General features: G+C 33.5%; 4 protein-coding genes and 1 pseudogene across 5 annotated transcripts; 1 reads left to right on the forward strand and 4 right to left on the reverse strand.

The window, feature by feature from the left end:
- The first annotated feature begins 4,685 nt into the window (after window positions 1-4,685).
- Window positions 4,686-11,747, forward strand: LOC130969258 (disease resistance protein RPS2-like). 2 transcript variants are annotated; one of them, XM_057894908.1, is made up of 6 exons: window positions 4,686-4,933; window positions 5,629-8,409; window positions 8,925-9,206; window positions 9,321-10,086; window positions 10,350-10,467; window positions 10,580-11,747. In XM_057894908.1, the coding sequence occupies exons 2-5, from the start codon at window positions 5,662-5,664 to the stop codon at window positions 10,355-10,357; spliced, it is 3,804 nt and encodes a 1,267-aa protein (XP_057750891.1). In that variant the 5' UTR covers window positions 4,686-4,933; window positions 5,629-5,661; the 3' UTR covers window positions 10,358-10,467; window positions 10,580-11,747. The 2 variants fall into 2 exon arrangements, with proteins under 2 accessions (XP_057750891.1, XP_057750892.1); XM_057894909.1 differs by having other exon boundaries at window positions 10,375-10,467.
- Window positions 11,748-16,065: 4,318 nt separating this feature from the next.
- LOC130966284 (polyadenylate-binding protein-interacting protein 9-like) lies at window positions 16,066-21,110 on the reverse strand. Its single transcript, XM_057891070.1, has 10 exons — window positions 20,485-21,110; window positions 19,743-19,850; window positions 19,587-19,631; window positions 18,801-18,873; window positions 18,552-18,664; window positions 18,011-18,070; window positions 17,576-17,623; window positions 17,401-17,469; window positions 16,464-16,525; window positions 16,066-16,373 (listed from the first exon to the last, which is right to left on the reverse strand). The coding sequence occupies exons 1-10, from the start codon at window positions 20,773-20,775 to the stop codon at window positions 16,316-16,318; spliced, it is 927 nt and encodes a 308-aa protein (XP_057747053.1). The 5' UTR covers window positions 20,776-21,110; the 3' UTR covers window positions 16,066-16,315.
- Window positions 21,111-26,424: 5,314 nt separating this feature from the next.
- LOC130965864 (uncharacterized) lies at window positions 26,425-35,364 on the reverse strand (annotated as a pseudogene).
- An 8,021-nt stretch (window positions 35,365-43,385) lies between these two features.
- On the reverse strand, window positions 43,386-45,019 carry LOC130969757 (probable glutathione S-transferase parA). Its single transcript, XM_057895637.1, has 2 exons — window positions 44,601-45,019; window positions 43,386-44,012 (listed from the first exon to the last, which is right to left on the reverse strand). Exons 1-2 carry the CDS (start codon window positions 44,916-44,918, stop codon window positions 43,665-43,667), a joined length of 666 nt encoding a protein of 221 aa, XP_057751620.1. The 5' UTR covers window positions 44,919-45,019; the 3' UTR covers window positions 43,386-43,664.
- A 9,499-nt stretch (window positions 45,020-54,518) lies between these two features.
- LOC130967238 (probable glutathione S-transferase parC) lies at window positions 54,519-56,842 on the reverse strand. Its single transcript, XM_057892054.1, has 2 exons — window positions 56,461-56,842; window positions 54,519-55,092 (listed from the first exon to the last, which is right to left on the reverse strand). The coding sequence occupies exons 1-2, from the start codon at window positions 56,773-56,775 to the stop codon at window positions 54,748-54,750; spliced, it is 660 nt and encodes a 219-aa protein (XP_057748037.1). The 5' UTR covers window positions 56,776-56,842; the 3' UTR covers window positions 54,519-54,747.
- Window positions 56,843-72,089: the final 15,247 nt, after the last annotated feature.

Consider the following 72,089-nt stretch of genomic DNA (forward strand, 5'->3'; position numbering starts at 1 on the left):
TCTTGTTGTTGAGCGCAACAATGAGTTGCTCTTGAAAAATCATGAAGCATGCCCAGCTGGTGCCGACCAATTTTCTGAAGAAAATGCAGCAAATCATAACCCCAGAAGAGGTAAATAGCAAGATTTTGGTAATAAGAAAAATTATGGAAGGAAGAAGAATTATATTCACAAGAAAGGATCTCACCAAAAGTGGGATAAATAAAGAAACAATGGCCAAAGTAAATCAATTGAGGATAAATACTTCTGTTGTAGTGGAAAGGGCCATTGGTCACGTACCTGTCGTACTCCAAGGCATCTAGTTGATCTTTATCAAGCATCCTTGAAAAAGGATGACAAAGAAAAGGAAACAAGTTTTGCTTCAAATGATGAAAATTCCACCACTTATTATGATATATCTAATTTCTTTGAGGATTTTGAAAGAAATATTGGCTATTTGATCAATGATGGAATAGTTTAATATGTGTGTTTGTTAAGTATTCATGTGAATAATTTTATTGTGCATGTACTTCTACTCATTTTATTATTATTATCATTTGTCTTTGAAGAAAAATGGTAAGGACATATTCTGAAGATATTTGCCTTGCGAATAGTGTAAGTTCGCACACTATTCTTAAAAGTGATATATATTTTACTCATCTTGTACCAAAAGAAGAATATGTTAATACTATTATTGGCCCGGGCAATGTGATAGAAGGCTCTGGAAGAGCTATAATTTTGTTTCCTAGAGGAACAAAATTCATAATAAATAATGCAATATTATCTACCAAGTCTCTAAGAAACTTGTTAAGTTTTAAAAATATTTGCTAAAATGGATATCATATTAAGACTATAAACGAGAAAAATCATGAGTACTTATGTATCACAACTCATGATTCAAATGAAAAGGTTATATTAGAAAAGTTACCCTCACTTTCATCTGGGTTATATTATACCAAGATTAGTGCAATTGAATCACATGTCACTGTAAACCAGAAATTTACTAGCCCAAATGAATTCATAACTTGGCATGATAGATTGGGTCATTCAGGAACAACCATGATGAGGAGAATTATTGAAAACTCCCATGGACATTCACTAAAGAACCAGAAGATTCTTAAAACTAGTGAATTTTGTTGCGCTGCATGTTCTCAAGGGAAGTTAATTTTAAGACCATCACCGGTAAAAATTGGATTTGAGTCCTCTGAATTCCTAGAAATGATTCAATGTGATATATGTGGGCCTATTCATTCACCATGTGGATCTTTTAGATATTTTATGGTCCTAATAGACACATCTTTGAGATTGTTACATGTGTGCTTATTATCTTCTCACAACCTGGTGTTTGCGAGATTACTAGCTCAAATTATTCGATTAAAAGCACAATTTTCAAAAAATTCAATCAAAATAATTTGTCTTGATAATGCTGGTGAATTTACTTCCCAAGCCTTTGATGCTTATTGTATGGCTAATGGAATAAGTGTTGAACATCCAGTAGCTTATGTTCACACACAAAATGGGTTAGCAGAATCACTTATTAAACGCCTCCAATTGATTGCTAGACCCTTACTTATGAGAACAAATCTCCCAACCTCGGTTTGGGGGCATGCTATTTTACATGCCGCAGCACTTATTCGTTTGAGGCCAACGAGTTACCATCGGTTCTCTCCTATGCAATTAGCTTTTGGCCAGCAGCCAAATATTTTTCATTTAAGAATATTTGAGTGTGCAATATATGTTCCCATTGCACCACCTAATTGCACCAAAATGTGACCCCAAAGAAAATTGGGGATATATGTTGGATATGATTCTCTCTCTATAATGAGGTATATTGAGATACAAACTGGAGATGTATTTAAAACCCAGTTTGCGGATTGTCATTTTGATGAATCAAAATTTTCAACATTAAGAGGGAGAGAATAAGCTTCCTAAAAAGGAACTTAATTGGAATGCATCATCGTTGATGCATTTAGATCCTCGATCAGGGCAATGTGAACTAGAAGTTCAAAAGATTATACATTTGCAAAGAATAGCAAATGAATTGCCTGATGCATTTTCTGATACAAAGAGGATAACTAAATCTTATATACCAGCGAAAAATGTCCCAATTCGAATTGATGTCCCAGTAGGACAAGTAGCCACTGAAACAAATTCACGCTAGAAGCGTGGCAGGCCTGTCGGTTTTAAAGACAAAAATCCTCGAAAAAGAAAAGAGGTAAATACGATTCTTGTTGAAAAAGACATAGTAAAGACACCTGCAGTTGTCCAAAATTATAATATAGTGTTACCACCAGAAGATATTCAGGTACCTGAAAATTGTGAAAATGACGAGATCTCAATAAATTATGTCTTTACAGAAAAAAAATAGAACCGAAATAAGACAATTGTCAATGAAATATTTGCATATAATTTGGCATTAAATATCATGCATGAAAGTAAGGATCTTGAACCAAGATCAGTCGAAGAATGTCGACAAAGGAATGATTGGCCAAAATGGAAAGAAGCTATGAAGGCTGAATTAAACTCACTTGCAAAACGTGAAGTCTTTGGACCTGTAATCCGTACACCTGAAGATGTAAAACCTGTTGGATACCGATGGGTATTTGTGAGAAAACGAAATGAGAAAAATGAAGTTGTGCGCTACAAAGCCCGACTTGTGGCACAAGATTTTTCACAAAGGCCCGGTATAGATTATGAAGAAACGTATTCCCCTGTAGTGGATGCGATAACATTGCGTTATTTGGTCAGTTTATTTGCATATCATAAACTGCATATGCATTTAATGGATGTGGTAATAGCCTATTTATATGGCTCATTAGATCGGGATATCTATATGAAAGTCCCTGAAGGACTAAAGATATCTAAACCATCCAATGAATATTCACAAGGGTTATACTCAGTCAAATTGCAAAGATCTTTATATGGTCTAAAGCAATCTGAACGAATGTGGTATAATCGTCTTACTGAGTATCAGGCCAAAAAATGGATTCAAGAATGATGATATCTGCCCGTGCATTTTCATAAAGAAATCTGCATCTGGATTCATTATAATTGCTATGTACGTTGATGATTTAAATATCATTGGAACTCCTGAAGAGATTCCAACAATTATAAAAACTCTAAAAGAAGAGTTTGAGATGAAAGATCTTGGAAAAACTAAATTTTGCCTCGGCCTGCAGATCGAGCATACAAAAAATGGGATCTTTATTCATTAAACAACATACACAGAAAATATTTTGAAGAGATTTTATATGGATAAGTCGCATCCATTAAGTACTCCAATGATCGTAAGATCTTTAGATGTTGAAAATGATCAATTCTGTCGTAAGGAAGAAAATGAAGATATCCTTAGTCCTGAAGTACCATATCTTAGTGCCATTGGAGCGCTAATGTATCTTGCTAATAATACACGACCCGATATATCATTTGTTGTGAATTTACTAGCAAGATATAGTTCCTCTCCAACCAGAAGACATTGGAGTGGAATCAAACAAATCTTTCAATATCTTCATGGAACGGTTGATATGGGATTGTTTTATCCTTATGGATCCAAGTCACAACTAGTTGGCTATGCAAATGCTGGATACTTGTCTGATCCACATAAAGGGAGATCTCAAACAGGATACCTGTTTACATATGGTGGTACAGCTATATCATGGAGGTCCACGAAACAGATAATAGTAGCAACCTCTTCTAATCATGCCAAAATACTAGCGATTCATGAAGCAAGTCGCGAGTGTTTTTGGCTCAAGAGTTTGATCCAATATATTCTGTCATCATGTGGACTGATTGATCATAAGATAGTTCCAACTGTTCTATTTGAAGATAATACAACATGCATTGCTCAACTTAAAGGCGGATACATCAAAGGTAATAGAACAAAGCATATTCCTCCCAAATTCTTCTTCACTCATGATCTTCAAAATCAAGGGATAATTGATGTCCAATAGATCCGCTCAAGTGATAATCTGGCAGATTTATTTACAAAGTTACTCCCAAAATCCTCCTTTGAAAGATTGGTACATGAGATTGGGATGCGCCGATTTCAAGACATTAAATGATGTCGACAAGAGAGGGAGACTGTACTCTTTTTTCCTTGGTCAGATTTTTTTTCATTGGGTTTTTCTTGACAAGGTTTTTAATGAGGCAGTCCCTATCAGTAAAGGATATTGTACTATTTTTCTTTCACTAAAGTTTTTTCCCATTGAATTTTTCTTTAGTAAGGTTTTAACGAGGCAATAATCCTAAATGGTCATCCAAGGGGAGTCTTGTGATAAGATCTTATGTGGATGCCCATTTCTAATGTAGCTTGGTTTATCAAGGATGACTCCATTTATTATAGTTTGAAAAATATCATCATATGCACTTATAAATAGAGGCTTAAATCTCTAAATAAAAACACACAGCAATAATAAATATTCTCCTCTTTCTTTCTATACTATTAATATCTCTCTCTTTATATTTTTTTATTTTATTTATTACCTCTTATTTATTTATTTATTTAGTTATTTTATAACAACACCCATATATATTATAGTATTAATAATATAAAAGAATTTTAAAACTCCAAAGTAGAGAGGAGTATGGAATTGGGTCCCTTCTTAGTTTGAGAAAATAATAAAATTTGAGGGTCGAAGCATTTACCCTGTACTCAAACTATAAAAGCATGTAGCACGCGATATTATTATCGCTTAAATAATAATATCGAGTGCAGAGAAAGAGTTTCATTATTGCCAAATGACAAGTGAGGACTGAGGACTGAAACGTGTTGTAAAAAGAATTCCGATAGAAGTTGTCGAAACAGTAAAATAAAGATAACGAAGTAAAATTGTCGTTGTCAATTCCTCGCCTACTTCAGTCTCCTACTCCTTATGACGGTGGTCTTAGCATTAGTGCGTGGTACCTAACTCGAGGAGCACGAGACGATTGCATTTTGATACTCAGAGCAAACTAATAGGTACGTTTCAAGATTAAGCCTTATTATTCATGAATTCTGGTGTTTAAGTTATTAACGCATACCATACTCTGAAGCTCTGTTTAAATTTTACCTCAATTTATGAGCTACGTATTTACTAATAGTCAATTTGGTTCATGACCGATCAATCTAGAAGGATCTGAATGCTTATTAGTTTTGTTCTAGTGTTTGATACAATCTAGAAGTATTCACTAATGCAATTTTATCTCTTCAGTAATACTCTAGATCACAATTATGTTAATTCATTTAGGTGAGCTCATGTTTGAGATTTCTTGTGAGATCAAATATTTGGATAAGATTACAATTAAATAGTACACGATTTATGGTTAAGAATTAACTCATTTCAAGATTTCGCTAACAAGTTTTGATATAATTAAAGTACTTGAAATGTATATTTTACTGTTTGATAAATTACGGCAACCTTCTTGCGCTATGTATGGTTCTCAGTGGTTGATTTGATGGCTTGATCCCGTGATATTGAAATCACACAAACAAATAAATCGTTACTCCAATAATCCCGTATTAAAGGTTGATAGATAATATTAATTAACTCCTGCGTAATTAAAACTAAGTATGCTTGCCATATAGCAACTTCCAGAGTCAGATCTATATATAGGACAAAAGATGAATGCTCAGAACAAACAATTTTTCCTTAATTTGGTTCCATTCTTTTGCAGTCAAGGAATACACAATCAAGAAGCCTAAGACGGATGGATACAATTGCTAGCATAGCATCAAATGTGGCTGTACCTGTTCTAAAACAACTTACTTATGTATTGCTGTACAACACTTATGTCACTAACCTTGAAAATGAGGTCCAGAAGTTGCAGCGGGAAGAGAAAGAAGTGAGGCACACTGTTGAAGCTGCCAAAAGGAATGGTGAGCAGGTTGAAGACACAGTGCGCGACTGGTTTACTCGTGTTCGTGCAGCAATAGAAGAGGCTCAAGAATTCCTTCGTCACGAAGAGCAAGAAAGAGTTGGATGCTTAGATATATATTCTAAGTACACCTTCAGCCAGAAGGCAAGAAATTTGGTGGATCATCTATCTGAGCTCAGGCAAGAGACATTTGACAAGGTTTCTTACCGTTGTGCTTTGAAATGCAATGTCAGTTCAGCTTCCAGAGGATATGAAGCCTTGGAATCTAGAACTGCAATGTTGAATGAGATCATGCAGGCCTTGAAGGATTCTGAGGCTTCCATGATTGGTGTGTATGGAATGGGTGGGGTGGGTAAGACTGCCCTGGTTAAGGAACTAGCATGGCAAGCCGAGAACGGTGGTTCGTTTGATGTGGTCGTTGAGGCAACTGTGACAAGTGAACCAGATGTGAGGACTATTAGAGCTGAAATTGCTGATGGTTTGGGTCTGAAATTTGATGAGCTGACTGAGATGGGAAAAGCATGCCGGTTGCGGCAAAGGATTAGGCAAGAGCAAAGCATTCTTGTCATACTTGATGATGTTTGGGGAAAGCTTGACTTGACTGAGGTTGGTGTTCCTTCTGGTGAGGACCACAAAGGATGCAAATTGTTGGTGACATCCAGAGATCTTAATGTGTTGAATGCTATGTTGGGTGCGCAGAAGGTTTTTAGACTCGAAGTTCTGTCTGAGAGTGAGAGTTGGAACTTGTTTGAAAAGAAGGGAGGGGAAGCTGCTAAGGATGACAGCATTCAACGGATAGCAAAGAAAGTAGCCGAAAACTGTGCGGGTTTGCCCCTTTTGATAGTGACGGTGGCAGAGGCATTAAAGAATAAGGATTTCTATGCTTGGAAGGATGCATTGGAGCAGTTAACCAATTTTGATCTTGATGGATGTTCCTATTCCAAAGTGCATTCTGCTGTAGAGCAAAGCTATGAATATTTGGAAAGTCATGAACTCCAAACATTTTTCCTCCTTTTGGGTTCATTGGGAAATTATTATAGCATCAAAGATTTGTTAGTATATGGCTGGTGTTTGGGTCTGCATAAAAATGTTGATTCATTGGCAGACGGAAGAAACAGACTTTATAAATTGATAGACAACCTGAGAGCAGCGAGTTTATTGCTTGAAGGGGAAAGATATCAAGTTGAAGCTCTGCACATTGTTCGCATTGTGGCTGCCGCAATCGCATCCAGAACCAAACCTTTCTTTACTATGCAGAGAAACACTGAATTGAAAGAGTGGCCTAGAATGGATTTCCTTAAAACTTGTCAACATATTTTTTTTGATTGGTGTTATATCAATGAACTTCCAGAGAAGTTAGAATGTCCGATGTTGAAGATACTGCAACTCTGTAGTCAAGGTAACTATTTGAAACTTCCTGAGAATTTCTTTGTTGAGATGAGAGAATTGAAGGTTCTAACTTTAGGAGGTCTGAATTGTACACCATCGCTTCCTTCGTCTCTTGGTCTCTTGACAAACCTCCAGGCATTGAATCTTTGTAAATGCATGTTGGAAGACATAGCTGTTGTTGGAGAGCTCAAAAACTTGGAGATTCTCAGCCTTGAAAAATCTGAGCTTATCGAAGAACTTCCTGCGGAAATAGGACAATTAATTCATCTAAGGTTTCTAGATTTGACTGATTGCTCAACACTAAGAGTTATTCCCCACAACCTGATATCAAAACTAACAAGCTTGGAAGAGCTCCTTATAGAGAACTGCAATATTCAATGGGAGGTCCAGGGATGCAAAAACCAAGGCAATGATTCAAGTCTAAGTGAGCTTGGGAGTTTGCATAAACTAACAACTCTGAATATTCACATCAATGATGCATCAGTTTTCCCTAGAGACTTGCTTGCCCTAGGAAAATTACATAGTTACAATATTTCAATTGGGAATGGATGGAAATCGTTAGGGGTGGAGTCGGGGTTTTTCAAAGTTTCAAGAGTATTTAAGCTTAATCCAAGCATGGATCCAAGAATACTCATGGATTATGGGATCAAAATGCTGATGAATAGAGCTGAAGATTTGCATCTTGCTGAATTGAAGGGTGTCAGGGAAGTACTATATGAATTGAACGATGATGGATTCTCGCTGTTGAAGCATCTTAGTATCCAAAATTGTGATGATATGCGGAGCATTATTGGCCCCATCGAGTGGGCTCATCGTGATCATGCCTTCCCCAACTTGGAGTCATTGATTCTTCACAATCTGAGTAACCTGGAAAGGATATGTAGTGGCCCTCTTCCCGCACAGGCCTTTACCAAACTAAGGGTTGTCAAAATAAAAGGCTGTGATCAGATCGAGTTTGTTTTCCCACACTCCATGGTTGAACAGCTCTCTGAACTACTTGAAGTCGAAATTTGTGAATGCAAATTCATGACCAAGATTGTGGCTGAAAAGATAAAAGAGGATGACAGTGAAACTGACAAGATTCAGTTCCTTAAAATGCGTTCTCTCACACTTGAATGCTTACCTTCCCTCGTTAGTCTCTCTCCCGAGCCTTCTGTTAACAACAACACCATTCAACTTTTTACTGAAAAGGTAGAAAAATGGACTAATTCTTCTCTAGTAAACTCTTGACTAGAACATCTTATGCTTGTTAAGCTTGTGTTTGAAAATTTTATTGTCTATCTTTCTTGATACTTTTAGAGAGACAGAGGACAATAAAAAAAACAGTAGCACATTCTAAACTGGAGTGAAGCAGTCTTCTTACTTCCACATTTTCAGTATATCTAATGAAGTCATATCACTGTTCTTGATGATATGTTTTTTCCTGACATAGATAGTTTCGTCGTCTAAAGCCATTGATTTAGCATAGAAGAACATATTGATTGCGAGTTCTTTAGGCTGAAACAAAAATATTTGATAAAGGAAAGGGGAAAATAATATTTGCCTCTTCTACATGATGAATGTGTGACATGAGATATTACTTGCTTTAACGGGATATATATTTAAAATTGTTACTTAGAACAGCATGGCACTGCTTTCTTTTGCCAGAGATAATCATACTATAAGTTCAAATTTCTTATGGCAATGATTATGTTTATACTTTATAGGTTGAATTTCCAAATTTAGAGAACCTGAAGTTGTGCTCAATCAATGTACACAAGATATGGGATGACAAACTTTCAGCACAAACTAGCTTTCAAAATTTGACAACTTTGACGGTAGATGGTTGTGAAAGGTTGGCATATCTTTTTTCATACCATGTGGCTGCAAGACTTGTAAAGCTCCAGCATCTTTTAATTAATTCATGCAAATTAGTAGAGCATATATTTTCCCAAGATGGAAACACAGACAACGTTCGACTTGCTAGAAAGTCTGTTCCTACTGAAATGGTGAGCATTTCTAAATGATTCAAGTTGTTCCTTTCTCTGTATCCTTTTCTTTTCTCATACGGCGTGTGTGTATTCAATCGTGAATCTGACATAAGTTATCAATGGCATATACAGGGTCCAATTTTCCCAAACTTGGAGACAATTGTGATCTCTGAAATGGAAAGCTTAAAGTCAATATGGCCAAGTCAACTCCCTCAAAATTCCTTTAGTAAATTGAAAAAGATGGAAATCACATATTGTTCCAGCATCTTGAACGTGTTCCAGTCTCATGTACTAGACAAATTACTAAGTCTGGACTCATTGGATGTATGGTATTGCGATGCGCTGGAATTCGTATACGAAATAGAAGGTGGAATTAATGAAGTGGACATTCAGTTGAGAGCTTTATCTTTGGGCCATTTACCAAACTTGAAGCATTTAATGAATAAGGATCCTCAAGAGTGTTTAAGGTTTGAAAACCTATCTATGGTAAAGGTAACCACATGCAAAAGCTTGAAGCATGTGTTTCCACTTTCTATGGCAAAAGATCTTCTGCAACTCGGGGTCCTTGAGATAAGCGATTGTGGGGTCGAGGAAATTATAGGAAATGAACATGGAGGAGGGGAAGAGCAAGAGTCACCTCTTGGGCTTGTCTTCCCAAAATTAGCCTGCATAAAACTTTTGAATTTGCCGGAACTTCGATGGTTTTGTAACGAAAATCACTACTTCAGATTTCCATTATTGAATCAATTATACTTGGTGGAGTGTCCAGCAATGGAGACATTCTCGCATGGTATCTTAAGGGCATCAATCCTCAGGAGGATATATTTGAACGAGAAAGGAGATCAATCGCACTGGGAAGGTGACTTGAATACTACGATAAGGAACATTTTCACCAAAGGTATATCTAATCTGAATTCATGATTTCTCTGGAGAAATGCATGCATAGTTTTGGAGCACAATTAATGCTTCCTAGAGGAGTAATTATAATCACAATTAATGGTTTTGAATATAATGAGTGGTTGTTCTCATTCTCTTTCTCATTCAATTTCTCTTGAAGTACGCATTAAATGTGCTAAAAGAGTATGCAAGTCTTTCTCTTAATTCTTAATTTTTCCCTAGAATGCATTTGTTATGTGATATGTTATGTTTTTGTGATTATAGAGATTTAAACCAAAGCGATTCATAGATGTGTGAAGGGCTACGTCCATCACCAGTGGCGGCCTCTCCCTTGGACGAGAAGTAACTCACACTCTACAATCCTCAAATTGAATTCAAAGAGGTAAACAATCTTTCTGGATTTTGGTGGTATTATTTTGTGAACTTTGTAGGCGTTACTTGGTGTTTGTTCTGCTGAATTTTTTATTCAATAGTTGCATATGTTTGTTTTGAAGTGGGCGTTTCGAGCAGCGACGGCGGTGGCCTTTCTAGCGGCGGCAGGGCAGCAGAGGCGGGAAAGACAAGAGAGAAGGCGGTGTTTCGAGCAGCGGGAGTGGGGTCTTTTCAGCAGCAGCAGGGTAGCAGCGGCGGTAGGGGCTAGAATGAGACTGAGAAGTGAGAGGTTATAGAGAAAGAGGAAGGTGAGAGATTAGAGAGAGAAAACGATTTCGAAATGAATGGGAAGAGGGTTCTTGGTTCAAATTAGGGCACGATTACCGTCGGATTTACTGGTGGATTAGTCCGACGGTAACATGGTGCGTGTAACCAAAATGCAACGTTTCACTAAACAAGGTTCAGCGTCGGATTTACTCGTCGATATATTCGACGGTAGTCAGCGTGCCAAAATTTCTTTATTCCCTCCAAATTTTACCGTCGATGTTACCGTCAGAACATCAACTTTGACAGTAATATTTTAGGGTGAAGGATTTATTGCCAAATTCGACAGTACATCCGACGGAAAACTCACCGCTAACGTCCGACGCTAAATTTGACGGTTTTCTCGGCGTTTTTTTTTTTTGGTAGTGAGCGCCGAGTTTTTGAGAGAGAAAGAGAGTGCATTTTTGGCAAGTTCATACATTTTCCAACAAGAATTCAAGGTGTTCTTTCATAGCTTTTGGTTGGTTCTTCAAGGATTCAAGCCTTCCAAGTCCAATTCCTTGTTCTTGATTTTTTTTTTTGTTCTTCCATACAAATTCCAACAAAGGTAACCATCACTCTTCACCCTTCTTTTTAGTTTTGAACCTGAGACTAAGGGGTTATGTTGCTCTCTTCCATGTCTAAAAAATCACTCATGAAGGCCTTAAGGGAGCATGCCAAAAAGCACTCAAAATTCAAGTTCTAAGTGGGTGAAATTCATCACTTTTTTAGCACCATGATTCGGCCAAGAGGACTTAATTTTCATTACTTGTCTTTTTGCTTTTGTTTAGGTGATTCTTGGTGTATAAAGTGTTTAATGACTGATTTGAACAAGAGATAAGAGTTAGGATTAGTTAGATTATATTCATGCTTGATTTTGTGTGCATGAGTCATTTTATGATGATTTTGTGCATAAAAACTTATTCTGAAAATTGTATGATACACAGTTATTTTTGGCTTCATATATATGTGAAATAAAATTTTTCATGCCGATGTTTCTTGTACATAAGGGCCAAAAAGTTGCAGTAACTGGGATTTAAGTTTTAAATTTTAAAAGTTACTAAAAAGTGGAGAAGAACATGGAAAAATGCCCTGGAAATTTAGCCATGAAATAACATAAAAAGTATTGAATAAGAAGGTTAAACGGAGGTTAGAAATCAGGATTTAGTTCTATGAAATTAGTATGATGCAACACAAGGGGTAATTCAGTCATTAAGGAGAACAGAGAGGTAAAATGTAGCTAAAACAAGTTAGACTTAAAAATTGTGTTTTTGTAGTCTTAAAGGTAAAATTATAATTATATAAAAGAGTCGGATTAAAATTATAATTAAGATAAAGTTTTAAGTCTAAATAAAAATTTTAGTAAAATTTTAGGTTAAAGTGAAAATATGATAATTAGTAAGATAAGAATAAGAAGTTAAGGGTAAATAGTCTTTTGTGTCATTAAGGATAAAATTGACATTAATTAAAAATGTTAGAAATAAATTGGTAAGTGAAAAGTCATAAGGTCAATTTGATAAGTTTGGTACTAGATAAGATCAAAAATACTTAAAACACTTAGGGTATAATAGTAATCTTGGAATAAAATAAGGCATAAAAATAGTTAATTAACTTACTAAAGAATAAAATAGTCTTTTTGATAAAATATAAGAATAAAGTGGTAATGTAACAATCTTAGAGATAAGAGTATCTTTACAAAACATAAGAAAAATAACTAAGAAAAGATTTAATAACAAGAATAAAATAAAAATTTTATAAAAAGGCTAAAGATAAAAATGTCCCTTAGTAAAAGCGAGGGTATCATGGTAATTATGTTAAAAGATTGAGAACAAAATGATCTCACATTGAAAAACAAACAAGGTATTATAAGAAGAAAGGGTTAGAGACTTTAAGATTTTAGAATGTATACCCTTTTAGACTATATGTTTGGCAAGGTAGTAATTGCGTCTCTCTTTTCCACAACTTGATTGAGATTGATGGTAAGGACACCAATCAAAATGGACACTGTTTTTTCAACTGTTAGCATACTATGGCGTCAAAGATTGTCACGATTGTCGATTTCCAAAATATATGTGGCTATGCCCATTAGGTACGTATTCAAAACTTACAGAGTTAGAAAATCATATTTGGGATTAGTCTCGGATAACATCGAGTTGCGGGTAGTCAACCGACACGTGAGTTCGTGGCTTGCATAGGATCAAGCATGCATTATACTTAGCTGCCGCATTTCTCTGTGTTTGTGACTGCATCTTTGTATTTGTGATTGTTATTCTACTATATAATCGTGTCTGTACTTGTTTGCGTGACTTACCTACGTAACTGTGTAAATTCCTAAACTTAGGCTACGGACCCCTTAGGTTTCCTATGTAGTACCTTACTAGGAACTTTAGGTTCTCAACCCTTTACTTTCCACGTTCCGCAGATGAGGACAGGCGTGATATTCTATGAGTATCCAGAAATTAGGACAATATGTAAACCTAGTGACGAAAAATAGTAGAAGAGGTCAGTAGCAGTAATGTCACATGCATGTTTGAGTGACTTTTTATGTCAGTGGATGAGATCTTCCCATCAGCATCTATCAGTAGCTTAGTAGTATTTTACTCTCATCTTGTATAGACTTTTAAAGGGCTAATATCTCTTGTATATAATTATATACGCTAGACAGGTTTCAGTGTAGGATAACTTTTATGTGAGTCAGAACCTAATATCATAAATCATAGAGTCTATCAGCGTTTATAAATAAGCCGTCGATGTACTCTTTAAACTAAGTCTATCGACGTTTATATAGGGATGACAAAACTTCTCGAGACGCGGGAATCCCTGCGGGGACTACCCTGAATGGGTATCCGATTGTGGAAAATTTTTCCCGCGGGGATGGGGATGGGGACGAAATTCCCCCGAAGCAGGTGCAGGGACCCGAGCGGGGATCTCCGCCCCGTCCCCGCTATTCCCCGAAATTTATGAATTTCCTGAAGTATCTTTAATAGTTTATTTCTCATATATGTTTTTTAGTCATTTCTCACACACACACACATATATAAAAACCCAAAACTCCTAATCTTTATTTGCATAACCCTTCTTCAATTCAAAAATCCCTAACGCTGTTCATACTCCATCCAACCTCTCTGGAGCTACCCCCTTGCCACCCTTCTCACCACATCGTTACACCTCACCGTGCCATCACCCTTAACGCGTCGTAATTTCTATTTTTGGCGTTCCTTTCCGTAACTCTGCCATCGTGTTCATTCTCCTCTCTGTTGTCGCGTCTCCCACCTCGTCCACTGCTTTGTCCTCTAGCTCGCCGTTGCGTCCCCCTATTGCGTCATTTCGAAAGAAGCCATCATCGTGTTATTTAGACTTTTTGTATAAAATCTTGCAGTTTTTGTATAAGATAGACACTTGCAGCTCTATTCATATGGAAATTAATAATTAGTTAGAACTATTATGTAGATGGGAAATGGGGTCCCTGCGGAGAATGGAGCCCTGTAGGAAATGGGGATGGGGAGCAATATTTCCCCACGACGAAAAATGGGAAAGGGGATGAGGAGCAAATCTGACATCCCCGCCCCCTGCCCTATTGACATCCCTACGTTTATATGCCACTTAAAATGTTTTTTATTGAGAAAATAGAATAATAGTAATCTTAGATAATTTTGACGCATTAGGAAGAGGTTACAAGAGTATCTTGTCAAAAGGATTGATTAAGTGGGAGATAACTCGGTGGCTACAAATTGAGGGAGATCTAAAAAGATTTTAATTGAATTGACCATTAAGGGATCTAAGCATAAATATAATTAATTTATACATGATTTATGATAGGAAGTAATAGCATAATGTAATCTATGTAGAAGACCCTAAGCAAAATTTTATTGTTGCATATTAAAATGATTAGCATATAATGAGAAGGATATATATTTCCAATGAAAATAGTAAATAATTAAAGAGATTGGTATACCTTTTATTGTTCCATCTTCCTTCCATTCGCATGAAAATCATTGGCATGAGGATACTCTTGAAAATAAAATGAAATAAAAAAGTAAAAAAAAAATTCTTGGCATCATGGTGATAAAGAACATCTACTCTTTAGAATCAATTCCAGCATGAGTGGGAATCAAAGATGAAACCCACTTTTTGAAATGGAACAAAACACACAGACCACCACAAAAGAACGGTGCATAACATTGAAATCGGTACTCCTTTAGACAATTAGGTGCGTTCTGTATATACTATATACGTTTTCGATCTCACACTGAGATTGAAACATATCAGCTTGAATCATGTGAATTCATTGCTTAGAATCAAACCTCAATGAAATATATCCTAACCATAACGGTGTATCCTTTAATTAGTAAAATAGTGCACTATAGTAGATTTTTTTTTTTGGTCGGTGAATTGGACAACCCCAATCCTAGATACCTCAATGGATTGGACAACCCCCAATCACTATAGTAGATTTAAACATTAAATAAATTACCAATTCAGTCAATGAAATATTATGACGCTGAAATTCTACCCCATGAACGATGACAAAATGTTACAAAATCTAAACCGAAACATGAGCATTTATAGACATTTTGTCAAATATTCATTTTTGGAAGACTCGTAATTTTTATATTTTAGAAAATTTTAAAATTAAATTGTGAATTTCATCATTTTTAAATTGCTAAAATAGTGTAGGAGTGTTCAAGACCCGACCTCACCCGAAATCCAATCCGAATCTGAGACATATTTTGCCAAATTTATATTTGTCATTTCTACTCGATGTTATTTTCAGACCAGGTTCGGATTATACTTCGAACCACATGATTTGATCCAAAGTTATCTTTTACGATAAAAATATATATTTTAGAATGAAATTAACAATATTATATTATACTTTTATTAATATTTTTTATATTATATGATATAACATTTATTAAATTTAATTTTTAAAAATAAAATTTTATTACTTTAATATATAAAATTTACAAATTTATATATACTAATTTTACATTAGGACAACCTAGTTTAACCCGATTTAATTTCGAGTCAAATTAAAATAAAGTCAGTGTCCTTTTGGAACCGGTATTAAAACTCAATGTCCTTTCCCGACTCATAAACACCCCTAAAGCGGTGGTTCCCTCAACATACTTTTTTTTTTTGGCCAAAATATCCCCAATAATGGATCACTATATGCAGAAAAGCGAGATTCAAGAAAACATCCCCCAATTTAGATTATGTCATTCTAGTATTAATTCATGGTATCATCTGATGGAAATTATATACCCAAGCTTATTGAAGCAATGAAAAGATTAGTGCAAGCTCATAACCATAAAATAGCCGAAACTAGAGTGATCACGGGAATGTTTCCTACAAGATGAGGGTTCTTAAGAAAGTTTAACTTAGAGCAAACATCATGTGCAGATGTGCTCAAGTAACAAAAAGTTTCGCTGCAAAAGACAAAAACAAAAGTTACAAAAATAAAGGGAAGTTTAACCACCCTTCCACTGAAGTCCCAACTGTAAAAAGTTCACTGAGTTGAAGTGTGTCTTGGACGACGACACCATGTTGATCAGTTACTGAGGTGCTGGACGAGCAACCCTTGTCCTCACGGGCGTTTTAGAAGGACTCACCCTATAGGATGAGAAGGAAAATGAGTAAAGATCAAAATGTTGTTTTATTGAAATTTTCATAACAAAACTCTTCTTAGTAAAGGGGCCAAACCTGACAGGTTGGGTTCCCAAGGGCATCCCGCTACAACTTAATGCTACGATGGCACTTTCAGCCTGTTCAAGAAAAATCCGACCAAGATAATGGTTACTAAAACTATTCAGAAAGTTAACATGACAATCCTAATAGATTGACTGGTTCAAAATCACATTCTTGAGCATGACCAAAGCAGCATTTCAAACCCTTGGTGAGTCCGAATGACCAACTCGATTGTCATCTATTCATTTCAAGAAAATAATTGAATTCAATATTTGTAGTGATCTTTAAGAAGGTTGTCAAGATTTGTAAAAATTATGGTCCGTGTCATGAAGATTCGACAAAGTTCTATATCTCCAACATGATGGCACCTTACACGTAAAGTAACACGAAACAATGTTCCCCATAGCAAGAAACTAAATTAAAGCAATTAACTGCTTTGCTTTAGCAATTATCTCCTCAATAAAAATATACCAGAAGGATGAGAGTGAAAGTTAAGGCAGTCACATGAATTTTATGCTAATTGGACATAACCACTCCATCAACTAATAGGGCAAGTAATTTGTTATTCTTAATAAAATCAGTGATTAAACAAACATGTTAATGGAAAGTAGTTAATAGATGTACACTTTACACAATTAAGGTCCTGCATTGCCAGCTGCTGAGTACTTCAATACACGCTTTAAAAGGTATAATATAAGAGTAAAAAGTCAATGATTTTCCATATTTTTATTTCACCTTTTGTTCCAGCATTTTAAAGTCAAGGATAGAAAACAAAAACCGTGAAATGTATTATTAGTAAATTTAGTTACCAGCTATAACAAAAATACAAGCATATATCCGCAAATTAATTGTTCTATGTTGCATATTATTTAGGATGGAGTTTATGGTAATAAATAAAAACAATTCAAATCAGACAAATAATGTAGCAATAAATGTCATGATGGGGAATTACCATTGCAAATTCAACAAAAGCAATACGAGTTGAATGCGCGCGATCTCCTAACAGCCTCAGCCGAGTGACCTGTATCGTAGAAACGAAATGTCATCCACCATGTGACTTCTGAAATAAGCATATTCCATACTTTGAGCAAATAGTGTTAGAAATTATTCATGTCTTACTGTCTTACCTCACCACAAGATGATTCAAAAAAACTCTTGACTTCAGTTTGAGAAACCTACAATCACATATTTTAAGAGAATGTAACATGTTAAAGTATTTATCCTGGCATATTGCAATATGATTATATTCATAAAGATATTACAGACAGAAAAGGATAAAAACACAAAAGTCACGATTCCATTCAGTTTTCATAGAAAATATTAATAACGATAATACTTATTATTATTTTTATTATTTAAGAATGCATATACTTAAAGAATGATTAAACCATGCAATGGAAAATAAACCAAAACAAAAGAGGGTTCTGATAATTCTTTTAGGGTGCATTTGTGAGTTGGGATCTTGGAGATGAAGGGAGGGAAGGAAATGGTTTGATCAGTCCTCCAAGACTTCAACTAACAAACATGTCCTCGGTGGTCTTTCTCAAGATATAATGAAGTACCTTTTTATCAATATTTGTACAGTAGACGGTTCGGGTACACATTTCCCGCTCATCAGCTGACTGCATGTTACAAAATAAAGTGAACAGTTTGATATACTAAAGAGTTTGAACAATAATTTATCCATCATGATCAACATGCAACTATTTTTTTTATAAGTTTTTGTTGACGAGAAAAATAGTATATCAGAAAGACAATATGACAAATTATCCTCAATAACACCACCAAGATGTAATCATGTAAAACAAGAAATATTCACAACTTCTATGAACAATGCTGACCAACTGTAGGTGTATCATTATAAAAAAAACTACTTAATATAAAAAACTAAAGATATTCATTGGGATAATTTGCAAATATACCCCAAATTCAACACTGATACATAAATTGTAAAACATGAAAATTTCACAACTTTTTTTAAAATGCCAAACAATTGCAAGCGGGTCCTTTCTGAAAAGTCTACACCTATACACCAAAGGACTTATACACTAAATCACCTTGTAAATGAGGGTACAGAAAACAAAATAGGATAACTTCTCATACCCTTGGAAGAAATGTAGGATTCACTGGAAGGATAGCAGTTTTTGATGGAAGGACCTTGAGAGGATAATATCCAAGCACAGTTCCACCAAGTCTTAAAGCTGCCCTTGCACCTTCTGTTAGCATGAATTTCATTTAAAATGCGTTAAATTGAAGAAACAAATACCAACCTTTCTATGCAAGATTGTATGTGCCCACATATCTTTGGGGTAAAGTTTTTAACCAGTTTGGATTGCTGTAACATAAACTTACCTTCATCTGTGAACTCCACAAATGCAAAACGAAGAACTGAATGAGGATCACCACAAATTCGGCAGTCAATTACCTTCAACAATTCAAATGATCCAAATGTTGTGATAGTTTAGAAAGAATAAATGTATACTTAGATGAAAAACTTGAATTATCAAATTTGCATCACATAACAAGAAATTAGGAAGTCCACTGAAATTTAATCAAATTAAGAAAATATCTCCAATACTAGATTCTTGTGAATGAAAGCAATCAATAATTCAGATTTCTTATGTGAAACAATTTCTTTTTGAGTTTGATGTCAATTAAGATTCACAATAACTATATTTAATATGTAAGAATATGTATCTCATGGATTGACCATAATTATCTGTTGTTGCCAACAGAAGAAATTGTGTTTATCATGCACACAATGGAGACAAGTGTCCATTTCAAACTGATCTATATCCGAACTTGCATTGAATGACAATGTACCGAAAACCAACATATCAAAATAGAAGCATGTCAGTTATGCTTAGCACATTGGACTTGCACTGAGGGAACTAAAAACGACAACCGTCCGTAGAAGTCTTGATAATGCCAGGTAACAACCAAGATAAAATCATGGAATAAAAGAAATGCAGAAGTGCTCTAAAAATTACTTCCACAAATCAAACATTCCAAGAATAAACAAAACTTTTGCAAATCTAATTTAAATTTATTGAAGCATTGTAATAAATCATATCATATAGAACATAAACACATAACACAGATGACTAACCAAGCTATCAATTAGGCTCAATAACTTACCTGCCCGCAAGTGCTGAATATGGCAGCAAGGCGCTCCTCGGTAACCTATATCACAACAACACAATGTTAAAAAAATGTGGTATCATATAATCAGATTAGAATCCTAACCAAACAACATCATCTAGATAAAAAGTTATGCAAGCGATTCTCACTCACCTGCTGATCAATATCAGAAACATATACTGTTCTTTTAACACTATCCTCTCTCTGAGCCTTCACTCTTCCATTCAACCTTCTACCTCCCTGGTTAAAATTTGCTCGCCTCTGCAAGATGTCAAAAGCACAAGTTTTTCATCAACCACTGAACTAACCATGACATTACCACTAACTTTCACAAAAGACCACTGATTGAAAGACATCACCACCGTCCAAGAAAATTGCATTACCCATACATGAATGATAAATTTATTTTTTTTTTAAAAAAAAGAAAAAGAAAAAGAAAACACCCACCAACATCAAGGATCGTTCAAGCTTTTGTAAAATTATCCTGATCAAATTCTCATCCTCGTAAGCAATAAATTGTAAACGATAACAATTCATTGATGATAAGCGAAATCAGCAAATAAAATGAACCAAGAATAAAACAAAAGCATTTTCCCATGTGACATACACAACAAAACCTGGAAAATAAAAACCTCATTCATACAAAAACATAGTATATTTAAATAATAATAATTCAATGAAATAATAATAATTTTCATACTCAGTAAATTATATTAAAACATTATAAAACCCATGCGGTAAAGCAAAGGTGGTACATTCAGAAATTATAATCCAAAACCCAATTTTTCAGAATGAGAAATGCAATGAAAGAAAGTAAGTAGGCAAAAGCCGTTGCCGAAAAACCTAACAGAAACACCAAAAGAAAAAGGGAGATCAAAGAGAAAAGAAACCATACCCTTCGGTTCCTTTTGTTACTATCAGCATCAAAATTATTGGGGAGAGACGGATTGGGCGAGGAGTGATAGTGACCCTGGTGAGAATAAGATGAAGGGAAGAACTCCTTGGCCAAAGGGTTCAGTTTTTTGAAGATGTCAACAAGCGTTTGCACATTGAACTCATCAGATTCTGCCTTTGGTTTTGGCTTTGAGTCCAATCGATTTGGAGCTGCAATGTCAGTGGGAACCTCAGCAACTGCAGCCATGGATGGAATCCACTCACTCACTCGCTCAAAAAACCCTCCCAACATAATAACAGTTTCGGAAATGGAAAGTACAATTAAAATTAAAAAGAAATATTAAAACAAACAAAATTAGTTAATTGGACAACATTTTTCTCATTCAGCAGCACGCTAGTACCCGGGATAAAAGGAAACGAGAAAGAAAACGCTCTTTTTTTTTTTCTTTTTAAAATAAGAAAAAATAATAGAATTGAGAAATTTTGGTGAGGTAGATACATTTTGATTAGAATAGTAGAGTCCATAAAGGAAAAAATGGGTAGGGAAAAAACCCGTATGAAGATGGATGATGAAGGAATTATGAAAAAAAGGCAAAGAGGCAGATTAGGAAAAGGAAGGGTTAATCAGAGCGCGTGAGAAGAGAGGGGGTAGACGTAGCATGAGTAGGTGCGTCAGAAGCGACAAATAATAGAGAGAGATGTGCATCCTCTCCGGTGGAAAAAATAAATAAATAGTATCAATTATAATCTCTATTTTTATTATTTTTTTTATATTTAATTTTAGTCGTATTTAAAAAACTAATGATAAAAAATTACCTTTCAATTTTTCAAATGTTAAAAAAATTAGAAAGAATTCATTTTCGTGTTTAGACCATCTTTAAAAACTAACTCATTTGGATTCTTATTTATGTCCTATATGTTATAAAAAATAATTTTACATTAATTTTTATGTCATAAACAATAAATAAAATTTTAAAGCATCTATTTTTTATTAAAAAAATAAATTTTAATCTTTATTATGATCCTATTTAATTAATTAAAATAATTAAAATTAATATAATTATTATTTTTGTAATAATATTATTAAAATTTATAAATTTAAAAATAATTTACTATTAAAAATATTAATATTAAAAAAATTAATAACTTCATATATAATAATAGTGCACAATATATAATTTAAGATTAAACTAATTTATAAAATACGCAATATAAAAAAATATATAGTCAAACTCTATAATTAACGACAAATATTGTGAAATTACTATATGTACTTAATTAAATCTTCTATCAACTGTCCATAGTGTTGAATATTTCGAAGTTGACTATTTCTTTAGAAAAATTAATGGTACAGTACAAAATTTTTCTCTCCTAATTGAAGTAATTAGTATAAACTATTAATTAAATAGACATATAATTATTTAATATAATTAATTATTATAATTATTAATAAATTAATTATGATTTAATTATTTAATATAATAATTTATTAATTATGAATTTACATAATTATTTATTTTTATAATAACTTGTCATATGGTAAGTTATTATTGGACAATGAAAATTCATGGCTAGAGGGACTTTCTCCTTTTGAAAAGCATCAGAAATTCTTTTTTCTTCTTTTTCAATGGTTGGCCTCTGCTTTTGTCAGAAATAGGGTCTCATATTTTAGTGGTTGGAGTTACTCTTAGAAAACAGTTGCCCTTCAACTCTATATCCATAGTAGGCCTAGTAAGGATGTTTGTTATGCGGTTTGGATCAATTCTGAGCAAAAAAATATCTTATTTGAATATTAATTTATTTAGGATTTAGTTTGTATTGAATGAATATTTTAATAAAATTTAATAAAATTTTTAACGGTTTGGATTGGATTGGATTTACAGTTTTCAAAATTAATATATATATATATATATATATATATATATATAAACAAGTCTCAACATCAAATTTTAAATAACCAATAATAACACAACAAGTCTCAATAATATTTTAAAATATCAACAATAACATAATAAAAATAAAATTATAGAATAATTAAAATAAATAAATAAATCTCATTTGAACATAAAATGTTTACTAAATAATAATAATAAAATAAATATTATAAAAAATATAATAAATTAAACATATTATAAGTAAAATATAAATATAATAATAAAATAATATTATTAAAGTACATTGTGCGGTTTAAATTGAATTGGATCGGTATTGAGAAACAGATTCGAAATCCAATCCGATTCATGTGGTTTGCAAAAAAATAGAATCTAATCAAATTCAAATTAGTACGGTTTTAATCGATTTTTTAATTTGGATTGGATTGGATAAGCGGTTAATTTAGATCGGTTTGAATTTAAACTTCTAATCTATAGTGTCAATATGGGAATTTCGGTTTCAATTCTCCACTCAAAAAGAAATAAAAATTTTTTTGAGTAAAGCGACATTTAGGTTATAAAGATTTCGACTTCGAACTAATTACTTTAATTGTACCACAAAAATATACTTTTTCACTTATATAAATTAAATAGAAACTAAAATTATAAAAAATTGTAAATGAATTTTTAGTACGTAAATCTTCTCTTTTTATTATTATATAAATTATCCCAAACTATTGAAATTTAGAATAATTAATAACCAGTAGCACTTTAGGACGATTTATACTTAAACTTCGTTTAAAAAATGAGCATAAATCATCTCTTGAGGTTTTAGTTATCAATTTCGCTAGGTGAATAATTTACTTCTATTTAATATACTAAAATTTGATTTTCTTTCTATTAATGGAAGTGAGATATCGATTCCTCATTAATTCATTTTTTCGCCAAAATGAATGCACTATTTTCTTTTCTAAATTTATTATATAAAAATATCTTTATTATAATTATATTATAATTAGCATTTAAGTAATAATGTATAATTATACTAATTTAAAAAAATATCTTTATTTTTAGAAAGTACTATTTTCATGTAATGAAAGCACTATTCTCTCTTCTAAAATTATTTTTTTAAAAATATCTTTATTATAATTATATTACAATTAGCATTTAATGAATAATGCATGATTATACTAATTTAGAAAAATATTTTTATTATAATTATATAAAATAATCTACTAAATATACTAAATTGGATTTTCCTCCAACTAATGAAAGTAAGGTGTCAATTTCTCATGAATTTATTTTCTTTTCAAAATAAAAGTACTATTTTCTCTTCTAAATTTATTTTAAAAAATATCTTTATTAGAATTATATTATAATTAGTATTTAATGAATAATGCATAATTATACTAATTTAGAAAAATATCTTAATTATAATTATATAAAAAATTAAACATAAATTTATAATTCTAATTACCATAAATATGATACTAACGTTCATAGTGATAAATTAATATTGCAATAATTAATTTCTATAATTATTTTTGTACTACTAATAGCTATATATAGTGTTTCTTTGTGGTTAGTGAGTCTAAATCTAAGAGTCAAAGTATTCTTTTTTTTTTTAATCTCTTATTTTTCTTTGATTGGGCAATTGTTTCTAAGGAACTTTGTAGGTCAAGTTCAAGTCAAATTCCTTCCACGTTTTTAACATTTGTCCAAAAATATTCAAAGTGGAGTATATAATGAAATTGAATTTCCTCAATTTAAGTTCAGTTTTGAAAAATTCGTGTCAATCTTAAAGATGCAATTCAAATATTGGTACTATATTTAAATACTATTTTTACTTATAATTATTATTCCTTATCAATTTTTTTATTTAAATACTAATATCATTTATTATTTTTTTATTTTTATTTCTCACATTTATTAAAAATTTCTTTTCAATAGTTTAGGTATTAATTGTTGTTATTTAATTAACTTATTTTAGGTATTAAATTATTAAAATTTTAAGTATTAATTATATCTCAATTACGGTATTAAGACTTTGAACATAATTTCAATTTAATTTTGGACAATATCAAAAAAAAAAAAAAAATATATATATATATATATGTTATTTTAGGTATTAATTATTGTTATTTATTAACTTATTTTAGGTATTTAATTATTAAAATATTAGATATTAATTATACCCCGTCTACCGTGTTAAGACTTTAGACATAATCCTAATTTAATTTTGGACAATGTCAAAAATAAATAAATATATATAATATTAAATTAGAAGAGTAGTTTTTAATTTTATATAAAATAATATAATAAATATAGAGTATAAATAAATTTACTTGACAAATGTAATTATTCATAGTGTGATATTTTATTACGATAACATATCTTTGTGTATCGACTCCCTATATAACAATAATATATATATATATATATATATATATATATATATATATATATATATATTTTTTTTTTCTTTTAGTTTATTATTTTTCTATCATATGACATATTTATTATTATATTTTAAATTTAGAGTTTTCTTAATCTAACACTACGGTGAAAGAATGGCAAACAAAAAAAAAATGAAAAAAATGAGAACATTCCAAATATAATTACCGGTAATATTTTTTTCTTTAGTTTTCAAATATATTATTTATTTTATTTATTTAGAGTAATAACTAAATTTATTATAACTGTAGTACAGTTATCTTTAAACTATTAGTATTATTAGTATATTTTTAAAATTATTGACATATTATTAGTATATATAATAAGTAATAGTAAATTTTCTTTCATATTTATCATTTAAAAAATTTATAATTTTGATATAATCTTTATTCTATTTTTTTCATACTTAATAACTATTGACTACAATCCTATCAATAGTATCACCTATAGTAGATTATACAAAGAGAAAGTATGTAAAATAAAGACAAGAACTATAAGACTATAGAAAGTCTCATCCAAGTTTGACAAGAGCAAGACGGCTTACATAGAAATAGTTCTAATAGATGATAAGATTAGTTTATTTACTTACTAAATTTTTTCAAGTAATGCTAAGTTCAATTTATAAATAGAGTTTAATTTTGATGCACTGACAATGTAAAGCATTTTATACAGTCGTGCAATCACATCCGTTCTTTTGGATGACCATTCACGCGGTCAATGTAAAAGGTATTTATTTTTATTGATGTGTCATTACATAATTGGATGCACATGTAAACCTACTTTACACTGTCATTGCATCAAAATTAAATTCTTATAAATATTTGTAGTTCATATTTTAAGTTAATTTTATAAGTACACCATTTCACAAGTCAAAGACAACTATTTTTAATAGCTTTGTAAATGCTAATAGCTTTTATATTTAATTTATTTTACAGTACAATAAAATTTATTGTTCAATCAAAAATTATTTGACAAAAATATTTGAGAATGAATTGGTAAAAAGGAAGGTCTATGTCTTTTTAAATTTTGAGATTGAGAAATCAAGCGGAGTATATCTTCTAACTGTACACACGTGCAAAATATATTTTGAGAAGGAGTCACATATAGTACATACGGTCGTATATGCCTTTTATATTTAGGTCGGCTAGGGTTACAGCAATAAAAATAGTTGATAACAGTTCCTATCTTCCCAATATACATCAAAGCCTCTATATACAAAGTTTTAAAAGAAATATATACACATACATTTAAGGTAGTGAACTCGTAGTTTTTACCTCGACTCGTTAAACTAACTCAAAATCGTAATTCGTTGAATCGTAAGACGGAACATAAATATGACTCGTAAATTATAAAAATTTAGAAAAATTTAATAGCAAACCAAAAACTAATTTTACAGAAAATAAAATAAATCTTAAATAATAAACTAAATTACCCATAAAATTATAACTTTTATATATATATATACCATAACAAGTCAAAAGTCACAATTTAACACAAATTCACAAGTCACAAGTTCATACGACACTAAAATAAATTCAAGTAGTAAATAAACCAACCAAACTACTAGAATAAACAATTAATTAACTAAAATCTAAACAAGTTATTTAATAATCATTCTATTCTTCATCAGTCATAAAATCTTCACGAGTTTCACAAACTTCTGCATTATCATCTTCATCATTATCAGGAGCAGGAGGAAGAGGTCCTTGAAGAAGTTCTTCAAACTCATCATTATCAAGATAAGGAATTGTCAAAGGATCCTTAGATGCACCAATAACTCTATTACCACTTGCTTCATCATTTAAATCAGGATCTGGAATTAGAGCATCTAAATCTTCTTCTTCTCCATCTTCGTCAACAACAATCCACTCTTCATCAGAGTCCAACTCATCAAGACTATAGTCATAATCAAGACTTCTTCTAGTTTGTTTTTTCTTTGCTAATCTTGAGTTTGTCATCACAAACACAACATCATTCATGGTTTTAGTTTTTAAACGATTTCTCCTTTTTTTTTTTTGTGAACCTTTCAAAAGTAGATAAAAAATATTAGTCAAACAACAAGATAGAATTGAAGAATTAACAACCAAATTTATAAAAGTAAAATGCAACTTATATTTAATTACTAACTATCTCAAAAGTGCTCCAATTACGTTCACATCCAGATGAACTACATGTCAAATTCAGGACATGAATTGCAAATTGTTGGAGCTCTGGATGCTGATCTTCATAAGAATCCCACCATTGAGCTGGAGTTTTAGTATAAATTGCATTTTGAGCTACTTTACTACCAAAAAACTCTTTTCGAGTCTTAAAATCTTCAAGTTGAACATCCATCTTAGTGATTAAATCTGGATTTCCTGTCATCCTTTCCATACAAGCATAAAACTGCTTCTTAAGCTCATAAGTAATTTTAAAATTAGAGCTATAATGAATTTGAGAATTCAAATAATAGCCTGCAGCATGCAATGGCCTATGAAGTTGGTTGCCCCATCTTACATCAATAATATCCCAAATAGGTATATAACTAAAACATAAAAAAATTAATAAATTATTTACAAAATAAACAATATTTTCAGAATTGTATTAATTAAAAAAATAAAATAATTAGGCACTTTACTTTGTCTCAACTCCTTGAAATATATCTCGTAATTTCTCCTTTGCACTTGTCATTTCTTCATAAATAAATCCCATTGTTGGCTTTTCTTATGAATCCACCATACGAAGCACATGAAGAAGAGGGTAGGCAGCCCTCAAGCAAATTACCACTTCTTTCCAAAACACCTTATCTAACACCATACTTGCAATTATCTTTTCATCTTTTGTCTTTGCAAATTTACTAGAAGTCCATTGATCAGAAAGAAACATTCTTATTAAGGAACCTTTGTTGTCATTGAGACATCCCAAAGTAAGGTAAGAAGTTACAAAACGGGTCATACCCGGCCTCACCAAATCTTTTCCCTTAGTGATAAGAGCAGTTCTAGCATATATGTAAGTAGTAATCTTTCCACCTTTGTAAATTGTGTCCTTGTGAAGTGTTACTTTTTTTCCAAGTCTTCTAATATTAAATCAATGCAATGTGCTGCACAAGGCGTCCAAAACAACTTTTTTCTCTTTTTTATTAGCATTTCTCCTGCAGCTTTGTAGTTAGCCGCATTGTCGGTGACAACTTGGATGACATTTTTTTCACCAATATCTTCAACTACATCATCTATCATTTTAAAGTTTTTATCATCTGTCTTAGTAATATGAGAGGCATCAATAGATTTTAGAAAAACAGTCCCTTTAGGACTATTAACCAAAAAATTTAGGATGGTCCGTCTTCTCTTATCTGTCCAACCATCAGTCATTATTGTGCAACCAACCTGTTTTCAATATGCTCTATGTTCCTCTAGTGATTGTTGAACAAGCTCCACGTGTTTCTTCAAAAGAGGCACCCTTAATTCATGGTAGGATGGTGGCTTAAATCCTTATCCATATCTTATAGCTTTCTCAAATATTCTACTGTATTCCTCGCTCCTTGAAACATTAAAGGGGATGCCATTGTTGTAGAAAAAAGCACTAATCTCTAAACATACTTTCTCTCTCAAATTCTTCTTAAATATATTGTTGATTGTTGTTTGAGTACTAATGCGGGTTTTCTTGAATATGTTGCCATCTAGTTCTTTTCCCTTTCTTTTTTCACCGGTAGTGTCAACTTTTTTAGTAGCTTTCCCTGGGCTTGCCCCACCCATACTTGTTTTCTTCATCAAATTCAGTTGCAACACACTCACAACATCCCACATTTGCTTCTTAACTTCATCACTAACAGTTGTACAAGCCCCAACATCTTTTTGAGTTCCTGCTAAGTGGTGTTTCAATCTATAAACTCCTCCTGAATAAATTTTATGACAGTATTTACATTGTATCTTCTTTCCATCTTCTCCAACAAATATCCCGTGCTCTCATCCTACATCAGTTCTACTTCCAAGAGCATTCTTAGAAACTTTTCTTTTACTAACGATTCCAGCTGTACTTCCTGACTGAGAAGCTGGAATGTTAGTCGGATTTTCACTTGCATTAACTTGAGTCGATGCCATTCCTGTTCAGAAAAAAAATAAAAATAGTAAATATTCAATGAATTAATTCAACAAAAAATTAACAATCCAATTTAAACAAAAAATACCAGCATAACAAAAATTCAAGAATTATATTCAATGCCACAAGTCCACAACAACTATTCAGAGATATAGATAGTTATCAAATTATTGGGATAATATAGGTGACAAATAATGAAGACATTAAGATATAGATAGTTATAACATGCATGAAATAAATATTATTGCAACAAAACCATAAAGCTCAAATAATGAATGTACACATACAATTTAATTTTATGCGTTATATAGATACATAAATAGATAGCCTTTTTCAATAAATATTATTGCATACAAACCCCACACCAATATAGTGTAGTAGTGCTTATTGTTGCACAACTATTAATACTGTCATAGTTGCTTGTGGTGAAGAATTGAAGATGGAACACATTACAATTCAGCAACTTGGTATAAGCAATTCATTGAAATGCATCAGTTGGAATGGAAGTACAATAATAACACGAGCAAGGCTTCTGAGTTGTGAAAATTAATAAAGCCAGCCATCTTGTTCTTGTTAGGGTTTATTCAAGTGAGAACACCACCACATACATGCCTTAGATCTTGAGGTAAATCAACATAAGGCCAAAGGTTTAATCGTGCTAGAATTTTATAACTCAGCACTTATTTAATTATTGTTATAGTTTATTTTATCTGATAAAGAACAAAGATTATATAAGCATCACTTGGATATCTAATTCAACCAATTGTAAAATATGTATGTGCTAATGGTTGATGAATTTAAAATCCTGAATCAAATCAAATTTAAACATTTATCTATATACTTAATTATTATACAACAGGCACATAATCTAATGTCCCTTATTTATACAAACATATATACACCAAAATAAGAGAGATAAGAAATTCAAAAGTACAGGACAGTAAAAAGATTAATTAATGGTTAACAAATCTTATCAAAAAAAGGTTAACAGATTGAGTTGGTTGAGAGTTGAGATATGCAAATTTCTTTGTCTTGTCCTCCATAATGCACTGAACCAATGTTGTGAAAGTTATGGTCCCTAACTGAATTTGTGACTTCTCTAACGGCAAGGTTATATACCACATTGTCAATGAAATATGGGTTATCACTTATCATCACACAAAACTTTAACCCAATATACAAGTCTGAACATTTATAAGAAAGACCTCACTTTCCAGAGAACATGACTATCCAACTATGCATCAACATTCAAGAAGAAAGTATAGCAGCACCAGACCAGATCAGACCACTACTTCAACTTTTTCAAACTAGGAAAAATCAAATTCAAAACAGTAGAAATCAATAGGTATAAACAAGCAGAACATAGGCAATCTATATTGATCCAAATCTCTACACATAAATACACAACCTGAATTTAAGAGATCTCTAATTATGTTATAACAATAAGATAATTTTATCATTCTAGTCTTCTGAAGCATCATCAATTTTCTCATCCTCAGGCACACCACGAAAGTAGAGAAAATTGTTACATCTTGAAATAAAAATAATAAAATAAAACATACTTATTTCCATTCAAGAGGTTTAGTCAAACACAAATCAAACAGGCCATAACAATTTTATTTTCATGACAAAGTCACAACTCATAAACCTATATTTGCTAACCTCCTTTCTATTAAAGGCAACACAGAAGGTTTGTAAGGCCAAATCACGAATTCATTTATGAGAGGTAATTACTGATGAAGCTATGCTGGTAATCCACAACAATATGATGATGGATGAAATTGGCCTAATTAGTCTAATTAGTTAGGTATATTGCTTGTACTTTTAACACAAATTAGGATGAAATTTTTGCTATATATTGACATAGAACCACAGAAGTAGCATTCAATTATATTACTAGAGTGAGGAAGTGATATGCTTCTTCTTAACTTACCTGATGAACTAGCAGCAAAGGGAAGGGGAAGAGCAGTGACCAGCGATCCAGATTTCAATCTGATTCCAGAGCCAGAGACAGAAAGGTAGAGCCACTGAGCCAGAGAGTCTCAATGTGTTGCAATCACAAAGTGACGCTCACGGTCTCACGCAGTCCAACCACCACCAGTCCAAATCGATAACACCAGCGGCAAACATCACGAAGTCACGGCGAGTCGGTGATGCTCCAAATTGGGATTTTCAGTCACGCGAAATTCAAATTTCAGAGGGAAAGAGAGATAGAGTCAGAGATTGAGACTTGAGAGAGGTGAAAATTTGAAATTTTGGCCATGAAGAATTGGAGATAAACTGTAAAAGTAAGGGAGATTAAGAGATTAGAGACTGTTACTCTGCTAGGGCTCTTCTTCCATGGTCTTCTATTTAGATTGGGTCATTGGGTTGGGTTAGGCTGCAATCAGGGGGCTCAAGGCCAAGGAAAAGAACTTCTTCAACCTGAAACGCAACAACGCAGCAGAAGCTACGATTCCGGTGACTCTGTGATTTTCAACGGTGATTTCACACAGAGCAGCATGGTTCTGAATGAGAAGCAGAAGCGCAACGAAAAGATGAAGTAGAAGCGTATAATCGTGCGTTTCCACGACTTTACACGCGATTCTGACTACCTTGCATACATCCTTAAGTTTTCTAAAATATAAGGGAGAAATCTAATCAAAATACAAAATAGAATCTAATATAAACTTTGCCATCTTCCAGACGAACTCCAGCTCACAACAGAGCACCAGGACCTGCATCTGAAAAATAGTGGATATATACGGAATGAGAACTCCCGACCCATGGGTTTCCAATACGATAAAAATGCCAAATAAATATAATATAAGATAACAAGAAACTTACTAAGGAATCCTCAACTTCACACATCATTATTTCCATCCTAAGTTCTCACTAATCCATAATCAGGCAACTATCATAAGGAATTCTAAACTAATCCACCCTTCTCATAATGTCTACAACTCTCCAAGTTTCATAGTCCTCTAAACACTAAATAGAATAGCCCTTAGCATCAACTGACACCAGCATGAGGGACCTCTCAGTTTAACAAACATACACAAGGCAAACAAGTAATATACAGGTCAATTCAAGTAAAGCAATTAGCATATAGTCAATCAATATATAAAAAATTTGGCAAGCCATGACAAATAGCAGACCCAAACAAGTCAATAAATGCAAATGATGTGTGCCTGCCCTTTGGCTAATGAGTTCATCTGTCGGTTATACAACCAACCTGACACGTCCGATAGCTAACCCTGGACAGTCCCAACGTGTGCGCATGTACCAAGAGGAATTTCACATCTTCAAGGAGGAGCGTCCGGAAAGGTATGAGTGTCCGACCATATCTTGTGACGAATGGTCAACAGAATCTCAAATCTCAACTTGGGGTAAGTGAAGCCGACCCACTACACCTGCCTAGGGAGATTCATGACTCATAGAGTTTTTAATCACATGCCATTCTCAACTAGGAGCAAGTGGGAGCAAACCACTCCATCTATCCCAGGAGACTCAAACCGTAACCCGAAGCAAGTGAAATTATACCACTACATCTACCTAGGTAATTATACTTCACCATAATCCGAAGCAAGTAGAATCACACCACTGCATCTACCCAGGCATGTATGTTTCATCAGACTCAGTCTCATTATCACTTTCATCCTCAATCACATTCCTTGTAATCAATCATCATCATCGTAACCATCCTATCTCAACCACATCCCGAAGCAAACAAAATCACCCCACTGTATCTACCGAGGTAATTAAATCTCAATCAAACTTCATTTTGTTATTAAAGTCATTCTAAATCTTGCTCTACTTCATTCCTAAGCATAATCATACCCAATAATCAATATCTTTCATTATCATAATCATCCTCATTATTCTTAATCCATTTTAATAATCATCACTTCTCATTATCACAACCATTCTCATCACAAACCTCATTATAGACAATTTCTCTTGTTTCAATCCACTGTCTCGACTCGTTAAGTCTCCTTTCTAACTCCGCTACCCTCTATTACACCGGCTCTAGACTCATAACAGGATTTATAGAGGTTTAGAAGGCTCAAAGAATGGCTAGAAACACAAAAATATGTTTTCTGCAATACTGGGGGTCATGCATACGCATGCCTCATGCGTACACATAAATCCAGAATTTTGACAAAGTCGTATACGCATGCACCTGCTCGCGTACGCGTGCACTTGTGCCCATACGCATGAGTGTAATTTTTGCCAAAGTCGCGTAAACATGCCATGTCCACGTACGCAAAGGTGTTAGACAGAACCCAATATCCACGTACACATGATGTCGTTGCGTACGCATATATACTAAAGTTTCCAAAAGCTAATATGCTGCAGAATTCAGTTTTTCAACCCAAATTTTAAACTTTCGTAATTTTTTTCTATAAAATTCTTTTTTCAACTATTGAGCTTTTGGAAAGATTATTAAATTAATTTTCATAAAAATCTAGTTTCGTTAAATGTCCAACTCTGAGGATTGAGTTACGACCCACCGTAGTAGGTCAAAAATCCATTTTTTGCTAAAAGATAGAATTTTCTCATTTCCGAAGAGTTCACAATCCAAACCAAACCAATACCCTCTCTTAACATACTCAATACCCATTCACCATTTTCCTAACTATTCCACCCCTTATTATCCAAAATCCTAAACAATCATCATTCCCTAAGTTTCTCATCAACAATCAATCTTGACAACTCCTCTATTTCAATGATTCATTATCCAATTCAACTATATTTAGAACCAAAGCCCTTCATACAAATTTTACTAACACATATATCCAATCAACTCATTACTCATAAAAGTCTCACTCTCAACATAACATAAAGTTGCACCAACTTGCATCAATACACAACTCATAATATATGCACATTACAAACCAATCCATTTTCATAAAGACCAGAACTTACTCCTTTATTCCATAATCTCATAACCATTCAATAATCTTTTATTACTTTTTATCTTATCTTTCTTTTTGCATTATGTTTGTTTTCTTAGTTTTACCTTATTTCTTCTTGATCTTGCTAATTGTAATGTTCTCTAAGCAATTCAATAATCATAAAAAGAGTTGTGTTAAATGAAACAAAAATTGATTCAATAAGGATTCCTATTACAAAAGTGGTAGTCCATGACTTGTGATTATATTCCATGAAATGTGATAACATGTGAATGGTCTTGAGTGAATAGGAAGAATGATTCTTCAAAACTAAAGATTTAGAAGAGTATTATGTGATCTCTGAACCTTTAAAGATTCTTGAATTGAATTGAAAAAGAAAAAAAATAAGAGAGAAAAAAAAAAAGAAAGAATGAAACATGGGAAGATCAAAAGAGATTCAAAAATTAATAAAAGTTCTGAGCATCAATGGTTAAGAGCCCAGTTATATGTATGTGATGTTTTTGTTTCAAGGAAATGCTTGAACAACTAGATCTGAGGGGTGCTTCATCACTCGATAACTTGGGCCAACTGGCTCGAGATTATCGATTGAAAGCTCACAATCAAAAGCTACTTTGCAACGAAACATTTAGAAGTCCAACAAAGCTCTAGGCATCAGTGTCTGAGATCAAATCTCTAGCTATATACTTGTGGTGCAACCGTGTCAAGGAGAGGCTTAGGTAATTAGATATGAAGGGTGCATTATCATTTGGTAACTTAGACTAACTGGCTTGGGATTATCGATTGAAAGCCTATTATCAAAAGCTACCTTGAGACGAAGTACTTAGAGTTAACAACTGAAAGTCTCTCTTGGTTATAAGTATGAAATAGGTGATTTGAGGATCGAATCAAAACCTAAAAGAAGAATCTCATCATACCATTCAAAGATGAGTTTTTAAGAATTCTTCACTATTAAGATTTCAAGATTCATTGAGAAAGAAAAGTCTGTCTACGATCACAAGGCCATTAAACTCCATTGGTTAACATGGACATAAACTTTCAAGATGATTAAAATCTTCTTCATTAAATTCAATTCTTTTCTTTTCTTTTTGCTTGAAGAGAAGCAAAGTCTCAAGTTTGGTGTTGTGATGCATCCGCATCTTTAGTAGTTTTTTCCTTAGAATTTTATTCAATAAGTTAATAATTCTTCTTTTATAAGCAATTATTCCATGGTTTAGTGAATACTACTTTGAATTGCTTTGAATTCTTTAATTATAGGGGATTGTGAAAGAAAGTAAGCAAGAACAAAGATGAAGAGAGGCAAGCAAGAGAAACACTAGAAACAAGGATGGATAGAGGCAAACAGAAAAGCTCCTGGACAAAACAGAGAAGCTCCTAGACAACACAGAGAGCCATGCATTCAATGCACCAATTCCCTGTGTTCAATGCATCTAAGCAGAGATGTCCCTAGATGTCCAAGCTTAACCCTGCATTGAACGCACAATAACTTACGTTCAACGCACCACCAACGCAGCCAGTCCATGCGTCCAATGCAGCTTCTCTTGCCTTCAATGCAACCTCTAGTAGCTGACCAGCCTCCCTTGCGTTCATCGCAGACTACCATGCGCCCAATGCACCAAAGATAAAGGCTCCAGGATCCTATATTTTAGGCACTATGTTCAATGCACAAGCCATGCATCTAACGCAGCTCATGGGCCAGCTCCCAAGGCCTCCCAAATCCTTCACTAATCTCTCCAAACTTTAAGCACTTAATTTGATGATCCAAGATTAAGCACAAGCCCATGATATCAAGCCTTGACTGCCAATTATGAAGAGAATCACGAATAGCTTAACTTGAGAGGAAAAGCTATACAAGAAGACTTAATTAGATTAGATTTAATTCTGTTTCCTTTGATTTAGTTTTGAATTTTGAATTTTAGGTTTAGGTTAGCATTTAAAAGGATTAAGAGACACACACATGAGCTCTCTTCTAGCAACCGTTTCAATTGATTATTTTTGTTTTCAAGCACTATGAGCTACCAATCTCCTCAGTTAAGGTGAGGAGCTTTGTTAATTCTAATGGACTAATGTTATTGCTTTTCTACTTTTGATTAATGGATTGATATTTTCTTAAGAAGTAAGTTTTTGTTCTTCATCATAAGGATTTGAATGTATTGGAAAATAGTTCTGATCTCTGAATTGAATTCTATTATTACCTTGGAAACGTTGGTTATTAGAATTGAGTTTGAAAAATTCTTCTCATAATTCTTTAAGTTTTATACTAGTTTGATAAGTGACATAAAATCAACTAGATTCAGTCCTTAAGAATTGTGTGATTTTGAATTAGTAAATGTGCCTCACCTATTATCATAATCAATTGATCAAGAAATTGATGATTTGCTAAGTTAAGAGAAATTGAATCACCAAGGGACTGGGTTTGATTAATTAGGGTTTGTCATGGATACTTCTTTACATGATCAAACTAGATAGTAAAAAGCATTTTTTCTAAAGTCTAAACATCTCCGAAGCCTTAACATTTTTATTCATATTACTTTCTCAATCGTTTACAAACTGCTTTCATTTAGTTCTCTATTTTTGATACAGAATACCTCTAAAACCTAATTTTTAATTGTCTAATTAGAATAATCAATTAACTATTGCTTGCTCAGTCCATTAATCCTCGTGGGAACGATAACCCACTCCCGTTGTTCAAGTAATACCACGGTGAGTGAATATCGTTTCCACAAGGGTTAAAGGATTGAGCACGCAAATATCGAGTTAAATAACTAATTAGATCAATAAAACATGGATCACTAATGCAAGCTTCATATTATCTTTTAATTTTTTCTTTCCATTAATCTCCACTCTAATGTTGATCACTCTTAATTCTTTTCCCTCATCTCAAATAGATCAATATCAATGACATCCCCAATCCTGTTCCCAAGTTTGCATCTTACCTCCAAAGTTTTATAGTGTTCTGATAAGCCCCAGAACTGGACCCAAATCGGAAAGGTTATGATCCCCGCATTCAAAATTCTTCATTCTCTTGCCATCTTCGAACAAGAATCACAAATCCCTTAAAGAGCTAAGGAGAGCCACGCTCTACTCGCAATGCATCAGATTCCTTTCCAAAAAAGTTTTGAAATTGATTTCTTCCAACGTCCGTGATAAACGAAATTTAGCATGCCGAATTAGAATCCAAAGATGAATATGATCGTGAGTATAGTCTAATCGACACTTAAATTTCGTACCAAACAATCCTACAATCTATATCCGAGAGTACAAGTCTCCCGAGTCGTCCTCCCTTGGAATTGCCAAAGTGTGCATCTTATTGATTAGAAAGCTTTGTTGGGATTCTTTGAAGGTTTTAGCAAGGTAATATGAAACAAACAATCAATCATTAAAAGACTTGGCTTAGGGTTGGCATTAGAATTTCTATCCTTATAGTTTATTCAATGATGACGACAATTAGGCCTTGCCTCATTTAGTTATCCCCTAGGTATAGAGGAAAGTCAAATGAAGATAATCAACTTGAGTCACAAGTCCTAGCTTCACCTCATGAGAATCTAGCTTTAGTGCACTCCAAGTCAATTAGCAATTCCTAATTTCAAATCAACAATTGACACAACTATTCAACTTCTTCTAATGGCCCAACCCTATGCCAAGTGAGATATTTCTACTCCATAACTAGTGTTGACATTTTATCAAACATGTGATGAGCAAGGAAGAAAGTCATAGTAAAATGATAAGAAAAGTGGAATTAAAAGTATTGCAACACAAGGAACTAACAACAAGGATCAAAGAGCAACAATGAAAATCAAATTCTCAAAGTATTGATGAAATCCAAAATTACAAAGTTGAATTCTAGATCTATGAGAATTGAGCAATTACAATTACTACTTGAAATTGGAGAAGAAAATCTATGACATGAACAAAGTGAAGTGAGAATTGTAATGGATCTCACCAAAAGTGATTGAAAATTCAGAAATTGGATAAAGATGAACCCTAGTGGAACCTTGGAATCTCTCTCTCCTTCTCCAAAAGTGTGACTAACTAACCTCCCAAAATATCTAAAAACTAGAAAATGAACTAAAAGTCCTTAACCCTTGCTCCTTTGGTCTTCTTAAGCTTTTCCCACCAAGGCATTCCCCAAAAATGGGATTCTCAACCAACTCCACGCCTAAGTCACGTGGCTTCTTAAAAATCCACATTCGAACATCGGCGCGCACGCGCAAGGTACGCGCGCGCGCTGCAGATGCATCTTGTAATGTACGCGGAGGCGCGACGTACGCGTGCGCGCCCATGAAGATCATGGCTTAGCCGCTACGCAAGTCGGCTCGCGGCTTGACTCTCAGCTTCAACTTCTAGCTGCTCTATCCACGCGGACGCGCCAAGTGCGCACACGCGCCCATGCTGAGATTTCCAAGGCTTTAATTCTCTTGCTCCCTTCCTTTGCTCCCATCCTCCTTCTCTCTTCCAGTCCATCCCTGCCCTATATTCTGGAACCACTTAACACACAAGTCATGGCATCGAATGGCATCAAGAGAAGATTAGAAATGCATCTATTTTAGTGCGAAATAAGCATGTTTTCATCCATAGGGCAAAACTAGGAAAGGAATGTAAAATCTTGTATTTTCATATAGAAAGCGTGTGGAATCATTGATAAAACTCCTGAAATCAGCACAAGATAAACCCTCAAAATGGGGTTTGTCAGTCCGTCACCCTGAGTCCCTTTGGTCTCCCCCATATGGTAGTCATGGCACCCTCCATTGTACCAATGAAAAAAAATCTATAGGCAAATATCCTTCCATAGAAACTTTTGGTGCACTCATTAATCCCATCTGAAATGTCTTTTTTTTTATCTAGAATGATCACCTCTTCCCCCTCATCACTACTCCTTTCGAATCTGTGATGTTGATCCTTAGGTAGCTCTTCCATCTTGTTACTCTCACTAGTTAAATCGTAGTTTAAAGTCTGATCTGAATTATGATTTTGTTGACGTGAATATCCTAATGGGTGCTATGCAAAAATCCTAGCAGAGTGCTATGTAAAACTATAATAAACTTTTGTTATAATAATATTTATGACATAAGAAATTTATTAAAAATATGTCGTTGTTACAAACAAGATAATTTAAGAATAAAAATAAAAAATATATCATTTTAAAAAAAATATATTAATTAATAGATAAATAATATTCTTTTTTATTTCTATTTATTTTTCATGACCAAAAATACTAATAATTTTACTTATATTTAAACATTAATCTTTACTTTGATAATTAATCGATCAGTTTTAGAAATTATATTATCATTGTTTATTAACTTTTTATTAAGTCAATTTATTTATCTATTTAGTGTTGATACTAATTTAAATTTAATAAGATAAAATAAAATGAAGACGAAGATTATATAATAATTTATAATTGACAGTGAAGATAAAAACAATATAAAAATGGGACAATTATATTTATTATATATAATTATACATTTTTTTACATTCTATGGGGGCAAGTGCCCCTTTACTTCTTAACTTAGATCTGTCTCTAGCGATACTAGCGGTAGAAATGTGTGAGTGTTGTTGATAAACGGGCCAAAACTTGTCAGGCCGGCTCACTAACTCGCCAAAAAGACGGATCGGGCTAGAAACTTGAGACTGCTATAATAAAAAAGATTGTCTAACCCGCATCGTCTAATCCACGGATTTTGACAGATTTTTGCGGAGCGGGAACGGACTTGTCCAGTGAATTTTTGGCTTTAAGATGATAACTAAATTTGGAACGTTACTTTTATGCTTGTATTTAGAATATTTGTTTGTTGGTGAATGCTACGATGCTTATGACATTGTGCCTAACTTACTAAAATAGGCAAATAGATAATATTTAATAAATTTTAAATATTTTATTTTTATTTTATACATTTTATTTTTTTACTTATAAAGGTAAGTTAGGCAATTTAAGAACCATAATAAAAAGTACCATAGAACTCACCTTGTTTATTTTAGGGATAAGTACGATTTTGGTCCCTAACGTAGAGGTCGAAAATTTATTTTGTCCCCGGCCTTTTTTTCGCTACAAAATGGTCCATAAAGTTTCAGGTTATTTTAAAATGGTCCTTCGAACAAAAATACCCCTCTCTCCCTCCCCTCTTCTTCCTCAACCAGAAGCAGAAGCCCAAACCTCCCTCCCCTCTCCTTTCTCAACCAGAAACAGAAGCAGAAGCAGAAGCGCAAATGCAGGCAGAAGCAGAAGCAACCAAAGCATCAACAACAACAATGAAATAAAAGGAATAAACAGAAACAACCAGAAGCATCATCGACAACAACAACAATGGAATGCTTTGAATCTGAAAAATTAAAGAAAAAAGAATAAAAAATTGAAATAGAGGGAAAGGGTTGCGGTGGTGGTGGAGAGGAGGGGCTATGGCGGTGAACGGCAATGCGGTATTGGCGGAGTACAAATCGCCATGAGGAGGGCGCTGTGGAGGGCTTCATTTCTCTTTTGTCGGTGGCGTTGCGGAGGGTTGCGGCGTGGAGGAGCAGCGGCGTGGAGCGACTGCGGCGGTGTGGAGCTGCTGCGACGGCGACCTTCCCCCTTCCCCCTTCCCCCTCTTCCCGAAACAACACCCACTCCTACTTCTCTTTCTTCCCCCTCCCGCTTCTCTTTCTCCCCCCTCCCCCAATCTCGGCGGTGCTGTGTTTTTGTTGAGGAAGAAATGAGCAGCGTGGAGGAGCAGTGGCATGAAGCGGCTGCGGCGGTGGCGACCTTCCCCCTTCCCACTTTTCTCTTCCCCCTCTTCCCGAAACAACACCCCCTCCCGCTTCTCTTTCTCCCCCCTCCCCCGTCTCGGCGGCGCTGTGTATTTGCTGAGGAAGAAAGGAGCGGCGTGGAGCGGCTACGGCGGTGTGGAGCGGCTGCGGCGGGCGACCTTCCCCCTTCCCCCTCTTCCCCCTCTTCCCCCTTCCCCCTTCCCCCTTTCCCCTCCTCCCGAAACAACACCCACTCCCGCTTCTCTTTCTCCCCTCCCCTCCCCCCGCGTCTCTTTCTTTTTTTTTATTTTATTTTATTTTATTTTATAATTTTTTTAGTTAGGGGTAATTTGGTAATAAAAATAAAAAATTTGGTAAAAAGGACGATTTTAAAACAAACTGAAATCTTGGAGACTATTTTATAGCGAAAAAAAGGTCGGGGACGAAATAAATTTTCGACCTCTACATTAGGGACCAAAATTGTACTTATCCCTTTATTTTACTTTAAGTTATAGCTTGGACTATATTTGATTATTTAGAGACTTGGATAATATTTAATTATATATTTTGAAAATATTTATTTTGTTTTGGACAATGTTAATTTTATTATTTTGTTTTGAAAAATTTAGTTCATTATTATGTTTATTAGATATTTATTATTATAAATACTTTAGTATTTGTGAATTTAAAAATTATAAGTTTATTAATATTTTGTAAAATTATATATTTTTTAATATTTAATGGTTTAATAATTTTTTCAAAAAAAAAATGGGAGGAATTAGTTCACCAACCTACCAATCCGTTGTTAGTTAGAGTAAAGTAGAAATTTATTACTGCCTAAAAAGGCACATGCAGGAGAGGGCTAGCCCGCCAAATAGCAAACTTTTGGCGGAGTGGGGTAGACTCTTTAGCGAGACGGGGGGTGGGCATGCCCGTCTGCCACCCATAATTGTTAATGTTATTATTTGTTGAGGAGGTTGATGCAAGAGAGGAGGTGATAATGGTGATAGTAACCTAAGATAAAGATAAAATGATAGAAGGTGGGGCTGATGGAGGGATGGGTTTGGGGTCAGCCAATCAGACTAAGGTTTTTAGCAAAATTGTGAAAACCGGACCGATCAGGTGACAGGTTTAATAGTTCAATGGTCCAACTGAAATCCAACTGGAGTTGAACCGATTTTATTAAATATATAATATAATTATTAAAAATTCAATACACAATTTCAAATATACAAATTCAATAATTTCTTAATTAATAAAATTCAGAATTTTATAATTTGACATAATTTATTCATATTTTATTATTAAAATTATATAAAATAAAAATTTTTTAACTAACTTTTAAATTATAACAAAATAATCGGCAAGAAAATTCATCCTTAACTCAGAGAATACTTTGGTCTAGAATAAGATATTGGTTTAAATTAATGATCTGTGTCTAAAATTCATTTCAAGCTAGACAATGTCCATAAAAAAGTAACCCAACACTCAAAGCTGGTTAGAGATCTTTTTTCTACTCTCAAGTATCAACTGGCTACTATCCGAGAGGAACTTCAATAAAAGAAGAAGCGAGGCAGAAAACTAAAAGTTGGTCATTGCAATAAAAGTTTAGAATCGCAAACTTACACTTAAAAATTTCAATCCATTAACAACCAAAAAAATTCAAAGTTATAGCAAATTTCAACAAAAACCTTTTAATCTATTCAACAATAAAAGTCAGAAAACTTAGAATCATAATCTTACACTTACACTTAAAAATTTCAATCCATCAACAAGAAGAAAAAAATTCTGAGTTACAACAAATTTCAACAAAAACCTTTCAATCTATTCAACAACAAAACTCAGAAAACTCAAAATCCAAATCCAAATCCAAAGAATCTAAAAATAGAAAAACTAACCAAAACAATCTAAACTTAACCTCCAAACTAAATTCAAAACCACATGAACAACAATCCAATTCAGAATACAATCCGAATTCAGAAGCCAGAATCTTAGAAATTGAAACTGAAGAAGCAGTGGCTTAATTATTATCAGAGACACGGCAAAGGAGGAACGGCGGTGACAGAGTAAGCTCGAAAGAGGATCATTTTGCGACGGTGAGACCCCGAGCAATGATTTCTCGGCAAGGCTCTGGGCAGAGATTCACGGAGGAGAGGACACGCTTCAAGAGGACGAGGATGACGACGACGATGACGGCACCCTCTATCACTGCTGACGCGACGATCATAGAGGCGGGCTTCACGACGAGCACAGAGACAGTGAGCACAAGAGTGGCAGGGGCTAGGGGTAATGATGGCTGGTGGGACTTCGCAACGAGCAAAGACGATGAGGAAGAGAAGAGTGAGAGACGAGGGAGAGTGAAATTAGGATTTTTGGTTGGAATGTGAGAGTGAAAGAGAAGGGAGAGGGGTTGGGTGTTTTGGGGGTGGGGTTTTTACTTCTTTTTTTTTTTTCATCAAAACGATGCTAAAAAGAGAGAATCGGTCTTTTGAAAAATTCGACCGATTCATCCAATTCACTAGTTAATCACCGATTTAACCGGTTTTTAAATCGATTTTTTATAAAACGATTTTACATGTCAACCGAACCAGCCATAAAATTAATTTCCGATTAATCTGATCGAATCGATCGGGTTTTCAAAACTTTGGTTTTTAGTGAGTTAGAATTAAAATTAGAATTTTAATTAAACATAAAATTTAAAAATTCGATAAGAGAAAATAAATTTAAAATTTATTAAAAATTTAAAAATAAAATAAATCAAATTAAATGTTAAATATAAAAAACATTTTTTACCCTTTAATTTATTTTAAGGGATTGCAACATTGAAAAAATCCGTCAATATATATCTTTCTACGCACAACTAAAAGTGGGTAAAACTATCATTAACACCAAGCTAGGAGGGAGAATTAGCCAGAGAAACAGAATCCTTAACGCGAACATACAAATTCTCTCTCCACTCCACACCCCCGCAAAATACAACGTCTCATACAATTTAACTCGCATTAAACTAAATCCTAACTACATCAAAAGCAGAACTTTTAAACGTTTGCAGACCAAAACAAAAACATTGTTTGAACCGAAAGCAAAATTGACTTATCATTTTAAAACTATAAACTTATTTATGGCTGATGCATATTTTACAGTAATGAATGTAGGGATGCAGATCATTCAATTGAGTGCATCTTCTTCTTAAGGTCCAAAAGGAAGTCATAAATTTTGTACTGATCAGGAACGGAGTTGGAAACGCTGTCCCTCTGCATGCAGCGCTTGGCCCAAGACACAAGCCGGGGAAATTCCTCAGTGATGCTGAAGTTGGCAGTGGTCTCAAGAGTATAGAACCAGCTGTAGAAGGGAATGAGGGCCACGTCAACCAAACCAAACATGTCTCCCCCAAAATAAGTCTTCTCCGCTAACTCTTTCTCAAGCACCCTAAAGCTCTCCCTCAACTCCTCCTTTGCTTTCTCTTGAACCTCCCCTGTCGTTCCCCACACCAATCTCCCCGTTGAGTAAATCTGAAACATCTCACACAGAATGGGATAATTCTACAACAAACACTAAACTAAGAAAAGTACTAAATTGCCAAGGTAGTGTTTGAAAAACAAATGGAGTTAGTGTACATGAATTCAAATAGGTCCAGTTACTGCTTTGAATTTTTTTTATTTGTTTATGTACAAAATTTTGTTAAAAAGATGAATATAAGGAGACTATGCTATTTGAGTTATGACTCATTTGAGTTATGACTCATTGACATCACCAAGTAAAACAACAAAATTGTATTTGAAAGATTTTAATGGCAACATAAAAATATAAAAAGTAATAATTTTAGAGAAATAATTAATCGTTAAATAGTTTCATTTTGTTAAAAGAAAAAATTGATATGGCGAATTTAAATGCTAATTTTAAAATTTTTTTCGAAATTCTTTTTATCCTTTTCGTATTTTCAAGAGTTTAAAATTATTTGGTAGACGTCTAAATTGTTTGCATGCATTTTGAATACTTTTTTTTTGTGTCCAGTTGAATTCATAAATGTAATCTCCATCAAAGTTGAAAAATAAAATCAATACCAGAAAATAACAAAATAAAGTTGTATATGAACCTACCTTTTTGTCTATATAATCAGCCCAAAACCTTGCATTGGCTCGCTGGTAAGGATCAGAGGGCAGCAAAGGAGACTTGTTATTGCTCCAAGCCTCATCAATGTACTGAACAATGATGAGTGATTCGGAGATTGGTCTTCCCTTGTGAATCAAAACAGGGATTTGCTTGTTGACAGGGTTCATCTTCAGCAAAAGCGGGCTCTTGTTGCTCAAGTCTTCTTCTCTACCCTCATAGTCGATCCCCTTTTCCGCCAAAGCTATTCTGACCCTCATGCCGAATGGGCTTGGCCAGAAATCTAGTAGAACCACTTCGTCAGCCATTATTGCTCTCAACTTGAAGCTATTTGCAAGGTTCAGTCTGCCGAAGATGCTAGCTAGTCCTCCACTATGGAACAAGTCTTTGTTATTTATAACATAGGTGGCAATTGGAGAGTCAAGGTTGTGTAACTTTCTGGGAGCTTCTCGTTCCTCCTAATACACACTAGATTACAGATACCGGAAAATAAATGAATGGAAAGAAAATAAATGAAAAAAAATAAGAAAAAAAAATTTGTGCGAATTTTATTAAATTTTTTTTATTACAAGCAAAAAAATAAAAAAAAGATGTTATATTTTTTGTATTTTTAATATTATTTTTAGTTATATTATTAGTAATAATTATTAATATAAGTTTTGTTTTAATATATTATTATAATAAAAATTTATATTTAAATATTATATGTATTAGATAAATAATTTCATTTAAATATACAAAATTATAATATTTTATAATAGGTGTAGTCTATGATGGCCACAAATTTTGGTGTCTATGGTGGCTATGGCCTTTACAAAATAATATTTTCAACCAAACAAAATAAAAAATTAAAGCACGTTTCAGTTCTATTAATAAATAATGACATGTTTATGAGTGTAAATAAAAGAAAAAAAATTAGACCATTTATCATATTTCTTGACAAAAAAATGATCTACTTAAATTTTAATATTAGAATAATTATCTGCACACCTAGTAAATTGAATATCTGATATATCTATTATTCACATTATTTAATATTTTCATTGTCTACTTATACTTTCTTTTTTATAATTAATAATTTTAAATTTCACTTGACTAATATTAAAATTTAATTAATAACAGTAACTTTAGACTTCAAATTTTTTATTGCAGAATAAAATAATTATTTTAATTAAAAATAAAAGATATAAATAATTATTTATTAACGTGAGAAAAAAATTAATGCAATGTAAGTATTTTTAGATACTATCATTTTTTAAATTTTGGGCATTTGTAGCAACTCCATTTTCAACGACGAGAGAAAACGATAGATCATTTTTTTGTCAAAAAATATGATAAATGGTCTAATTTTTTTCTTTTATTTACACTCATAAACATGTCATTATTTATTAATAGAACTGAATCGTGCTTTAATTTTTCATTTTGTTTGGTTAAAAATATCATTTTATAAAATCCATAGCCACCATAGACACCAAAATTTGTGGTCACCATAAACTACACCTTTATAATATTTATAAAATATAATAAAACATAAATAAATAAAAATATTTATATTTTATTTATAATAAAAATATTAATATAATTTTATGCTATTATAATTTTATTTTTTTCATTTTTTTTAAAAAAATATTTTTTTTTCAACTATTCTTTATTCATCTAAATGATATACAAATTATTCTATTTTTTATTTATTTTCTTTTCTTCTATTTTTTTCTACATCTAAACACAGTGTTAACGTTTACACGTATTCCTAGGCTTAAAATTGAGAAAAAAAATGTCCCCATATTTATAAAAGACAACGAGGCTGCAAAAAGAAATCTCTTTTTAATCATTAAGCAGTTATTAAAGTTTTGTTTTATTTTATTTATTTAACTGTATTTTATTATTTGAAGTTTTTATTCTTGTACACTTAATATTTTACATTATATATAGTTGATTATTTTTATTAAAAATATTATTTAATTTCTAACAAGTTTAAAAAAAAATCGATTTATCAGTTAATCTGCTGATAAATTTTATTTGAATAAATATAAAATAATATTTTATTGTCAGATTTATTAACGGATAAATTTAACAATAATTTGATATGAAATCATAACACATGGCACCAAAATTACAGACAGAAATTATTCAGTGGTAATCACCTCCTATTTTTTGTGACCCATTTAATAGAATTCGGTGCTAATTTCGTCAGAAATTACTAATAGATTACAAAATTTGACGGTAATCAATTATTTTATTGTCGGATTATGTCTAATAGTAATAAATTTATCAACGAATTTTTTCCGTAATTCCACCAACAAATCCGACGAATTTTTTGTAGTGCTTATTATTTTAATATGTACACTCGAAGTCATTGAATCGTGAGGCGTCGATGGCAGAGACCTTCAAGTACAAGGACAAATTTACCAATCAATGGTCTGCAGATTATTACGTGACTAAATGTCGTGGTTTATTTCAAAACATATATTTATTTTCAATTAATTGTCGTCCTAATCACTTTTGCATATAATGTGATATGTAGAAATTCTACATATAAACTTAGAGGCCGTGACCTAACAATCTCAACAGAGTAGGGAGGACAGCAACAACTTCTTTGCTTCCGTCGCCGATCTTGATGCGGTATGGAGTGAGGCCACATCCAAATCGTACAAGAATCGTGTTTATGAGATGGGGTCATTCTTCGCCATCAACCTCCGCAACTCCACCTTGAGGGCTTCGTCCACCTCATCCACCAGCTCTGCTGATCCCAAGGACATCGATTTATAGGAGCAAGTTCACAGCCTCACCTAGAGCCTTCAGGACCAGAGTCACCAGCTGGATCTAGCTGAGGAGAGATATAACAAGATCCTCGCATGCATGGCAGCAAGGAATGCTCGTGATGCAGAGTAAGTCCCTGAGGTAGGAGCTTAAGCAGGAGCTAGAGAAGATTCAGTGGATGATGCGACAACAGATGACTGTATACTATGACCAAATGCATATTGGTGGCAGCACCATTGGTCCATTGCTGGAGGGGGCTCTTCGTCCACTACACAAGAACCAAGCACTAACACCACTACCTAGACCGTTGCCTCAGCAGGATAAGAGGGATGACAACAACGATAACTATCAGGACTCGTAGTGATTAGAGTTTTGTTTTGCTTTGTTTTGCTTGTTTGACAATATTTTATTTCTTTGAGTTTTTATTATATACATTTGATATTTAACATTATATATAGTTGATTATTTTCATTAAAAATACTACTTAATTTTCACTAATTTGGATTTGAGTATTAATTGTTGACTATCAGATTCTAACAAGTTCAAAAAAAATATTTAAAGTTATCATTCGATTTACCATCAAATTTATCAGGGGATAAATCTAACAGTAATGTGGTGCGAAATAAGAATGTATGGTGTTAAAGTTACTGTCGAATAATTTTTATCCGACGGTATCCACCTCCATATTTTCGCCAATTACTTAGTGGAATCCACCGCTAAATCCAACAATAATAAATTTATCGGCAATTTTTTTTTGTAATTCTGCCAATAAATTCGACGGTACTCGACAAATTTCTTGTAATGTTAGTGGCTTTCTACGGTTAGATGTTACCTGCCTTTAACAGTTTTGCAATTCGGAATAAGACATGGTGTTTCTGAGGTTTGCTCTATTGTTTATGAAGTAGCTTGAGTATTTATGATGTATTTTATTTGCTCAGCTTAGCTTCTGAGGTTATGTTCTTTATTGTTTCGACTTTGTCAGATATAGAAGACACATTCATTACTTATATTACTTAAAAATAATTATTCTTCTTAGTTCATTTCACACTTAAGTAAACATTAGATAATACTTTAATAAACTTATTAAATTATATTTAAATTTTGATGAGTATTGTAGCGGAACCAAAATATTCAAAAATTATTCTCAATTTTTCTATTAATAATTCATCCCTTTATGATTATTTCATACTCTTTTTCTTGAAGATTCATCGTCGAATCTTATGCTTCCTAGATTAGATGTTAATATGTGAAATTTTTCTACTCTTGAATATAAAATGATATCATGAACTTATGGTTCTGATACCAAATTATGAGTATTGTAGTAGAACCAAATGTTATTCTGATAGTATTCTCAATTTTTTTCTTAATTTTGCTCTCCTTTATTATTATATCAGGTTTGTTAATCATCAAAATATATTTTAAGATATTATAGAGCTAATAATTTCTCACTTTTTTATGATAACAAAACATATAATTTTAAAAATTTCATTAATTTTCATATGAAAATTTCATTAATTTCATTAAATTTTAACCATGTTATCTTGATGATGAGAAAATATTGATCTAAAATTATTAGACATGTCTTACTGGAGAGACCATTGTCCATCTCCATGACATAGAGATTTACTGAAAAATCATGATCTTGAGTCTTCACTAGAATATCTTCCGTTATCTCACTGCCATGGTGATGATATAGTTCACAAGTTGGAATGTGGTGCAACTTGATTTCAACTAATCAAGTTTCAATTGCAAAGACCGAGTGTTGGAGTAAGCCAAAAAATTTATATACACATTGATATCATACATGGCACCTGGCACCATAGGTGCAAAAATAGTACCATTCATTGTCACGGAATTGGATTATCTTAATTTTTTCTCCCTGATATTTTGACATCTCTAGTGATTTTTCTATATCTTTTATAGTATTTTTTTATGATTTGAATTAAACATTTTATGTTTTGAATGAAGTTTTCATAACTAATCATATATTTAGAGTTGTTTTAAAATTATTGTGTATTCAGGATTATATTTTTAAAGAAATAAGATGAAGAAAAACAAACAAAAAAGGCACAAAATTGAACTACCAAAAAATGGGTGCCAGACGCCCAAAAATTATCAAAACGGGAACCAGAGCCCAAAGAAGTGAAGTCCAGCTAAATGTCTCAAGTTCAGGTCTTCGATGGTGCTTTCAGGGTTGGCGCCCTACTTCAAAGACCAAAGTCCAGCGCCAGTGAAGTCCATTATATGGGCGCAAAGCGCCCATGCTTCGCGTACAACTTTGAAGACTGTTCCACCTCCCAGAAAGCTGTGATTTGGCCCAAACTCTCTAGATTCAAGTGATCAGTTATTATAAACTTTTTCTAGAAAGATAGGTGTTAGTTTAAATTTAATTATCATTTTAAGTTATCTAGAAGGGCAAGAGTTAGTTTAGTTTAAATTTGAATTGTTTGTTATCTTATTCTCGGGAAAGATAAGATTAGTTAGTTTAAGATTCAACAGTTAGGTTAGGATTTAGATTATAAATAAGCGACCGATAATTTCAGTGAGGATCATCTAAGATCCCCAGATCCCTATCAAATGATCTAGCATCTAACATCTTATTCATTAGTTTAGTTTGTTTTCTTCTTTATCATGAGTAACTGACTCTCTTTTGTTAAGGGTTAGAAGCTCTCTTTGATTTTCATGGATTGTTAATGTGATTGTTTCTTTTATTTTGATTTATGCATTGATATGTTTTCAAGATTGAATCTCGTTCTTCATCTTTAATGGTTGAAAGTATTAGAAAATATTCTAATTCTGTCTTACATTTTGTTATTACTTTGGAAAATCTAATATTGGGATTAGTTTAAAACTCTTCTCATAATTTTCAACTTAGCTAGGAATAATATTTTGAAAATTGTGCGACGTTAAATCGGAATTGTGCTTAACCTTTTTTTCTTAATTAATTGACCAAGTAGTTGACGATTAAATAAGTTGAAGAGAAATTGAATTGTCAAGGAATTGGAATTTGATTATGTATGATTTGTCGTGAAAATATTTTTCTATGAATCAAAGTAAATATATATGAGAATTTCCTTTTCTGAAATTTAAATATTTCATAAGTATTCATTCATTCACACCAAACATTTTCTATTATATCAAATTTTCGGCACCACTGTTAGCAGAACCGGACCGGACCGGCCGGTTCGACCGGAAAACCGGTGAACCGGACTCTATATCGGTCCGGTCCGATGATTGGACCGTACAAGGTTGAGAACCGGTACAAACCGGTCAAACCCGCAAAGAACCAGTAGAAACCGATCAAATTTGGTAGTAACCGGTTCGATCGAACCGGAACAATTTAAAATTTCCTCAAAATGGATCAGTTGAGGTTCGAACCCCCACCCCTCCAGGAAATAAAAGGGAGCTGCTTCCACCAAGCTAGCTTATCTATTACTAATATTTATGCAAATTAAAATATATATTAATATTATTTAGTAAATAATTTACTTTTATTTAATTTATTTTAATTTTAATTATAAGTTCACTCATTTTTAAATTAATTATATTTTTATTTAACAGTAATTATAAACTCACTTATTATTTTTTTCATAATTATATAATATCTATTAATATTATTTTTCAATAAATACTTGTAGTATATAATAGTATAATAGATATAAACTAATTAATAAATTATTAAAATTAAAAAAAATACTTATTTTAATATAAAAATAAAATAAAAATATTTATGATAGAGTAAAATTAATAAAATACTTATTGTTTCTGTTCTATATTGTTTAGAATAGCTAGATATTTTTAAAATATTAGTAAAAATATGTATTTTAAATTTTTAATTCTAAATTTTTTACTATATTTTATTTTTTATTTACATAGGACCGGGTTAATCGGTTCAACCAGTGATCCACCGGTTGAACCAGTGACTCAGTGACCCAATAGCCTGACCGGTTCGATCATCGGTTCGGTTCTGACAACTATGTTCGGCACCATTGCTGATGCGTTCGCATCTTCAGTAGTTTTTCTTGTATTTCTTGTGCATTTTTTCAAAGTTAATTACAATTTTTTTATCTAAATCGATTGATTTGAGGTATTTTCTGTTGCTAATATGTTTTCTAAGTACTTTCAAGAAAATATAGGTAAGAAAAAGAAAACCAAAAGAAAAAGGAAACACCATCTGAGCCATAGGAACTAGCGTGCAACGCCTTCGATGACCAACATAGCTGGCGTGCAACGCCTCCCAAGAAACCAAGGAGTGGCGTGAAACACCAAGCCAGGTGTTCAACGCCTTTGTAGGGCCAAACAGAAACTGGCATGCAATGCCAGCAAAGGGTGTGTCAATGTCTCTCAAAACTAGAACTCAGATGATATTATGGATTTTCTTCCTTTTCAACTTTCGATTAATCCTTGAACACAGCTTTTTCTCATTTTTTTTGGTGCTTTGCACCTTGAACCTAGTCGTGACTCTAAATATTTTGTCTCAAGTTTTACTTGACACAAAAACACCACAAGCACTTAACTGGGGAGCTCTTTGAGCTCTAATTTGTCTTTTTATTTCTCCCAGTCAGTGGTGCTCAAATCCTTTGGCATACTCTGTATTTACACTTGATCTCAACTCTTAGTTCTTTGTCTCAAAGATTACTTGACATATTCACACCACAAGCATATGGCTAGGAAAATAACTCTTTGAGTGTTTAATCATATTTGACCTTTTTAGCCATTGATGCTCAGAACCTTGAACTTCGCTTTTTATTTTCTTTTTCTTTTGGTTGTTTATTTTGCTTCAAGAATCAATTTATATTTAATTTAGAGAATCCATAGTGTTTCTCTAAATTGCTGTACTTCAAGACTCAACATTCTTAACTTCAATATCAATCATGCACTATTCATTCATGCATTTAAGATCATAGATAATACCACCACTTCAAAGTAAATAAGACAATGCAAACGATGGTTAGTTTAAATTTGAATTGTTTATTATCTTTTTCTCGGATTAGTTAGTTTAAGTTTCTAAAATTAAGTTAAGATTTAGATTATAAATAAGCGAGCGATGGTTTCCGTGAGGATCATCTAGGATTTCTGGATCCTAATCGAATGATCTAGCACCCAGCATCTTATTCATTAGTTAGTTTGTTTTTTATCATGAGTAACTAACTCTCTTTTGTTAAGGGTTAGAAGCTCTGTTTGATTTTTATGGTAATGTAATTGTTCCTTTTATTTGATTTATACATTGATATATTTTTAAGATTGAGTCTTGTTCTTCATCTTTAATGGTTACAAGTATTGTAAAATATTCTTATTCTGTTTTGGATTCTATTATTACTTTGGAAAACTTAATATCGGGATTAACTTGAAACTATTTCTCATAATTTTCAACTTGGTTAGGAATAGTATTTTAAAAGTTGTACGACGTTAAATCAGAATTGTACTTAACCTCTTTTTCTTAATTAATTGACCAAAGAATTGGCGATTAAATAAGTTAAAGAGAAATTGAATTGCCAATGAATTGAAATTTGATTATATATGATTTATCGTAAAAATATTTTTATATGAATCAAAATAAAAAAACATGAGGATTTTCTTTTTTGAAAGTTAAATATCTCGAAAGTCTTTAACATCCTCATTCACAATTTCTTTCTTTAAATTAATAAGCATTCATTCATTCACAACAAACACTCTCCTAGTGTCCTCTATTACTTTAAGATTATGATTTCTTTTTTGGTAAAAGTTCGGTTGATCTAATTAGAAGATTCAATCAAAAGTTGCTTCCTCAATCTTTTAATTTTTGTGGAAACGATATTCATTTACTGTGGTATTATTTGAAGCGATTTGGTACACTTGCCAAAATTTGACCATATCAAATTTTTGGCTCATCACTCATTTGTAAAGATAAAGTGTGATTTTTCACTATAAATAAGACTAAAAAAAATATAAAAAAATTAAATATCATACTTTACTCTCTCAACTAAAAAAAATTGAATAAATACCTTTTTTGGTCCCTAACCATTTGTCCGATAGACTTCCCACCCCCTAAGAAATCTAAAAACCAAAATCGGTCCTATCTACTTTGAAATATGTACATTCCAGTCTTTATCAACTTTGAGTAAATGCCTTTCCGGTCCTTGGTAACATCTTTTCCAATCCCTAACCAGGGACTGGAACATACATATATCAAAGTATATATGGACCAATTTAGGTTTTTAGATTTTTTAAGGGGTGAAAAGTCCATCAGACAAATGATTAGGAACCGAAAATGACATTTACTCAAAAAAATTTAAGAAAATCCATTTTCCATTGTCACCACCTTATTTTCCTTTAACCTTTTCTTGGAAGTGCATAAATCCTTTAAGAATTTTGTGTACTTTGGGGATTATTTAAAGCCTTGAAGAGAATAATGTCCATTTCAACTCTCCAGACAATCATTATCACTCCTTCGATTGCTTGTCTTGAATAACCGTTTGAGGAGAAGGGGAGAGGTGAAAAGTGTCCCTTCTCCCTTGTCCTTATCCTTTTCTTATTTCTTGGCACCATCTTTCTTGATTATTGACATTTTCTTCCACCTTATCCTTATCCTTTTCTTATTTCTTGGCACCATCTTTCTTGATTATTGACATTTTCTTCCACACTCTTTACAATAGAGAACAACTTCTCCAATCACATCCTTGGCCTTCACTTAAATCGTGTCTTTTCCAACACAAGTCACGATGTTGCCCGAAATTGTTGTTCTAGTTGTAATTTCTTTTTCTTTTTATGTTTGTGACCCCAAAATTAACTCCTGTATTTAATCAAATCCCACCGACTAAGTATGGGAAGCAACGATTAACTAGGTTTTAGTAAAAACATATATGAAAAATATTTATACACAAAGTAAAAAGTAAAAGAAAGAAAAACTGGACTACGATATAGATGGTCATACATTACATACTATCACTAAACATCGAAAATAAATGTTTACAAATTCAAGGAGCCAAATCCTAATTTTATATGAAGTTGCCAAAAATTTCCTCCATAAAAGGAAAAGAAATTGAGGACTAATAATTTTTATTATTTTTGATAATAATTTTACCAGTATAAATATTAAATTAATTTATGTGTATTAATTCTAATACACATAAATGTAAATTGTATGCTTTTTATATACAAAACCCCAATAAATATAAATGCAAATTATTATTGATTATATATTAGCCAAAAATAATAATATTTATTAACCATTTAGCATTGCTCAAAGAAAAATATTCCAGAGAGTATTGAAGACATTAATCTCACATTACATTGTCATATGCAAAAACAGTTTATTTTATTACATGATAAGATCTTGCTAATTGTGAATACCAAACCAACCCAGCTTCACATATTATCAGAATTTGCTGTGGCCATTCACTCAATGCCGAGCCTCTTTTTAGCATCCAAAAGGAATTCATAGACCCTTTCTGAGTTGGGTAAAGTGTTAGCAACGCTTTCTTTCTGCAGACACCTCTTGGCCCAAGAAATGAACTTGGGACATTCAGACTCTATACTGAAGTTGCCAATGGTCTCAACTGCATAAAACCAGCTATAAAATGTGACAAGCGAAATGTCTACGAAACCAAGCTTGTCTCCCCCGAAAAACGGTTTGTCTCCTAGCTCTGCTTCCAATAATTGAAGGGCTTCAATGAATTCCTTCTTACCAGCTTCTTGCTCTTCTCCTTTTCTTGCCCACACCTTCTTTGCAAGGTCATATATCTATTTAACATTACAAATAATCATCATACACATTTTAACAAAACAAAAAATTAGCACATTCTATCAACATTGACGAACTGTTCAATCTAGCACATGAAACAAGGAGAGGAAGCGAGACAAAATTGGAAATATTTACTAGAGGAATGAAAAGCCTATAGATTTTTGAGCACTTACAGAAGTCCATACAAATCACGAGTAAATAGTCAAATTTGTCCCAAAAAGATTATTTATTCTTCAAATTGGTTTTCAAAATTTTTTTTTAATCAAATTCGTCACTCAAAGATTTTAAGTTAGTCCCATTAGTCCTTCCATTACTAATTACGTCAAAATTTTTTGATGTGACACATTAAGTGACATTATACTGACTATAGCATACGGTTGACATTCCTAATTGCCTGCTAATATAATAAATTTATGAAATTAGATCAAATCAATTCCAAATTGAGGGGGATCTTGAGACATTAAAATCCTTCATTTGGGATTAATTTGATCAAAATTCATAAACTTATCATGTTATCAACTAATTAGGACTGTCAGGTATGCACTCTGATGTCACTTAACATGTTATTTCAACAAATTTCAATGTCATTAATAGAAGCGGTTTAAAATTTTTGAAAGACATACTTGATTTAAAATAGATCTTTTGGAGAATAATTTGGACGAATGATGTTTTGTGGATAAATTTGACCATTTACTCTGCAAATAAGAAAGCTCTACATATTTTTATTTTTATTTTTATTTTTCCCCACTAGGTGAGGTATTTAAGTGTGTGTTTGGATTGAAGTTTGTCAACCTAGAGTTTGAATGAAGGTGGTTTTGTAGATTGAATACAAAAGAGCTTTCTAGGATTAGAATCTTGATCTTACACATAGAACTTGCCCAAAACAACCACTTCCGCTAAACTATTCATTGGGTTTTCTTCTGGAATGTTCTATATACTGCAAACTTCACAGAATTAAATTGAGGCTAACTTAACAGTATATCCCAAAGATCTCACTAAGAACAGAACCTATTTATTCAAATCAATTACCCGTTATGTTATCAAGGGTGGGATTTAATGCTAGAAGTTAGGTCCAACTATATTTGAGAGATTATTAATTAACGAATTAAGTGATAAACAACTCAAGTCCCGAAAAAAAGGTGATAAACAACCAAACAAATAGAGCGCCACATCTATACTAATTAGGCATGGTTTCAAAGATCGTTCCAAATATATATGCACACCTTAGTTGATACAAACTTAACGAATATAAAAATTAAAACTTGTAAAACAACACCGAGAAATAAATATAGAAATAATAGATGCAAAAAATTGCTTCAAGAAAGTTGAACTAATGCAATTATAAATAAAGCTAAAAAAGGAAGTACCTTCTTGTCAACATAATCAGCCCAGAACCTAGCCTGAGATCTTTGATACGGATCAGAAGGTAGGAGCGGAGATCTATCATTCCAGACCTCATCAATGTACTGAACGGCGATGAGAGACTCGCAGATGGGTTTGCCTTTGTGGATGAGAACAGGGACTTTCTTGTGAACTGGGTTCATTTGAAGAAGAAGATCGCTCTTGTTCCATATATCCTCTTCAATGTACTCGTACTTTATACCCTTCTCTGCAAGCGCAATTCGAACCCTCATACCATACATGCTCGCCCATAAATCCAGAAGAACCACCTCATTCTCCATTTTTTGGTTTCTCAGTAGATAACACTACTACTACACTAGCTAGCTAGTATGTGGAAATGGACTAAATGGAACAGAGAGCACGTATATAGCTGCCAATAATGGAAGTAATTGAGATCTTGACTTTTTTGAATCACGTGACTTTGTTACCGTCACACAAATTACGTGTCATGTGAGAGTTCATTTGGGAGATTTTTTTTTTATTTAAATAAATATTTTAGTTACTGAAATAAATAATTGTAAAAATTAATACCGAAATCCGTCCCCAGTCGTATGTCATTTACATTATAAATGAGATACGTGTACATTTATTTCGTTTACACTTTAAATGAAATACATGTTAAACTAATGCGTTTACAATGTAAACGAGATATAGTAAGACAAATTTTTAACTACTATAAAAAAATGTGTAACTCTTAACATTTTTCACATACATTTTATATTTTCTTTTCTTCTGTTTTTCGTACAAAAAATAGACAAAAGTGTCCAGTAATAATGGATAGGTTGTTGTCCCTTGTTGTGAAACCACTGGAGGCTTGGCACCGCTCCACCAACTCCCACGCCTCCGCGTCGTACCACCTCTAAAAGTCACGAAAGCACCCCCAACTGGCTCCCGTGTGTGCGTAACCCAAGGTGGTACGTCACGTTCTGCAGTGTGATAGTGGCTTCATCCCACAGCATATGGAACATGTGGATCTCCTAATGCCATCACTCCACGAAAGTTGTAATTAGGGAGTTGTCAAATACAAAATTTCTGAGAGGCACCGTGTCGCCGAATTTAACCTCCCTTAAATACGGGACGATGGCGTTGGGTGGTGGAAACGTGTGACTCACTCGTCGAGATAGGAGTAGATGAAGTCTCTGACAAAGAAAAATATTTCATAATTATTAAAAATTAAAAATTTGCACAGGTCCATCAACATATCAAAATGTTTTGACTATTCTATACATTTGCTTAACATAATTTTACATGTATGTACTAACTGAATTTATGCCAACACAAAATTTTCTGTTAATATGTACTTTCTTAACTAATACACATTTTTTAATTACGTTACGTAAAATTAAAACATTCAATAAAGTAATTAATAATATAACTATCAAACTTGAATAGTTACTAACTAAATTAATAAATTAAGACACGTATGACCAATAAATTAGACTCAACGATTGAAAAATATCTACCCCAACATTTAAACTCTAAATTAATAATTTTGTAGTTAACAACGTAATTACCAAAAAATGATAACCACATTTTTAGAATTACTAATTTTTATCAGTGACATATTCCTAATGATACAAATTCTATCTCGTTCTTGACAAGTACTCTAACCAATTAACCATAACTAGATATATATGGGATTACATACAACTCAAGATAATAGAACTAATTATAAAATTGGCTGCCTCGACATAGTGTCATATCGAATTCGGCCTGTTAATGTCCCGATCATGTGTATCTACGCATGTCATCTTTGTATTACTCGATAATATGGTTAGAAAGGGTAAAAAAGAGGAGAAAGTGGTCAAAAGGTTCGAACTATGGCCCATAATCTAGCTATAAATAACATCTATATATAGTCGTCATCTAACTTTATCTCGTTTACACTGTAAACAAAATATACACGTATCATGTATATATATTTTATCTCATTTATAGTGTAAACGAGATAGTGTAAATAAAATAAAAATGAAAAACAGATTTCGATAATAATTTTTATAATGATTTATTTTAATAATTAAAATATTTATTTAAATAAAAAATCCTTCATTTGGGTTGCATTTGTAAACATGTCTCTCCCTTTTTTACAAAATTAATGTTTGTACTTATCAAGGTTCTAGACATCGACCCCGTATTTGAACTGTTTTTAGTTATTATTTTATTAATTTAAAAATTTAACTAATTTAATTATAGTTTAATTAAAATAATATAATTATAATATAATAATATATAAAATTAAAAATAAATATATAAAAATATAAATATATTTTAATATAAATATTAAAAATATATAAAATAAAAATACAATATCAACTACAATTTTTTATAATTTTATATAAATAATATTTTGAAACTAAATTAAATATTAAACAATTAATATCATTGAATCAAAAATTTAGAGATCCAATTTATTTAATTATAATTCAATTAAATTATATTAAAACAAGTAATCTATTTAATTTAATATTTTAATATATACAAAATTATTTACATACTATATATTATGGAATAATACTAATAATAAAAGATAGTTGCAGCAAAAATTAATATATTCTAGTGGGTAAAAAACCATAATAAGCCAACTGGCTCAGAAAATTACGTAAATACGCCAAAGCAAAAATCGTTACAGCAATAAGCCAGATCGTATTTTTATATAATTCGAACCAGGTTGGTTCGAACTCCATTTATTAGTAAATCGAACCAGGTTGGTTCGAATTATGGTTTTTTTTTTGTTAGTAATTCGAACCAGCCTGGTTCGAATTAGTAATGAAGGTAATTCGAACCAAGGTGGTTCGAATTATAGAGAGAGAATGTCTGCATGTAATTCGAACCAGGCTGGTTCGAATTACACCAATCATAGTTCGAACCAGGCCGGTTCGAACTATGTGTGAGACTGACTAAGCTGTGTATCTATGGACGAGGCATATCCGAATCAGCCAAAGAGATGCGGCCTATGTCGCCAACCCGGACACAGTTCAATAAGAGAAAATAAACGCTAAACTGTTTCAAGATTCATTGATCATACAAAATGAATGTCCCAAAACACAAATTAAAAAAAAACATAGATAAACAGACTATAACATAACAAAAAAAGTACAAACCAGGATCATACATGATTGAACTTTAAAGAAAAAAAATACATAATTAAAAAAGCCATATTCATTACTACTCGCAACAATCAAACTAAAAGTCATGTGCACTAATGTAAATAATACTGACACTAACAACATGGGATATAATCTAAATAACTCTAAGACTAGCAAGATGCGCACTAATGTAGATAATGCTAACACTAACAACATGCATACTAATGGTGTCCTGTCTGAGACGAGCCTGCAACCTGTGGGCAACTACGTCGCGTGTGTCCAGGTTGGCGACATAGGCCGCACCTCTTTGGCCGATTCGGATCCGCCTCGTCCATGTTCGTCCGTATCCTAGTGGATCTAGGACGACCCTCTCTGGCACGCCTCATGGCAGGGTCTGGAATCACTGTGGGCCCGTCGTAAGGTGGCCAGAAGCCCTCCGGGATGGGAGGTGTGAATCCCATCCGATACACATTGAAGACCGAGCTAATCTGATAGACGCTGTGAACGTAAGAGGTCCAGGTGACCCGTGAGTATGCACAGCACGCAAGTGCGTGCTGACACGGGAAATGAAGAGCCTGGAAGTACCCGCAGTCACATGTCCGAGAGGCAAGTGATACTCTGTAAGTACCCAAGGAGAAAGAACCAGTCGGAGTAGTCTCTGCTACAGTGAACTCGGAGTTATCCCGGTCATACAGCGTCACCGTGAAGCACCTGGCCGTCTTCATGTTGGCCTCAATACACTTCACCAAATGCTGACTGAATTGTTGTCCTGTTCCCATCTGGGCCTCAGCCTCTCTCCCCTTGCGAACAAACAGTTCCGCAAGCCTACAATATGTTGCCTTCACCAGGGATGCTACAGGGAGATTTCTGACCCCCTTCAGGATAGAGTTCACACACTCGGAGATGTTCGTCGTCATGTGACCGAATCTCCGCCCCTCATCACGATGCTGAGTCCACAACGAGTAATCAATCCGGTTCGCCCACTCACACATCGCCGGATCTTCAGATCGCAGGATATCAAACCAGTAATCAAATTCAACCTCGGTCTTCGCATACGCCGCGTTCACTAGTAGCCTCCTAGCGTCTTTGCCCTTGAAGGTTAGGGCAAAATTAGCCGCAACGTGTCGTATGCAGAATGCACGGTACGCAGATGGCGGTAGCCAACCGCCGTCAGGGGCCTCAAGTGCAGCCTTGATGCCGTTGTGCCTGTCCGATATAACCAGTAGACCGGGCTGCGGGGTCACGTGCTGTCGAAGGTGTGAGAGAAAGAATGTCCAGGATTCCGCGTTCTCACCCTCTACTAGTGCGAATGCCACAGGTAGAATGTTGGAGTTCCCATCCTGTGCAATCGCGATGAGCAACGTTCCCCCATACTTCCCATACAAATGTGTGCCGTCAATGCTGATTAGCGGCTTGCAATGACGGAATGCCTCGATGCAGGGCGGGAAAGTCCAGAAAAGTCTGTGGAAGTACGCTTGAGATTCGTCCACCTGTCCTCCAACTCGAACCGGGCTCGTCTTCAGGACCACAACACTCCCAGGCATCGTCAGCTGGACACCCAAGACCCACCTAGGCAGGTCGTTGTAGGACTCATCCCAGTCACCGTATATGAGGGCAATAGATTTCTGCTTCGCCATCCAAACCCTCCGGTAAGTCGGCCTAAAACCAAAGTGCGCTGCCGTGGCGTTCAGGAGCACCTTGATGCTCACGGATGCATCGGCCCTAACCATTGGCATAATGAAAGCCGAAATCACATGATAATCCAAACTCCTGTGGTCACTAGAGATGGATGTGGCCAGGCAAGTGTGAGGTCCATTGTACCGTTTGACCTCCCAGATGCCCTTGCGCTTCCGGAGACTCAGTCGAATCAACCATGTGCACCCATTCCCAAACTCGGAACACTTGCCCACATACCGGCGGTGATCGGACTCCACCACCTTGTACTGTACCCCTCGCCGGATGCTGTAAGTCTTCACACTTAAAAGGGCCTCATCTTTATCCTGGAATTGCTGACCAACCTGGAACTCTGTCAGACCAGTACTCCCTTCCGCATCTCTAGCTCCGAATCCAACAGCGTGCCCTAAAACCCCCTCATGTCTCATGGCGTCCAAGTCCAATGAGGAAAAATGTGGTGGATACTGCTGTGTGCCAGAGCTAGAACCACCTACCTCCAATGCAGGCCCAGTCGCTCCAATATCATCAGCGCTATCATCGTCAATCATATCCGGCTCGACGTCATCCTCGTCTTCATCGTCCAAAAAACCGTCTCCTACGCCAACAGGTGCAACTCCCACTAAAGCGTTCGGCAAATTTTCCCTTTCCACTACCTCGTCGCCTTCGGTGGCATTGAGGTCAACAGCGAAAGATGGGGAGGCGACATGTTGGACCACTGGTTCGTACACAGGGACGGACGAGGAAGCAACGGCAGGCCGGGAACTAGAACCTGCTGCATTCGCTATAGTGTTCATATTCCTGTTCGAACCGCCGGAGCTGGATACAACATCAACCAGCCGGGCCAACAACTCCGGTGTCCTCACCTCCGGAAACTGCCGCCGACAGAGAAACATTACTTGCAAGTCCGCATCATTATTAATCGTGAAGCAATCATACTTCACCGTATTCTGTAGCACCGTGACTGGAATGCGATAGAAAACTTCTTTACCCGCTTCGCACCCTCCAGACCAAGCTTCATTAGTACAGCGCTAACAAGGTCATCGTAACTCGTCGTAGATGTTATGACAATACATAGAGGATTCTTATCTGTGAACTTTACTCCGGAACGAGTTTTTCTATTAACAGATCCTCTGTGGTGCACCAAAACAACAAAACTCTCCTCACTAGCCATCCTTCTCCCTCTAATGAGAGTAACTCACGTTTGGAACCATATATATACAGTCAGTCTCACACATAGTTCGAACCGGCCTGGTTCGAACTATGATTGGTGTAATTCGAACCAGCCTGGTTCGAATTACATGCAGACATTCTCTCTCTATAATTCGAACCACCTTGGTTCGAATTACCTTCATTACTAATTCGAACCAGGCTGGTTCGAATTACTAACAAAAAAAAAACCATAATTCGAACCAACCTGGTTCGATTTACTAATAAATGGAGTTCGAACCAACCTGGTTCGAATTATATAAAAATACGATCTGGCTTATTGCTGTAACGATTTTTGCTTTGGCGTATTTACGTAATTTTCTGAGCCAGTTGGCTTATTATGGTTTTTTACCCTATTCTAGTGTTTAAATTAATATGTTTTAGCGTTTTGTTTTGTATTAAAAATTATAAGCAACAAATTGTATAATTAAAACCCATTATTTTTGGGCTTAGCCCAATAGCTAACAAACTACGTGATATCGTTGCCCTGATTTCTCTTTTTTATTTTTTTTTTCGCGTTGCAAGTTCTATTTTATTGCATGTCATTTCACAAATGTTGGCTCTAAATATTATCGTTAAACTCTTGAGTTAACTCGTAAATTCGGTTAGACTTGACTCGATTCGGTCAAATTTGGATAAACTCGTGAGTCTAAGACTGAGTTAACGAGTTTGTATTTTTCTTCATTTTTTCTAAAAAAAAAACGTTATTTTGAATCCAAAAAAACACTTCTTTTTTATTAAGGTTACGATAACACTCCCAAAAAATAAAAATAAAAACTCACTCACAACTCACTCATTTGCGTCGTTTTTTTCAATTCTCACTTTTTCCATGTTCTGCCGCAGTCGCCGATCCCCGTCGAATTGTCGTTGTTCCCCTGCGTCTTCTACCTCTACTCTGATTTGGGTCATTGTCTTTGTGTATTTTACTTATGTTGTCCTCTGCTGTGTATTTCTTCACATCTCCACTATCCGTAACTCCATCGTGCTATCAACGTTCACAAGTTCGACTACTTCTCCTACAGTCCTATCTGCTCTGGTTTGTACCGTCGTGAAATCCATGGCTATTTGTCGCCGTCGTTTCGTGCTGCTGCTGCACCGTCACCACCGCTGCCTGTTGCAGCCTTGTCATCGATCTGCTGTTGTTGGAACTTTGCCCCTTTTTTTCTTCTCTATTCTCTATTTTTTGTATGCCTTTTGCTCTTTCTTTGAGCCTTTGCTTCTTGATTTAGTTTTTTTTTTGCTTTTTAAATTTTATTGCTTCTAATTTTAGCCTATTGTTTATCGTTTATGTTAGATGGCCAGATGGTTCATCCATTCATGGCTGATTAGTAATTAATTATTTTGATTAGAGTTAATTTGATCATTTGATATTGTTTAATGTTCAATTAAAGATTTAGTATTACAAATTTAGAATTTTTTATTTTGTGTGTTCTATGTTGTATTTGTATAAGAATAATTATAGCGAATTTGAATGTGTATTTTAAAGTATTTGTTATAATGTATGCTATTATTTTAATTTATTATGTGCTTCAAAATTGATATTATTAATTTTGAAGGGTTAGAATTGAGTAAATATACATTATGTATAATATATATATAAACTTCATAACAGGTGAACTCGTACAAGTCTACGAGTTAACTCGCGAGTCGAGTCTAGGTCAGCTCCACGAGTTTACTTAGACTTGCGAGTTTGACAACCTTGGCTCCAAGACCAAAAAGCAAGAAAAATATTGTAAGTTTTGGTTGTTTTCAACCTTTTCTCCATGTGCACATGGAGCACATCCATTGTTTTTCTAGATGGACGAGTCAATGGAGAAAGGTAGAAGCAGAAGGAGCTGTGAATCGATAAAGTGAGGTAGCGTGGTTGATGAACAACACAGAGAAGAAGAGATGTTGACGGGATGACTACGTCGGTGAATAGTAGGTGATGACGATGGATGTGCAAAAAAATAGAGAAGCTATATAGTTTGGGCTTCTAGCCTTCTAAGTCTTCCTCCCTTTTTTGTTAATATTTTCTCTAGAGACTGGATTGGTGCAAAACAATGCAGTTTGGAGCAAAAATCATAAACAGTTTGATTTTCGGTTCGACTTAACCGATTGATTTTTGCTAGTTTAACAATCTATAGATAGTTTTCAAATTTCAATTTGACGGTTGTCTTATCAACTGAATCTTAAAAAATAAAAACAAACAATTTCCAGTCCGATCGATTTGACCAACCGGTTCGATCCAACTTTCAGAATCTTAGTGCTTATTTTTAATTCATTCAACCATATAATCAGACGTACAAAAATATTACCTCGCGATAATGTTATTTGTACGTTAAAAATAGTTATTAAAATTAGTCATTAATATTTTTTTTTACCAAAGATAAAGAGATTCGAACCCGCAACCTCTTAGATGAGTACGAGTAGACTATGCCATTTGAGTTATAACTCATTGGTTAATCATTAATATATTTGTATATAAATATATGTGTAATTTAATTTATTTTAAATATGTATTTATACGTATATTTTATATTAGTTATTCTGGTCCAAGTAATATGGCGGAGTTATAGAGCCTCCTTTCCGTCCTTGTGGGATGATGGTTGATCTATACGTCGGCCGGGATGAGCACCAAAGGGAGGAGTACCTGCAAAAAGCACTCTGACGCTCAAGTTAGAGTGAGTACCAGATAATAGATATGGTATTCAGAGTGAATAGCTTACCTTTTATGTGCTTAGAGTTTTGTATTTATAGAGTTATTATGCTATAGGTGGTTATTCCATGGTTCTAGTATTTTGGTAACCACTTCTGTACGGGTTCATCTGGTTTCGTTATAGCCGAGATTCTCTCTAACTGAAATAGGCATGTTTTATTTATTTTATTCAAATTCCAATTTATAGGTAAATTTTAGGCCAAGCTGTAGCTAACGGATCAATAGGTAAACTTGGGCCGAGGTATAGGTTTTATTGGCCGAGTTACAGGTAATGGATCAAGACTTGCTTTCCGAATAATAGGTGGCAATTACCGAGTAATACGGAATGGACCAAATTGTACTGGCCGAATTATAGCTTGTAGCTGCCGAGTTATTGTGATCAGATCATAGCCCCCAAGTTTGACCTGTTTATTCTTAAGAGAAGCAGGTTGAGCTTTTATAAGGATTGAGTTATAACTTGGCAGGATATAGAAGAGATGCGGTTGTGTTAATATTCATAGATATGAAGATCAGCCCCCAAGATCAACTTGATAATCTTGAAAATAAGGTTGGGAGAAGATTGTCATTGGGAAAGGTGTAGCTTATACCAGCATATTGTTGAACGAGATTGTTTGTCAGATTGACGCCGACTTATTGATGTCGGTATGCTTGGATTGATTTTGACTTATAATTATCAGTCTATTTGAAGTGATTCCGACTTATAGGTGTCAAATTGTTAGAAATGACTCCGACTTATAGTTGTCAGTTTGTTGGAAATTATTATGACTTATAGTTGCCGATGAGTGATTGAAGGTTGAGTTTGCTCTCAGATTGAAAGATGAATTTGTTCTCGAATTGTTGTAATGATTGATTATATAAAATGATAAACTATGTAAAAATGGAGTAATTTGGATACGTAGAATAGATAGATATCTTAAAGAAGTTATGATGTATTCAAATTAATGACATCAGATACCTTCACCAGTCGATTTTGAATTCCCTATTTGTGTTGAACATTATAAATGCAAATTTTAAATTTATTAGTTACAGTTAAAACTAAGCTCCGTCATTCCAAAAATAGATAATTAAAGAAAATGGAAAAAACATGAATAAGACTGTATGAGCATTGAGTAATTAAAATGCAGTTGAAGAAGAAAACAATAATTACTAACAATAACAATATAAACAGCAAACAGAAAAGTTTTCAATAATAAATGAAAACAATTGAGAAACAATAAGAAAACATGTATCTTATTAACGTGTCAATAGGAATACGAGTTGTTTCGCTGAAAATTAATTAGAAAGTGTCGTTACCATTGTAAGTTGCTTGAAATTTTTATTGATAGCAAGATAAGAAGAGAAAAAGGAATCGGCATAAGAATAAATGTGGTGAATATAGCAAAACAATGTAAAATAGGGAATAAAGCAAATATTTATTTATGAGTAATAGGTGAATTTAAAATGAACATAAAAAAAATTCACTATTATTAAAAGAATAGAATAGATGATAAGTTGCTGAACTAGCACTTTGAAATTATGAGATTCGTATTTGATTGTTTGGATCTTATATAATTTTACTCTTGATCATGTACCAAAGATAAGAAAATCAATTTTTTTATCAAATGCTTGTAAATTGTACTTACACAATTTTTGATGAAAACATGAAAGTTGAGCATGTATTATATGCAACTATAATTATATAACACTAGATGATATTACTAGAAAATTTGAAAAGATTTGTATTGAGCTGCGGGATCTTGCTCATTGTGCCGACCTTAATTGGAAGAAAATTAAGTTTGAATCTTCATCTATGCTTACATTACAGTAAGTGATGTTCATGCCCTTGATTTGAAGTTTTATCAAAATTTTAACAATAGCTAATGCAATTTTTGCTTCTATTTCTTTTAAACAAGAGTTTGACTAAAATTATTAACTTTCAATAATTGATAATGATAGATATAAAGATAGATCGATCATGTACAAAAACATAACAGCAAAGAATAGATAATAGCAAAAATTGATATATTTTATATTATGTTTATTTTTTCACTAATCAAATTACTTGTAAAGACATCATAATTGTTTTTAATTTATTTAGAATAAAAAATTATCAAATATTGTGATGTTATACTAGATAAGGCATAAATAAAATTGAGTAGCAAACATTTTCAAAATTCGTAAAGTGCAAAAATAATGTATATGTCATCTGAAAATTTGTTCAAAAATATTATAAAAAATTGTTAAATTTGGTTAAAAAATTTGAATGTAATTCCAAGTTTATGAATATAATTCCTCTTTACTTAGATAAAAATTTGTGTGAACTATTTCCGCTATATTGGTGCTGGTAACCGAGTCAAGTATTAGATGTGAATGATCGTAGCGAAGATGACAATTCGACGGTGGATTTTTTAGTTGAATATATTTTGGCAAATAAATTGTTGGGTATGCCTGTTGAAGATTAAATTTGATAGAGTGGTAGTGGATATAGGTAAATATTGAAGATACATACTACTAAAATGTTATTAATTGAAATGTGGGTTGTTTTTGTTGCAGGTGAGAAAGCGTCTAATGTAACATCAGCTGGGCTTAGGACTTGGGTGAAGAAAAGAAAGGCTGCTGAAAAAAGGCTCGACCACCATTCATAAAAAGGATAGTGAAGTGGAGGTTACGCAGCTGAGTACTAAAGCCACAACAATTATATTAAAAAGAAAAAAAGGTTGATATGTCAGGATATGAGAAACTTGACTCTATGCAAATGAAAGGGAAAGTTGAAGAAGAGAACGTTGGAGAGTCATTATCAATTCAGAAGAGTCAGAAATTGTTACATGGCTACTATGGTGACGAAGATTCTGATTCATTGTGGTGCGAGAGCATTATCAATTTGGTAGTCATGCCAATCAAGTGGCTCAATCTGCCGACAATATTCAATAAGTGGAAGACGTTGGTGATCTCGGTATCGATCACTATCTCCAAGTGTTAGTTGATATTGATGTGTTTGCTGTGGTTGGTTTTCAGATTTGCAGAGTCTGTCAATCATTTTGTATTTTGGTTTTGCGAGTATGCAAGATTCCTAAGTATTGGTCGGACACGGGAGTTGAAACATGCAAGACGATGATGAGCTGAAAAAGGTTACCAATGCAATGTTTTGAAGGAAGAAAGAAAAGGCAATATTTGGGATGTCAAAGGCAGTGAAGGAAAACTGATGTTGCATGTTCGGTTTATGCGAATAAGTTTGATTAGTGCATTTTGCTTTTGATAGTAGTTGACTATGAACTTCTACCGAAGTTTTTTATGGTTGTTTTTTTTTTATTATTAATTAGCTATAATTTGATTGGTATAACTTGAATATTCGGGGTTTACCGAGTTGCAAAGTTCTATGATTTCATTTGATTGTTAAATGTGCCGTTGTATTTGTAGGTAAGGATATACTATGAGTAATTGCAATGATTAAGTAGATAGTATGGTTTGAGCATAATTTCAATTTTCATTATTATAATATAGAATTTATGGTATTTGAACTATAAAGATGTAACGAAATCAAAAGATCTAGACATGAAATAATTAAATGCATGCTATCTATTGACCATTAATATTTACCATTGTAGGAGGTGTGGGTGGATCTTGTGTCTTTTAGATTATAGGGTAATCAGCTTATCATCGGGTTGTGTTGCTATTTTCTTTATCACCTCGACTATTCTGCTGCAGAAGCTTGGTTACCCTTTGAATTTCAACCTTAAGGGACTCATTTATAGCTATTAGTTTTGCCTGAGAGGAAATCGGGATGATTAGATTTTGTGGTTCTGTCATTGGTCAAATGTCTGCAAAATGAACGAAAATGAGGGAGAGAGCTCGGCGAAAAAAAAAGAAAATAAAAGCAGTGGGGCAAAGTTAAACTCTTCGGCCGCATGGTGGGTGCCAAATATTCTGATCCAAGTAATATGGCGGAGTTATAGAGCCTCCTTTCCGTCCTTGTGGGATGATGGTTGATCTATACGTCGGCCGGGATGAGCACCAAAGGGAGGAGTACCTGCAAAAAGCACTCCGACGCTCAAGTTAGAGTGAGTAACAGATAATAGAAATGGTATTTAGAGTGAATAGCATACCTTTTATGTGCTTAAAGTTTTGTATTTATAGAGTTATTAAGCAATAGGTGGTTATTCCGTGGTTCTAGTATTTTGGTAACTACTTCTGTACGTGTTCGTATGGGTCCGTTATAGCCGAGATTCTCTCTAACTGAAATAGGCACGTTTTATTTATTTTATTCAAATTCTAATTTATAGGTAAATTTTAGGCTGAGCTATAGCTAATGCATCAATAGGTAAACTTGGGTTGAGGTATAGGTTTTATTGGCCGAGTTACAGGTAATGGATCAAGACTTGCTCTCCGAATAATAGGTGACAATTACCGAGTAATACGGAATGGACCAAATTGTAATAGTTGAATTATAGCTTGTAGTTCCCGAGTTATAGTGACCAGATCATTAGTGATTGATTTTGATAGCTGATTTTGATTTACACATAACATAATGGTATAAACTTATAACATACTTGCACGTGCCATGAGCCAATAAGGATATTTCGAGAGATATCCTTTAAACTTCTGGCCGTTTGTGTGACTCTTCCCAAATAATAAATGGGAAACAAATTCGTTAGCCATGGCAGGAGTTAAGTCCTAAATTGGTTTTTTAGATTGGCCTAGTCCACTAAAATCATTTATGAGATTTTAATTGTACTAATTATGTCTTTGAAATTGATTTCTAACTCGTTTTTGTTGACGTTGTACTTATGTGCCTTGATGACATAGATTATTAGTGACACATGTTACTTTATGGTTTGGCCACATATAATGATATAATAACAGGTCAATTAATCATACGTAACATGCTGATGTGGACGAGTGTGTCACATATCATAATATTATTTGGTCATGTGTGAGCTTGAGCCACGTGTCACAATAATATTTATCCACGTGTTATCCATTATGTCATGATTGTAAATGCACCAAATTGTTCTCTATCTTTGCATTAAGTAACTTGTTTTAGTCCCTGAAATTAAATGTTATGCACCAAATTATTCTCTTCACCAGTTTTTTTAATTTAAAAATTCTCAATATCTTTAAATGTTCTAATTTTAATTATATTCTATTTTTTTACATGTCATTTAAATACAAAGTGCTTTTATAAAATGTTTTTAAGATTTTAGTTTTAATTATATAATTTTTTTACAATAATTTAACATTGATAAATTTTATAATATATAAGTATATTATTTTAAAAAATATATATGATTGATTAAACACACTTTTTTTCGTCAAACAATGTGTGTATTTTTAATAAGAAATCAAGTATCAAAATACATATTTTTTATTTTTTCAATTTTTATAAAATACACATTTTTTAACTTAAAAATATTTTTTAAAAATCAATCATATAATTTTTTTTATTGAATAATATAATAATTGTTAGGAGGTGTACTTTAAACTGTTCCTTGTAAATGGATTAGATAAAAGAGATTAGAAGTGATCGTAACTCCATAAGAGTGCTTGAAATGTCTTCACGTCAGCTCCCGACGGTTGAAGGTAGGTGGGACCCCGACAAGATAGCAAAAATTGCGTCTTTTATCATAGAAACGGACGATTTTAAGTGTTTGCAAGTGTTATGCGTGTCCGTTTCTACTTATCTCTAATGAAGCTCAGTTATATGGAATTGCCGAGTATCGCGCAATCGTCTCGTTTTTATCGCGTCAGAAGTAAGACAATTCAGAAGGCGAATAGCAGCGAATTTGAGACGTCCAGCTGGTGCACAAAATTGTGATCACACTTTTCACAACTCCGCACAACTAACCAGCAAGTGCACTGGGTCGTCCAAGTAATACCTTACGTGAGTAAGGGTCGATCTCACGAAGATTGACGGCTTGAAGCAAGCTATGGTCATCTTGTAAATCTCAGTCAGGCGGATTCAAATGGTTATGAGTTTGATAATTAAAGGATAAATAAAATGTAAAATAAAATAGAGATACTTATGTAATTCATTGGTGAGAATTTCATATAAGCGTTTGGAGATGCTTTGTTGCTCCTGAACCTCTGTTTTCCTATTGTCTTCATCCAATCATGCATGCTCCCTTCCATGGCAAGCTGTATGATCCTCTCAGTAAAAACGGTCTGGTTACGGTCTCTGTACGGCTAATCAACTATCAGATTTCTCGTCTCGTATGAAAAATACCAGGCACAACTACCGTAGGGCTAATCATCTGTCGGTTCTCACTTGTGTCAGAATAAGATCCATTGATCATTTTGCACACTGTCACTGTGCCCAACATTTGCGAGTTTGAAGCTCCTCACAGTCATCCCTTCCCAGATCCTACTAGGAATACCACAGACAAGGTTTAGACTTTCTGGATCTCAAGAATGCTGTCTATTGATTCTAGCCTATACCACGAAGATCCTAATCACGGGGTCGGATGCTCTGTTGTCAGGAGAAACGATGGGAATCCGTGGATCAGAGACCCAATAGAGTATACTTTGGCTGGCGTCTAATGACTATGTTGAACATCATGTAGACCGCTTTGTGGTTGTCAGGCACGCGGATCTTGGCTAAGCGAGTACTGAAGATAGTGGGTGATTTTCACGGGTCATCCCTTCAGTCTGACTTAACTGAATTAAGTACAAGAGTATATCTTGGACAAGAAGTATGCGTGAATTGAAGGAAAAACAATAGTACTTGCATTAATTCATGAGGAATAGCAGAGCTCCTCACCTTAATCTATGAGGTATAGAAACTCCACCGTTGAAAATACATAAGAGAAAAAGGTCTAGGCATGGCCGAATGGCCAGCCTCCCCAAAGATGATCATAAAGCTCAAGGGTTCCAAAAGAAGACCCTCATACAATAGTAAAAAGTGCTATTTATACTAAACTAGTAAACTAGGTTTACAGAAAATAAGTAGATAGTGCAA

This window comes from Arachis stenosperma, chromosome 3 (genome assembly GCF_014773155.1).
Source record: "Arachis stenosperma cultivar V10309 chromosome 3, arast.V10309.gnm1.PFL2, whole genome shotgun sequence".
Lineage (NCBI taxonomy): Eukaryota > Viridiplantae > Streptophyta > Magnoliopsida > Fabales > Fabaceae > Arachis > Arachis stenosperma.

Coding starts and splice junctions, on each gene's coding strand:
- LOC130969258 (XM_057894908.1), top strand. CDS start 5,662: ATGGATACAATTGCTAGCATAGCATCAAATGTGGCTGTACCTGTTCTA. Junction 8,410..8,924: donor TTCAACTTTTTACTGAAAAG/GTAGAAAAATGG, acceptor TATACTTTATAG/GTTGAATTTCCAAATTTAGA. Junction 9,207..9,320: donor AGTCTGTTCCTACTGAAATG/GTGAGCATTTCT, acceptor TGGCATATACAG/GGTCCAATTTTCCCAAACTT.
- LOC130969757 (XM_057895637.1), bottom strand. CDS start 44,918: ATGGCTGACGAAGTGGTTCTACTAGATTTCTGGCCAAGCCCATTCGGC. Junction 44,013..44,600: donor CTGATTATATAGACAAAAAG/GTAGGTTCATAT, acceptor GAGATGTTTCAG/ATTTACTCAACGGGGAGATT.
- LOC130967238 (XM_057892054.1), bottom strand. CDS start 56,775: ATGGAGAATGAGGTGGTTCTTCTGGATTTATGGGCGAGCATGTATGGT. Junction 55,093..56,460: donor CTGATTATGTTGACAAGAAG/GTACTTCCTTTT, acceptor AATGTTAAATAG/ATATATGACCTTGCAAAGAA.
- LOC130966284 (XM_057891070.1), bottom strand. CDS start 20,775: ATGTTGGGAGGGTTTTTTGAGCGAGTGAGTGAGTGGATTCCATCCATG. Junction 19,851..20,484: donor GTAACAAAAGGAACCGAAGG/GTATGGTTTCTT, acceptor GACATCTTGCAG/AGGCGAGCAAATTTTAACCA. Junction 17,470..17,575: donor TTGAATCATCTTGTGGTGAG/GTAAGACAGTAA, acceptor TCTACGATACAG/GTCACTCGGCTGAGGCTGTT.